Source organism: Cebidichthys violaceus, unplaced genomic scaffold (genome assembly GCF_023349555.1).
Source record: "Cebidichthys violaceus isolate CVI_PGR_0920_01 unplaced genomic scaffold, fCebVio1.0.p SCAF_12, whole genome shotgun sequence".
NCBI classification, from domain to species: domain Eukaryota; kingdom Metazoa; phylum Chordata; class Actinopteri; order Perciformes; family Stichaeidae; genus Cebidichthys; species Cebidichthys violaceus.
Window position 1 is genome coordinate 15,363,445 of NW_027176285.1, and position 67,232 is coordinate 15,430,676.

The 67,232-nt window shown below is 43.8% G+C and overlaps 3 protein-coding genes across 3 annotated transcripts in view; 1 reads left to right on the forward strand and 2 right to left on the reverse strand.

The window, feature by feature from the left end:
- Nucleotides 1–2,316, forward strand: part of dolpp1 (dolichyldiphosphatase 1) — a 3,689-nt gene extending 1,373 nt beyond the window's left edge. The window contains exons 4-8 of the mRNA XM_068705597.1: nt 283–382; nt 606–704; nt 940–1,068; nt 1,214–1,303; nt 1,799–2,316. Of these exons, the coding sequence (XP_068561698.1) occupies nt 283–382; nt 606–704; nt 940–1,068; nt 1,214–1,303; nt 1,799–1,835 (455 nt within the window). The 3' untranslated portion in view covers nt 1,836–2,316. The remainder of the gene's footprint in view (nt 1–282; nt 383–605; nt 705–939; nt 1,069–1,213; nt 1,304–1,798) is intronic.
- Nucleotides 2,317–25,906: 23,590 nt separating this feature from the next.
- On the reverse strand, nt 25,907–58,716 carry ntng2b (netrin g2b). The gene is made up of 7 exons (XM_068705654.1): nt 58,654–58,716; nt 53,731–53,819; nt 51,811–51,983; nt 49,851–49,880; nt 30,708–30,875; nt 28,569–28,703; nt 25,907–27,375 (listed from the first exon to the last, which is right to left on the reverse strand). The coding sequence occupies exons 1-7, from the start codon at nt 58,714–58,716 to the stop codon at nt 27,152–27,154; spliced, it is 882 nt and encodes a 293-aa protein (XP_068561755.1). The 3' UTR covers nt 25,907–27,151.
- On the reverse strand, nt 37,137–39,007 carry LOC137868730 (girdin-like). The gene is made up of 4 exons (XM_068705627.1): nt 38,708–39,007; nt 38,467–38,538; nt 37,615–38,162; nt 37,137–37,509 (listed from the first exon to the last, which is right to left on the reverse strand). The coding sequence occupies exons 1-4, from the start codon at nt 38,885–38,887 to the stop codon at nt 37,137–37,139; spliced, it is 1,173 nt and encodes a 390-aa protein (XP_068561728.1). The 5' UTR covers nt 38,888–39,007.
- Nucleotides 58,717–67,232: the final 8,516 nt, after the last annotated feature.

Sequence of the window (67,232 nt, forward strand, 5' to 3'; positions counted from 1 at the left end):
AATCAAGGTACTTCAGGGGGAAAAAAAACATACAGAATACAAGCATAGACAAACACACAAATTACATCCACAATAGAGACATCTGTGGTATTCAAAACAATTCAAATAGAAATAAATATGCAAATATAGTCATTTTGTTGCGCCCAACCCCAGCCAGATAATTAATGAGAGACGCTCGACTTTACTTTTCGACTTTGGTGCTTGACCTGACCAAAACAATCGTATGTGTATATGGGTGTGTACTCCGTATTGACCGTGTGTCTTTATGTTGTCTCTCTGCAGGAAGTCACACAACCCTGCACACGGAGTATGGGATGCCCTCCAGTCACTCCCAGCTCATGTGGTTCTTTGTCGTTTACTTCTTTCTTTTCCTTTATTTAAGGTGAGCTCGTTTATGGCTGGAGATGTTGGAGCTGTGTTATTTGTGAGAAGTATAGACCATAGCTGAAGTTTAACGTCCTCAAACTAATCAAATATAGTTTCTTTTGTTCATATCTGTTCTTTACTTTGTTTATTCTCATGTTCATGTTTTTGATCACCGCTCATTAGACGCTTTCCTCGAGGTAGACGTCACGATGTGAACTCACGCCGGTCTGTCTTTTCAGAATGCATCAAACGAACAATGCTCGATGCGTGGACCTGCTGTGGAGACACATACTGTCCATCATCCTGTTGGGCGTGGCCTTATCAGTGTCATACAGCAGGTACGGCTGCAACCATTACTTTCACCGTTTGGATTTCCTCGACTAAAAACCAATTGAATAATGAAGTAATTGACTTGAGTGTTTTCTTGAACATTGTTCTCTCTCTCTGTCTGTGTCTCTCTCTGTCTGTCTCTCTCTCTGTCTCTGTTTCTCTGTCTCTTTTGCTCTCTGTCTGTCTCTCTCGCTCTCTGTCTGTCTCTCTCTATCTCCCTCCCTCCCCCTCCCCCTCCCTCAGGGTCTACCTGTTGTATCACACCTGGAGCCAGGTTTTCTATGGCGGAGTGGCCGGTAGTACGATTGGCATAATCTGGTTCTTTTTCACACAAGAGATGCTGACACCATTATTCCCCAAAATAGCAGCGTGGTGAGTCTCGCTCTAATTTCTTCGCCGCCTCCTCCTCGTGTCGCAGGGGACGACTCGTCGTCCTTAGCCTGAATAAGTGGATGAAACAAGTCTTTCATGGCCGCTCTCAATAATTTGTTCTTTTTAATGTTTTCTTAATTTATAGGCCAATATCAGAGTACTTCCTGGTGCGAGACACAAGTCTGATTCCCAACATCTTGTGGTTTGAGTATACAGTGACCAGATCAGAGGCAAGGTAAGCTTCTGACACACAATTATTTGAACATAAAATCCAGATACTGAAAAAGTAAGACATGTTTTCAGAGCGATCAAGAAGCAACAGAGAAATACAGCAATAACAAAAAAGATGGAAAACAATCTAAGCTACTATAATTTAGAAAAATACAACAAAAATAATAAGAAAATGAGCAGAAAACTAAACAATCTAGTCTGCTTGCGCTCAGTTAGCAAGTTCGTTAGCTTGTTTGCTAACGAGACGCTCGCATGACTTCTGTCTACAAACCATGTCTCTGCTATAGAGCAGTTTAAATGAAAGTGAATAGTGCAACACAGTTAATAAGGTACAATAGCTTTTGTTCCATTTTGGACTCTAGCTTTGGAGATAGTTTGAGTTCATTCGAGTTGCGCTTTAGGCTGAAGAATCCGCTGAACTTGAACTGAACAGAATTTCTGTCTTTTGCATTTTGTTTTGTGATTCAATTCTTCTCTGGTTTTGTTGTTTTTCTTCTAGGAACAGACAACGAAAGCTTGGAACGAAACTTCAGTGATCGACACAGTTCTTCTGTGAAACGGAGTTTAGGACCACACACACACACACACTTACACCCACACACGTACACACAAAACAAATGCTCACTTGACAAAAACACACTGGAGAACCATCTTTTGGACTGACGTGGTTGCGGAGTAAAGGAGTAAAGGGCAGAAACCGTTTACAGGTGGTGGCGAAAGAGTGCCTGGACCCGACCCGGAGCCCACAGCCTGAGCAAGTCCGTCCACACGCCTCTCCTCCTCGTACAGCTTGCCCCCAGATGCTCTTCAACGCATGCAAGACTGTGCAAGAGGCATACTATTTAATGATAGATTAATATATATATTTTAACTATAAACGCACGCTGACGGTAACGACGTACTGTAAGAGATTCTAGGAGCCGAACGAGGAAGCTTAGGTCCAGTTTCAAGCAAATTGGCGAGCGCATTGCAGCATGTATTTAGTGATTCCTTTTTTTAAATATTCGGATGGACAGCCGGGGGGGAGGGGGGGGTTCTGGCTAGGTTGGGGGAGGGGGGGGGTAGTAGTAGTATGTGGAATTAACCATTTTTCATTGTTATATAATAGAAAATGAACAATTTCTGAAATTGGTAATGATGTAATATAAATGAAAATTTGCACTTTGTGAAATTTACAAGTAAGAAAAAAAAAAGAAAAAGACTAACACTAGGTAAATGTTAAGCCCCTCCCCCTCTTTTCCCTCATCAGTCTGTGTGTCGATGACCGTCGGTCCTCATATATAAGACTCCAAAGCTTTTCCGCAGTGTAACTCCGATCCGTGCCATCGAGCAGCCGGGTTGTGCTTTCTGTTCATATCCACGTTTTTCGGATAATAAGACTGAATCACAGCAGCAGGTTTCGGTCGTCGTCGTCGTTGAACACACTCTGGACCGAGGCGGCTGTTTTCTTAACGCCTCACACACACAGTAGCAGCTTGCGAACAGGATTCTGGGAATCGGTTTTCTTTCTTTTTTTATTATTCATTCAGTTTCTTTTCTTGTTTTCTGCCGTTGCAGAGAACCGTTTGCTTTTTTTACCTGCATTTCCAAGATGACATTCCGTATTATGTAGTGAGGAAGCGTACATAAAGACTGCTGAGGGGACATGTTTTCTTTTTGTATTCCTTTTGAAGAAAGGTTAAAAAAAAAAAGTCGTAGCATGTGATTCTGCTTAATGCCTCACATTCCACGGCAGCTAATGTTGACGGCTGTCACGTGAGGCTCTTAAGCTGATTTAAAACTGTCATATCATTAGCTCCACAAAGGGAAGTAGTTCTCTTAGAATTTTATTATTACCCCCCCCCCCATGTGTAACCTATATCAGGCTAAATAAAAATGTGTTTATGTACAGGACATGGTTCAAGTGTCGTGCTTTGAAATATGCAGCGGTGTGTTTTTGATACAAAAATGTGGTTGAATTTGTAGTTTGCTGTTTTCACTGTTCTCACATTAGTGTCAGTTTATTTGTACTGCTGCAGCACCGGCTCCAGAAGTAAGGAGATTAAATACAGTGATAGAAATATTTAGATCTGCACCTGCTTTGATAACGTAGCATGCAGGCCTTTCCTTCACCAACATCTGGCCTAGTTAAACCACCCGTTCCATTTCTTGATTCACTGTTCAGGCCTAACCTCAGGCTATCCCGAAACACACCCGTCGGGAAAAGGGCGTAGCCTAGATAAAAAAAAGAAATAAAAAAAAAAGCTGAAGACCTCAACCTATTTCTGTTAGGATGAGCAGCGAAGTGATGGTTCAGGCTTGGTGGTCAGCTCCCTCCACAGATGTTGTTTTTCCTGAGCAGATGTTTGATTCTTGTGTCTAGCTTGTGAAAGGTTGTGGCCACACAGACAGCGTACATGTATGTGTATATATATATATATATATATATATATATATATATATGTGTATGTGTGTATATATATATATATATATATATATATATATATATATATATATATATTACACATTACAGTCTTCATCCCAACAGAGGTGCCAGGCTGTCCCAGCTGGTGCACTGATGCTGACATAAACACTGGAGGACTGACATCCACTGGAGTCCGCTATTACAATGTAATGATAAAGTTGTAAGATAAGTGGAAAATATCTTTGTGAGATGCTATTTTATTATATATAGCATATTAGTCCTGAAAATGAAAATATATAACTATAACTATATATAACTAAATCTATACAGGTGTGTAGTTGACGTCAAAATGAGGGTCAAGGTTGAAGATGGGTGTGGTCCAGGTCAGGGCGCCAGACGTAGGGTGTCCCAGGCTGCTGTGATCCCGTAACAAGATGGTCTCTAGTTTTTCTTTTGTTCTCATCTCAGTTGGGAGAAGGTGAAGGTCATGTATTTCCACGCGTTTATCATTATATTTTGGGAACATTTGAATCTGGATAGGGTCGTTTGCTTCTGTTGCCTCTGTCAAGTCAAATCTGATCAACCCACACACACACACACACACACACACACACACACACACACAGTCTCCATGAAAGCTGAGTCACAGAGAAGCACCTGAGGGACTTTAAAGGCCCAGTCTGAGAAATAGCACCACCCACCAGTAAAACGGGAAAATAGGACAAGGACATCAATCCCATCAGTACGGACTAACACCAGCCCTATTCTATAAGTTCATAAGTACATTTTTCCTCTTACTGAATGATGTTCACTTTCATTTTGTTTCCCTGCGGAACAAATTAAACACACGAATCAAACATTGGCCCTCGGTTTCATTAACAAGCCGTGGACTTGTTTATTCGCATCCTGAAACATGTTCATCGCTTTATACTTTGCTAAGATATAGAAATCTTACAAAACATTTTTTTAGGTACGCTCTGCGTTTTAGCATTTTAGATTTAGCATTTGTTTTGTAATGACAGAGAAAGACAGGCGAGTGTTAACCATACAATTTAAGATGTAAATACAGGAAACAATAGCATTGTTTTCTGTTGCAGCAACAGTCTAGAAATAGTGACATGTTCTGTTGCTCCTACTATCTGAAACATGAATCAATGGATTTGAATCAAAGGGGTTTAACGAGCATTTTGGATGAAAAGTACACACATCAAGTGAAAGATCTTGAGGGGATTTATTTGAATAAGTAACACACTTGTAATTCGTGTTTGTTGAGTCCCCTGGTTTGGTTCGGCTTTGCTGTAAAGCTCTGCCAAACCACGCTTCACATCCTGGATTCCAGTCCTCAAAATCGCATTTTGAGGACATTTATTACCGCGAACACTGAAGCGGTCTGTCTGATTCAGACTGACTGGCGAAGTCACATTTCTGCCAGTAGACGTTGGCAAGAATTTCACAGTGTAATCTCACAGGAGAGATCGGCAGCAGCTCTGAGTGTGTTCACGCTTAGAAATGGAAGCTGCTCAACGTCTCTGCTCAAATTGACTGTCAGGGAATTTACCGTGTGAGGCTTGAAAAACACGGTTTTACTGTACCAACGTGTGCAGCGGCACACTGTCCATATAGCTCATACATACATGTGTTTATAAGACAAATGAGATGTTGCTGGATGCACAGGTCATTGGACTCCTCAGACTCTTCCTTATAACTGAATTAATAATACCTGTGAACCAATATAATGAAGGAATAGTTGAATCACATTGCATACGGTTACATCTTTTCTCTCTATACTGTTCAAAGTCAAGTCAAACTGACCGAGTACTTACATTTCTCAGTGTCTCTACATTTGAGCCACTAGATGGCAGCCATCGTACATCTATAGCGGGACTGTAGTGGGACCGGACTGAGGCGAGCACAGTTCCTGTCACACAAGTCATACACGGCAGGCTTACTGTAGCTGATAACACAACATGCCGTCGACAACGCTGGCTCTCTGTGAGCGTCAAGTTGATCTGAGACCCTTAAAAACTGCCCAGGGTGCATTGCGTTTCTTTAGAACCAACCCTTTAGAATACTGCTCTTAGCATGTGACGTGTTTCTGATGGGGTTTTAGGTCATCGTGGTATTTTGTGTTGTTTTTTTACTGGACAGACTGATGTTAAGTAATTACCCTCTCAGTATGATACAACTAATGTTGCTGTTGCCCATAAAAATAGAGTTTTGTATTTCACTATAATGGAAAAAAATAACGCTGATTGTTGAAAGTGCAGTTTACTGTAAATGGAAACCTGAACTGTTTGGCAGAGGGTCAGTATTTAAAAACAGTTTGGTCAGTTGTCTGCAATGGATGGATGGATGGAGGGATGGAGGGATGGAGGGAGGGAGGGAGGGATGGAGGGATGGATGGAGGGATAGATGGATGGAAGGATAGAAGGATGGAGGGATGGAGGGATAGATGGATGGAGGGATAGATGGAGGGCTGGATGGATAGAGGGATGGAGGGATGGAGGTATAGATGGATGGAGGGATGGAGGTATAGATGGAGGGATGGATGGATGGATAGAAAGTACTGTCAGGAAAGTGAACTGGCCACAAGACAGGATTTTAAGAAGCAATGTTGGTGTTGACGTTTAAGATAAATAAAATATATGTGTTGTGTGTTCTGTGTTAAAACACGCAACACAACACAAGCAAAATAAATGTATATACCTTCTCCAGTTTAACCTTATCATCATGCGGGGGAAGTCTTCAAAAATGATGTAAGTGCGTATCAGAATGTCAGCGTGAGGAGCTGCATGGACCAGATTCAGGCCATGTTTTCTTATTTGATCTTAACACGTTCTCTGATCCATAAGCAGTGTGGATTTCAAGCTCAGCTGCTCCTCCAAACTGACTTCAGAATACAACTTCAGTTTACTAAAATGTTCACAGACTAGATATATAAGTTACAGCGGACAATATGAGTATAGAAATAAACTCAAATAAACATTAAATTAATCAAATGGTAAAATAAATAGATCCACCCATTATGATACAACTAAATATCGACTCTACCAACGTGTCTTGAAGCATTGAATAGTCTGTGATCATTGGTGTCTGAAAGAGCCACAATCTCCTCTTCTGAAACATGCAAGCCACGAGTTTGTGTAGATGACTCCACTGTTTGAACAAATGTATGAGCGTTTGGCATGAGGCGCGTTCAAACTGCCACCCTCATATCTCTTTTTTTTTTCTTTCTCTTGGATAGAACATAAAACGCCACAAACAACCGGCCTGATCTTAAATTTAACTACAACAGTGTTTCAACAATGGCAGCGCATTTATTGCATTTTGGCTTCATGGACACATTTTAATCTTCTGGGAGTCAGATGAGTATTGTTCATGAGCCAAATGATTGTTTTAATCTGATCCAAAATCTTACAGCAGCCTGTTGCTTCACTGAGAATTCTAAGAAAACATTTGTCTGTTTCACTTTTCTTTATTTCAACCCAACATTGATTTAATTGGCGTATCTGTGGCGTAGAGGATAGAGACAGTTATCCTGGAGATGTCTTTGTCTGTCAGTCGGTGGACCTCCACTCAGATGTCTGTAAGTTGTACATTTTGAGGAAACGTCTTCTGCATACGATTAGATTCCTGCTGAACTCGACAGATTCGGAAGCTGCAGGCGGCAACAACACGAGCAGACTGACTGGAGCGCAGCACACAGGAAGGAACAAAATGCACAAAAAACAAAATCGTCATTTGAAGCTGAGTTTGATGGCGAAAAAGCAAATCAGAGGATATTAAAGTGTGGGTCTAAAGATGACAACGCCGGTCTGCTGTTGGTCCACCAGCTGGATGGATGCCATGGAAGTTTGAACAGATGCTCATCTCTTAACATCATCTTGGAAAAAACTTGAAACAACCTTGATTCAAACGAAAATTAATGGTGGATGCAACGTATTGAGAAAATGCAGTTTTAGGAGCATTACAGACAAAAAGGAGATTTTATTTTTTAGCATTTTTACTTTTGTTTTGTATGAAAATGATCTATAAAGAACTATTTCCTCCTCAGATGTTGTGGAATAGAGGTATAAAGTAAAATATATTTGAAATATTCAAGTAAAGTACAACCTGAAAACATACAGTAAGTACCTGAGTACATGCAGGTACTACTGAATGCACCAATGAAAGGTACCGCGTTTTTAGATCTATAGATATAAATTCTTTTCACTTTAACAAACAGTGAAAAGCCTCCTGCTGCCTTTACGTCACTGTTGCCTCTCCTTGTTTTTCCACAGTCTCTCCACTTGGGGGCAACACACACTGACCTGAAGTCAGCTTGAAGGTAAAGGTTCCTTTGTGACATGGGTTGGTTCAAGGACAAAACAGATCTTTAGAGGGCAAACACTTAAAGTCACTAAATTTACTTTTTCTTGTCCTAACAGCTGACCTGTCTAAGGGCTGGTTTGAGTTAGTCAGAACATCTTGTTACAGTCTATAAATAGTCTATATCAGGTAAATGGCTGGTAGACTTTGCCTAACATTGCAAGATGTCTTAAAAGCTTTGACTGCTGTGATTTTATTTAGTTTTGTTCTGGCGTCTCACCTCCAGTACTTTAGTCTTTATTTAGACACTGAGAGAAGCACGAGGGAAGCAGAAGACAGAGTCTCTGTTAGGTCCTGATCCTTGGCCAGCTGGAGAACACGTGCCTCTATTTTTACACAATATGGAGCTCACGTTGCACTGATTTTGATATTGCAGATGATAAAACAAACATCAACAAGAGCTCTGAAGCGGTGGCCTGGCACTATTTATATCAAATATTGGTGCGCGTGAACCGCAACATCTGCTTCGGTTCACCTGCGCTTGTGAGATCCCTCGCCGTCTGATTCGGCTTCAGAGAGACTCTAATTGCTGTAGCTGTACTCTAATTTATGAATCACTGTCACATCACAGAAAGACGTCCCGGAGAACGACCAGCCGGACTCCAGAGCTGCAGACGGGAGTGAAACCTGCACTGCAGCGTGATCGAAGCAATAGGCAACAAACGCGCAGCACAAACAGTTTACAACACGCTATCATGTAGTTATAGTTATTATTTAAGTGCTTTCTAATGCATTGGCCAACAACTATAACCTTTTGTGGACACCCTTTGTAAGCTGCAACAGATAATTAACCAAAATATAGTTAAACACATTTGTAATAATATAAAACATGTCTTCTTGTAATTGTCTACTAATACTACACATAGATATACACTTAAAGTGTCTTCATGGCTGCGTAATACTAGTGTGTTGTAAACGAGGTTCGTGAGTGTTTGTATATGACTTGTAAAAAATGCTAAATAGCTTTAAAATATTTATAACCAGGCAGTTTGAGTTGCCTTTTTTCAGATCTCAAATACAGCAGGCGATGTGTCTGAAATCCACCAACCCTACCTTGTTGTTGACTTGACCTAAATAACTAAATAGGACCAATTTGAACTAAGCTTTTTGGAATTTTTGGAACATTAAGAAGTATTGAGTGATGGCAGTAGTGACATTTCACAACTATGTGTTCAGATGCTTTTAAGATTCAAATGAATACAGCTGTTATTTACAACTTTCCATCCGCTCCCAAAGCATCAGACTAAAGTTAGAGTTATGATCTTTAGTATCTCAGTCATGGTTGGTTTGGTGACTTGTGTAAGTGTGTGTTTACAGAGCAGCCAAAATAGAAAACGTGATGTTGGTTTAATGATAATATTTGCAAACGCGATCTGACTTCATGCGGCACGCGACGCTATCGGTTCGGCTAGTGATGTTGAATTCAGTGTGGAAACGGCGGACCCCGCCACAAACAATGTCAACTACGACATTAGGAAGTAATTACAGGATTTAAATGCATGGAATGGCTATTAAAAACATCCATAAAAAACATAAATCATAAGGCGTAGATGATATCAAAAACAGGCTTTGGGTTCATGAAGATCTCCTGACATTGGTGTGAGCGAGGTTGCTTTGCTAAAATGTCACAGTGAACAGTGATTTACATTTAATCTGTGGATAATTCTCCTCTGAAATGTGAGCCTGGCGGTTATGCCGCCCTGCCAATCTTTTTATGATACTCTCTCCATCTCGTGGACTTTTTTCAGGTTGTTTTTTTTTTGCCTTCTTGTCCTCTCTCCGTCCTCTCCCCCATTTTTCAAATTCTTTTCTGCTGTTTTCTCCAACACACATTTACCTCCCAGCAGCCCCGGGCCGTCACTTTCCTTCACCACCACCTCACCATTTATTGCCTCAGTGTCTCTCAGCTTTCTCTCTCTCTCTCTCTCTCTCTCTCTCTCTCTCTCTCTCTCTCTTCTCTCCATTGATGCTTTTTTCCATATCACAAGGTCACGACCAGCTTCTAGTAAAGAAAGCCTTACTTTTGCCACAGGGCGGGAACGAGGTGTAATGATAACGAAAATGTCCGCACTGAAATGTTATATCACATCCCATAAAGAGCAGAATAGGATAGCAGAGTTTCCACCTTAAATAATACCACACAACATATCAATTATTCAATACCTGCTTGATATAAGGGGACTGAACTGAGCTGCGTTGACATTGTGAGGTGTAGCAACATGTGAACAGCACAATGAAAGAAGAAGATACAAGCACATGTTGAGAACGCTGTGACAGGAGAGAGCGCTTCTCTGTCTTTGTGTTTTCAGCTGTGCTTTTACTTCCTCTGATCATATTCATATGTGAAAAAAGATATTAACACCCACATTCTCATTTCCTGCACTTGCTATCTTTTTTTTTATCAATTTTCTATCAGGTCGAGGATCACATTTGTGGAATTATTGCATTCACGCTGCAGACTATACAGTAAATCCCTCAATAAATATAAGACTTAAGACTTTTTTTTTGATAAACAAAGCTGAATGAACACTCCCACACACAAACACATGCGCACACACGTGTGTTTGGCCAGGATAGCGTGCGGCTGAAGGGATGGAAATGTCGATCTGACATTGTCGTTGCACCACTTTGGTCCAGGCTGAAATAACTTGGCAACTGTTGTCGTTGCGGAAGATAAAGAGAGTTCATGGAAGCGGGAAGTGTTTTAATGAGCACAAGGCAACATTCAACAAAGTCCAACGTATCAGTTGTTACAGCTTACAGTTATAGTCTGATTCACCCCCCTTAAGTCACTTTCCACTAATCAGATCAGTCGGCCGAATCACATAAACAAAGCATCCCTGGTTTCTAAGACGGGGCCTTGCATAATACCTAGTTTTGTCATGTTCTCTCGAGGACATTATAACAAAAACATGTTGACAGGATGTTCGGCTCGTTTGCCGGGAAATGTTTGGGAGTTTCCAGACACCATCATCTATCTGGATTGAGATATCAGGATCAGACCATGTTTTTAGTTTAATTCTAAATTAAACTAAATTTAGAATTAAACTAAATATGATGATTTTCTTCAACACTATCAGTTGGATCGTCACAAAAGTTTGTACAGACATTCGCAGTCCCCAGAGGATCTTCCTCCAACGCCTGTAACACGTTGACGTTCTGCATTCTTAGTGAAATGTCTCAACAACTATTGGATGTATTTTGCCGATAACTTTGGTACAGAAATGGCCCCGATATGAATAAATAAAATAACCTACTCATCATACCTAACAATAGCTCGTCACCTAGCGCCATCCTCAAGTGGAATTTGTGACTAAAAACCTGAAAAACTAATGACCTTCCCATCAGCCCCGTCTTTACTTTGTCTTAAGTGCAAATAAGCACATGTTAGCATGCTAACGCGCTAACGGCGAACACGATGCCGGCTGAACATCAGCACGTTAGCATTGTGAGCGTTGGTTAGCATGCTGATGTTCAAAGCACCACTCGGGGTTGTTTTTTTCTTTTACCTTGTGTAACGTCTTCATCTCTCTTTTACTTTTCTAAACGTGTTTTTTCTTCCCGTTCATTCTTTAGCAGGTGTCTGCCTCTTTAATCTGTATTTGGCAGTCTTTGTGCCCGTTTGTTGTGTGTGTGTTCCGCTTGTGTTACTGACTAAACTCAACTCAACTCGGCTTCAGGATGACTGCCAGGAGCACCAGGTGTTATGGGACTCCCTTATCTTTATAATCCTCACCGTCTGAAGGAAAAGCTTGTGATCCTCCTTAATGTTCCTGTGTGATGTCATCTGTTTCTACTTCTGCTCTGTCTTTAATGGGGATGTTGATGCCTCCCCTCATATAGCCCCTTCTTATTGTGCTGGTTTTGTAAGGACCGATCGCTGTGATGCTTCACTTGGGGAGTGATGCCGATTCCTGTTTTACACTCAAAATATCGGTTTGCATTATGGTCGAAGTCCTCGGTGTCCATTTTAATCAGACCACAGTCTTTTGCGTCATGCTCTTAGAATCTTTCGCTGCTTTTTTTGCAAACTCCAGGCTGCTGTCTTCTGCCATCTGGCCGCTCTCCCACACAGTCCAGATTTGTGAAGTGCTGCACTGACTGTTGTCTTTCCAGAAAAATTCTCTTGTAGCAGCCAAGGAGCGCTGTAGTTTAGTTCGACAGGTCCTTGGATCTCAGTCACCTCGGCGACTGGGGTCCATTGTCGCCTGTCGCTTGATTTAAGGTCGGACGTCCAGCTCTGGGACAGCGAGCTTTACTTCGATGGTCTCTGTGTTCACGTGAAGCCCCGAGGAAATACACTTTCAATTCAAAGTAAAATAAAGAAAATGCAGGTAATGCACAGCAGACATAGTACATATTACTACAGGGAGGATTCCAGTCTCACTGTCTGCTGCACATCTGAATACTGCACCGAGTTAAACAGTTGAAGTTATTCATGTGGAGCTCCTTGTCATGCGTTTGTGTTTAACTGATGGAACGTGTCATCAAGTGTGCAGTGATGGACAGCGGGGATCTATTGCGGAGCTGCGGGGAGCTTAGTCCACATGCTTTTCTGATTTCCTGAGCATTCTGACAGCATCATGAATATTTCGACATCCTGCACTGCGTGGACATTTTTTTTCTTCTTCAGTTTTTCATATTTAGTGTTCCCTGAGTGTCATTAAATTCTGAAAGACCCACAGGGTGTGTAGCTTTTAAGCAAGATATTTGACCAACAGGAGGCCAGCAATTCATATTTTCCAATAATAATCTCAGCAACATTTCACGCCTATGGTCTCATCAAGGCTCATTTATTGAATTCCCTATGTTCGGGATAAACACAAAGCTCCATATGAGGTCGCTAGCTGGGTTAGCACCAGGAAAAAACATGAATCTGGTGGTCCGACGTTTCTATCACAGAACAGCTCAGATCAAATCGCACACAACAGCTGGAAAACACATTTGCAGTAATAACAGACCTTTTGTGCAGAAGCAGAGAAAAGCAGATGTGAAAGCAACATTAAGGACGACTCTGTTCCATTACGCAGTGAGAACTGGCGCAGCTCAATGAAATCAGCCCTTGTGATTAGTTTCACCTGTGTTTGACAAGTCAACATGTGTAAGAAAGGTTTAATCAAACAAAGCTTTATATGTTTTTTAAGGTAAGTGCCAATTTTTGTGCGTCTTCTTCTGTGTTTGTGTGCATTGATCTATTGATCTCTTTAATCTATTTATGGATAACACCACTTATTGGTGTAAAAAGTTATTTCTGTTAATACATGTCTTGCTTCTCGCACACTGCATTGCAGATCTAAAACCACTGGCAGAGCTTTAACTCTGCTGTCCTGTGGGAACCTCCTGGCACCGCCTCATCAATACCACGGCCTGGTGGAGGATTTAACAACAACAGCAACAAATGAGATATGTTCAGTAAGTGGTGCACATCATCGATCGTTGAAAATTCACTATTTTCTACCACCTTCACTCGCTCTCAAGGTGAAAGGTTCAGCCTGAGTGTCGGTGCAGCACGAGACAGGATTGCACGATGAAATGCAGCTGTAGAGCTCTTTCCCACCACACATACAGAACATGCATAGAGAGGTCAAATGTTCTTAATTAGGATAGACCGGGGCAGTAAGAAGAAGATGCAAAAACACTTTTATTTCGCCATTAATCATAAAACCATACTCTTTTTGGCTTTTCGCCAATATTACTACAAAATTGCATTACACTGGGAGAAAATACACAAATTATCTGCAGATTATCACACAACAAAATGAGGGGATGCATCACATCACAGTATATCAAAGGCATATTCTTTTTTTCCAATTTGGGAAATTCACTTGCCTGCTGTCCTGAACAGATTTACAAGAGAGGATCAATAACAATCTCATCTCCGCTCATCCAGTACGGAGATGTGTTTCGTCTGGCTCCGCTTTGTACAGAAGCTGTTAGCGGGCAGGACGACGTTAGCTTTGCTCTGTCAAAACGTGTCGTATCTGTGGTAAATAACATGTTTTTTGTTTTCTGTATAATTATGATGTCAGAACTATGTGGAGGAAAAACAAACAAGGACCCCGCTTCCTGTTGGCTCCTCTCCTCCTCCCCGGCGGTGAAGGCAGTAGACACGTGCTTCGACACGGCCTCATCGTCGGTGGCGGTGGTGCGGGGCATGGTGGCATGGCAGACCTGGTCACAGATGGTACACTTAGGCGCCCCAGAGGCTGCCTGCTGACAGGACACACACATTACACATGAAACACTGTTAGCCTCTGCTTCCGCTTCAGACGCTCTGACCGAACGCCTTCGTCAGGTTTTCCTCTGTACAAATATGACTGATACTCTCTTTAGGTACCTGGCACACTGCTCCGTATACCTGAACAAACGAAAGATTACTTGTCGATCTTTTTTTGGTTTGAGTTTATAGCAGCTATAAAGGAATTTTGACTGCATGAACATGTTTTTGACCATGCCCATTTTCTGAGGTTCTGTTAGTGTAAATATAGAAAATCTGAATTTGTGCAAAAATGCAAAGATGCCCATAACCTATTGTGCAACAGATGATTGAATTCCGCGGCGCAAGTTTCTGAGTTTCTGTTCCCGGGTCTGCAGGGAGATTCTGAACAGGCTCACTTTCTTGCTCTTTCTAAATTGACCTTATTGACTTCATCTCTGTCTCTGTCTTGTGATAGAGTGCTTTTGGCAGATCTCATTAAAGCTAGACGTTACATCTAAAAGAGGCTCATGGCGGATCTCCCCGGGGCTTCGCATCTCTTTAGCAACATCGAAAAAGTTTCTTGAATCAATCAGAAATTTGAAAGCCCCCGCTGTTCCTTGTCCTTCCAGCCTTTAGACATCTTTAGTGTTGGCGGATGGAGAGAGTAATGATCATATGACCTCCTGAAAGCCAGATATAAAACAGTAAAAATGAAACTCATAAGTAAATTGTACGAATTTAAAAAAACGACATAGCTCGTTTAGTCTTACTTACAGTAGGGGCTCGGCTATATAGATGACAATGTCAAGTCCATTTTGAAATATCTCAACAAATATTGGATGGATTGCCATGAAATTGCCATGAACATTCATGGTGCCCAGAGGATGAATCCTAATGATTTGGCGATAGTGTGTTCATCCTAGATTCCTAGTCTTGTTTCCTTATCGATCATATTTCCCTGCTCATGTCTGGAGACTCTAATGCTGCCTTTTAGAGGACCTGATGACTTCAATGTCTAATTGGAATAACTGATGGTATCACTGCACAGTCCTGAGGGTTCTGGAAACGGACAAAAAAAAAAACTTTCGGGAAGGTACTTTACTATTGTTTCCTTACTTCAGAAGATTGTTTCTTTTCCTCGTCAGTATACAGTAAATACAATAACTGAAGCCCTCACTTCAACGTTGAGACGTGTGACAGCAGCTGACACAGTAGTCTGCCATCCGTGAAGGAAAGGCAGGAATGGAGTAGCTGCGAGAGGGGTGTTTGAGAGAGAGACAGAGGCCGTAAAAGAGGTGGAAATACACTTCATGCTACATGACAGAGTGTTCAAAGAGAGAGAGCAACCCAGAGAGGCTTTTTGAAAATCCCCAGAATTTTCAAGTTCGGGCAAAAGAGGGGAAAGTTTAATCTGTTCGAGGAGAAATGGTGCAAGAGCTGCTAAATATAAAACCTCCCACGAAAAGAAAGAATTGAGTGACAGAGACCAAACCCAGAGAGCACACATCGAAGTCAATCACGGTTGCTCTACATCCTCTTACTTGCAGCAAGGTTGCCGATAAGGAATACCACAAAATGACCATATTCATATCAATTACCATGCGCTACCTTGAATTATTGTCGTACACCTATCCAGACAAATACAATTGATATGCAAATGGTCAATTTTGTGTGTGAAGTGTTCCTTTAAAATCCTAACAGCAGAACAATGTAACCACACACTGTATACTACTGTATATAATCAGCATGCAGCTTCCTTTTACTGCCTTGTTGTATCCATTCCCCAAATAGAAGACTGTTTCTCAGTTTGTGTCAGTTTCCTTTGAAAAGGATGTTGAGACTGAGCTGTGGCGGCTTTCAAGCAAAGCTCTCTGTCTTCAGGTAACTTAAACTCCAGGTATGTCACCGCTGGAGATGGTGTTTACTCTGCAGTCACACATTTCTTAAATGTCAGCGCTCCTTTGTAGATGAACCCAGCTTCCTTCCCCTTGTGTCATTTACGTTGCCAAGTGTTCTTTTGTGTCTGTTTTCTTTTTTTTTTTAAATAGACTGTTTCTCTTGCTCCAATTTCTCTTGACCTGCATATTGCTGAGTGGTGTGTTTCTCTCAGATCTCACTTTTAATCAGCTCAGTTGGACAGGCTGAAATCAGAGAAGTAGGTTTGTGAATTCCCTCCTGCTGCTTGAATTGAATAACTGTCACCGTGTTTACCCGAGTTCCTGTCATCGTGGCGCCATGTATTTGGGACAATTTCACACAAATATTCTCTACTAAGGTGGCTCTTTAAAAAAAACAAAACTTCAGTTGCTTCTCCGCCCGAAGTGTTTTCTTTCAGCCTGTCTTCGTGACAGGTACTACTTTACACCCAAATTAGGTTTCAGACCAAGCCATCTGGAGGTACGTGGACTCTGCTGCTTCCCATGACTGTGAGGGATGACGGTCAGCTCCCTGGTGTCCTTATGGCTAAAGTTTTGAATAAAAGTCTCCAACTCGCAGATGCATGCGCCGGTGTCACCTGTGGTTCTGGCATATCGTTGCCGAAAAAACACACCAGGTGTATCGTTGATGAGCATGCAAAAATATGCACCTATCTTTCCAAACAAAGACTGATATTTATACATGCAGTGTGGAGGAGTTATCTCGTCATCACACTGCAGAGTTCCAAACGACATGCTAACTTCTACCCATTATGTTTTATTTTGGTATCCATACATTTGTTGATAATAATCAAACCTTATAATAAATGCATAATACTGCAATTGCCATTGCCAATGCATTATTATTATCATAGTTTATGGTATTCTGTGTTTTAAGTTTGTTTGTTTTTTACAGCATCATTTTTGCATGCATTGTACATTCAGAATTGTTTACAAAAACCATGACAAAAAAGTCAAAAAAAAAAATATATATATATATATATATATATATTATGTTAACAGTTCATAATGCAGTCACAAAGCAATGTCTAAATAGGGTTGCATTAGAGCAGGGGTATTCAATTAACATTCCAAAAGGTCCAAATTGAGAAAATCTCCTCTGGCAAAGATCCGGAACATTTATCTAACTTGCGCTATTTAGTGCCATATATATATATATATATATATATATGTATATATATATATATATATATATATATATATATATGTAGCATTTCAAAATTAAAGCCCTTCAAAATCGCATGCATGAGCTAACTTCAAATCACATTAATGAGACAATTTGTCTAATTTCATATTAGATTTTAGAGGAGATGGTGCATAGTTACAAAATCATTTCACCTCAGGTTGATAGCAGACCACCTCAAGGTTTCTCTCAGAGAGAACCAGGACATTCTGATGTAGCATTTCAAAATGTAATAATTTTCAATTATCTATAGGTTTTAGGTCCTGGGTCCGGATATAACGGCGTCTGGGTCCGGATCCGGACCGCGGTCCGCCTATTAGTGACCCCTGCATTAGAGGCTTTTCAGCGTAAATAGCACGATAAGGTGAATGCAATATAAGGGAGAGGATCGTCAACGCTCCACTTCTTGCTGCCTCTGCGTTTGCGCCTGCGCGCTACAGAGAGGCGACCTGTTTGAAGTTTGAGTCCTCGAGGCTAATGAAGAGGAGCTTTGTCAATATCTTAACTGGGAGTCTGAGCCTCCAGTCACCGAAGCCCCTCTGGCACCGTGCAGTTGAAAGTAGTAGAACGAGGATCTGTTCACATACACACACACACACACACACACACACACACACACACACACACACACACACAGATGGTAAGCTGAATACTTCCTGGAAGTATAACTGCTAAAAAAAAACCTAAACTATAAGACAGCGAGTGAGCTAGATGTGTGAATGTCAACCTGGTTGTGCTTTGGTGGTCCTTTGGCAACAAGCCCCCTTGTGACCCCCCCAGTGTTTTCTATTAAGCCTGGACTCCCTTACTGTAAAACTGTAATAGATTCCCTTTCCTATTTATCGTCATCTGGCAAGCTGTTCAAACTCTTTGGCATCACACTGTGCAATAAACTAGACCAAAAACAGCCATATCTTTCATTCATTTAACACTGACACCTTTTATTCCCTTTGTTTCGTTGACCTTTTTGCTTTACCGGTCTTTAAAGAGTCACTTCAAATGAGTGAAACAGCGCCTCCCCGGGTTCCAGCGCTGGTCGGCGTCTCCCAGCCTGTGTGGCGAAAGGTGGTATTGCAGCCGTAACGTCGAGGCAGTGGCGTGGAGTCAGGACAGCGCGCAGGTGTCAAACGTTGATTGCAGACAGGTGAGGACGTCGTCGGGGTAACCCTGAAGTGACCGGTTAAGCGCAAAGCACTCGAGCCTCACGATAAATAATAGAAAGTTGTAATTTAAATGAAACTGAGAATGAGCTTTGTTTGCTACTGTTACTGCCGTGAGAATAGTTAAACGAGATGAGGCACTGTCACAGCGACAGGTGAAGACCACCTCCCCTCCATTGAAGAAAGGACTTCAAGTAAGGTGAGTCAGTGAACACTCTGTCTCAGTCTCGCTCTCCCGATGGTTCACGTTCCCGTCACGTCATGGCTTGTTGTGTATTTGACTGCTTGCTGTCTGGTTTGTTCTGGAGGTCAAACTGTGCCTTAATTGTTTGGACACTGAAGCCGTTGTGTTGTTGCTGCTGTCCACATGTTCGGCAGGGAGCCCGCTGAGGCTCACTGTTTAGTTTGGACATTTCCCTTTAATTTGCAGCTATTTTTTTTTTGCTTCCCTGTGATTGACCTTGATTAGGGATTGTTTGTGGCCTGTGCGGGGAGGTCTGGTTTTTGTGTTTACTCTGTGCTGCATGAGTAATTGGTCAGAATACGCTGTAGTGCTTTCAGGATGCTGAAGATGCACTGTGGATAAGAGTGTGTAAGTCATGCATTTGATTCATGCATTGATGCTTTTTAATGTGAACATGTTTGTATCCGTGCATTCTCTTCTCGTTCTTCTTACTGGTCTTTTTAATACTTTACTTTTCCACATTTTTGTATCTAAAAACAAATCTGATGGCGCTGAAGGATGGACACTAATTCAAGCACTTTCATATAACTTTAGGACATTTGAGTCTAAATCATACGATGCATGACTTGCACTCATTTTCCAACCTGGATACATATTTTTTTATGACATTTACAAATCTCAGTAAAGCTCTTTGACATCATTTTGACGTAAATACATGCGCATCGTTGTCCATCTCGTGTGAAAGTGTGGACCGACTATGTCTGAAGGCATAAAGCCTGCCGTCATCGAGAGGAATGAGATGTGATGAATCCTACGACTGGGAATAATGTCGCAGTGTCTCCACAGAGGCATTCACGTTAAAAGAACCAAGTAGTTTTGAGAGAGAGAGAGAGAGAGAGAGAGAGAGAGGAGTTTAGACCTGTCCAATCGCTGCGTGACGTTGACGTGAATGCTGGATTGTCAGATTCAAATAGTGAGACACAGGCCGACGTCAGTGAGGTGTGTGTGTGTGTGTGTGTGTGTGTGTCAGACAATTTGTCAAGCACACTGATACCTGTAGAGTGATTCTCATCCACTACTCCGTTCCGTGTGCGTCTCAAACCCATTTGATAAAAGTTTCATCAGGCCAGCAGTCCTTTTCAAATGACTGTGGAAGAAAGAGCTGCTGTGAAAAAATCATTTAAAGGTGCATATATGCTGCTGTCACACTGTATTAAAATGCAAAACTGCAATAATGTCTGATATAGGCTGGAGATGTTGCCTTCATGTCTGCTCTTCATATCTGGGAAGCTTTGTCTGCTGACATTTTCAGACTGATTAGTTGGAGAGACTCGGAAACAAAAACTAGATTTGCCACCTGAAAGCATGCCGGCGTCCTTAAAAGCACTGCAGAAATTACAAAAGCATCAAACACGACGGGGGGGGGGGGAATAAACATTGTGCTCACGGCACACAAACTCCATCTGTGACAGTAGTCTTTAAAAATGCAAAGAAATCTGACTGAGACACTATTAAAGCGTGAAGCAGAAAAACCCCAACAAATGTTTAAACGTCGTTACTCGTCGGGTTCATGAGCTCCGAGCGATAGACATCTGATCTCACATCTTCACCGCTCTGTATGTCTGCGGGAGCAGCGGAGAGGGCAGACATCCCAGCACTAAGTCGTACAACTGGCATTTTAGAGCTGTGATGTCAGCCCCGCCGGTGCACTGAGCCTGACAGCTGAGTGAACAGACAAAGATTTCAATTTCTTTGCCTGGAGCAGAGGCGTTGTGAGGGGTTACCTACTGCTCGGCGGCAGCCATCTTTGTGCCAACGCGTTTTTTCAGATGGGAGCGCACCGGTGCTTCACGTGTGTTGGTAGGAGGACAGAGTTCGAAACAAGGCAATGCGGCAGCACCATGATGATGATGAGGATGATGAGGATGTTGTCCTGAGAACAAATGTGAAGTTGTACAAACTAATTCCAAAAATAATTTAGTCATAGAAATATATTACAAAGTCAAATTTTCATCCCCTAAATCGATGATAAAACATTCTGTAGCCGACTTGGTGATAGGTAGACAGGAGTTCATGATTTTTCCGACCAAATTTGAATATTTGTGAACAAATTAATCATTCAGATTCTGGGTCAAACCCTCGTCGGGGGGGGGGGGGGGGGGCGGGGGTTAGCCATGTCCAGCTTTGGTGAACTGCCATTTCCACTACTAATGAAATGGATTAATTTAACTGATTTGCAGAGCCAGAGAAAAAGGAAAACGAGAGAGAGAGAGAGAGAGAGAGAGAGAGAGAGAGAGAGAGAGAGAGAGAGAGAGAGAGAGAGAGAGAGACTTGCTCAAATAGCTGGATCGGGTATAGGTGACAATGTATACCATCATTCTAATACATAAGGATTCAGTTCATTTATGTATTTATTTGTCTTATTTTGTTTTACATGTCAAGCCAAGCCTGATGTTTCCTTACATATAAACGAATGACCCCGGTCTCCTCCACACTGTGATGCATGCAGCTAATTGATCAAACGCTGGTATCGGATCGGTACTCGGCAAAGCCCAGGTATCGGCGTTGGGACTGAAAAAGTCGTCTCGGCGCAATCCCAGACATGCACAGAGAGAAGATGTGACTTTTCATTTGGTAATAATTTGATGTGATTCAGTCGTCTGTCAGGGAAGAGCGCTGAACTGCGCTGCAGTCTGGAGCCTGAGACGCACAATAAAACATGCAATAAAGTGAGAGCAGCAGAGCTCACATAAACAGCATATTGTGTTGTCCACATGTTCAGCAGGGACGGAGCTGCGGGACCAATGAGCTGGCAGAGGCGACATGTTGTCTTTATAAAAAGACTCTGAGTCTGTGGGTAATGTGACTTTCACTGTATTTCCGTTGGTAGATGTGCTGCGGCGATGCTCATTTTTAGCAATATTCTGTTTTTAAATCAAATATTTTCCACTGCAGAGTATATGATATTGTTAGATCAAGTTTCTTCATCTGCAGTTATTGCTATTCATGACAAAGATATGCTGCCTTACCCACACTATCCATGGATTTAAACTTGTTCTTTATGGCAGGCTGTGTCTTCTAGTTTAGCTTTAAGTGTCTGGCTACGCCTCTGGGTGTCTTTACCGATTTCCTTGGGTCAGCCTCAGGCTAGACGTCTCAGGCAGACGCCTCATCAAGATGAATGACGGGAACTTGACCGACTAACGGGGACCAGAGTGGGACGGAAAATCTGCTGACTTGAGGCAGAAAGTTGCATAATGCATATTGAATTTAATCATAATATGGGTTCAATTTCCATTTGTAAATAACAAATTTGTTATTGTAAGTCCTTGGGAGGAGCACCTCTGTGTTTGTTTGAGCGTGTGTGTGTGTGTGTGTGTGTGTGTGTGTGTGTGTGTGTGTGTGTGTGTGTGTGTTGTGTGCACGTGGGCGCGCACAAGTCGAAGTCAAACCTTTAAGGCCAACTGTTGCGTCCGCATACGAGGTGATGGCATGGTGATGCATGAATTATTCATGCTAATTAATGCAGTTTTATTCAGTGATTTTCTCGGGTACAGCGCTGCTGCTGCCGCCGCACCGCTCGGTGGTAACAGGTGGACTTTTAAAGTTTCCTATAAAAACCCAGTTCCTCCAGTTGCACTCACTTCACCTTCCGCATCGCTGCACTCTGCTCGTTTCCCTGTGATTACAGACCAACAGGTGGGACGCCGGGGGTGAATCTATTTCAGGAGTATTGTTGTCATAGTTCTTGTTGTCTCCTGTTCAGAAATGGAAAAGAGCACATGGGTAAAAGAAATGATGTTGACTGTGCTTAAAGGCTTTTCCGTCGGAGTGACAGCTGACAGTATGAGCTCATACACTATCCACATTTTTAGCACCAAGGAGGGTCTATTTTCAGGTAGATAAAAAATACAGTTCCTCCGTTTCATCGGTATTGATAAGCCCGTCTCGATTATCATGACCAGTGAGCCAGGATGCTTATTGCTAGAGGGCGAATCAGCCTGATCAGAGTTCTTGACGTGAAGTATGTGGGGACGTCTGTGGACAAACGGGGAGGGACTTCAGCTGTGAAACAAAGGTTTTTGAGACAAATCGCGTCCATGTTACCTCCTATAAAAAAATAAACCACGAGGTGCTCAGTCATGCTTCTTCCAGAGGGATCCGTCAAGCTCACTGTACCTCTAACCCTTCATCTTTCTCCAAGAGATGATGAAACATGAGCTCAGTTGAACCCCAGAGGAAGCGCATGACCCCCAGCAGAGAAACCAGGTCATGGACAAGTGAAATGGTAGGGCTGTGACAAAGTGACTGACAGAGACCCATGGGAAGGTGACTTGTTCGTGTGTATCCTCAAAAAACAAAGGGGGGATTTTTTGGGGCGGCCGCGACGCGGAAGCCTCGAGGACCCGAGTGAAATCCTGGGCCTGAGATACTGCAAACAGGAGGCAGCGGTCCAGCTGGGAAAACAGTGCAGGAGATGACGGGGACAAATAAGAGGCATTGTTCACCAAACTCTGAACCACAGACAAACGTTCTCGTCTCCTACACACACACACACACACACACACACACACACACACACACACACACACACACTGGTGCTACAGTTTCTAGATCACGTAAGTGTTGTGTTCGTGGTATGGCTGTGGCAGCATATACTTGTTTCTGTATATCTCTGTATGTTAATAAGCATAACTGTGTAACCAGACCTCATTGAATCTGATCTTTTACACTCATTATTCAGAGGTGAAATAAAAAATAAAAAGGCGCAGCTTTCTGTTGTTCAGAGTTTACTCTCATTAATTCTTTATATGTCTCCGGGTTCATCTCGAAAAGCAGCAAAGCAGAGGCGTTGCTCCATTTTAATTTAATTAGGTAGGCAGGTTCATCTGAATATTCATTTATTACCCTAATAAAACCATAATGATAAAATTATTCACAGTTTTGTCTTGAACGGAGGAGTCAGTCGGCACCTCCAGTCTCATTTGTTAAGATTTCATTCATGAAAAGAAGATAACGGCAGGTTTTATCTTGATTAAGTATAATATTCATATTTCGTTAAACACAGGGGCCGTTCGGCGTAGAAGAGTCATTTTTCATCCTCGGTCTGTCGCTGTGTGTATTCACTACATTCCTTAGGGAGGTATTGTACTCCTGCTATGTGACGGCAGATTCAGATTAGTAATACAGAATGTAAATAACAGATTATTATGTTACAGATTAAGCAAACTGGCAGTAAATTCATGTTGAACAACATCCCTACCTTTACCAGCTGCAACATTAAAGTGATGCGTATATTTATGACATTACTTATTATAATCAGTTCTTGTAATTTAATTATATTATTCTGATCCGGGCCATTCTGTACAGTGAGTACTTTTACTTTTGGTACTTTAAGTACATTTTGAATACTAATTTAAATACTTTTACACAGGTTGAAACTGTACTGCATCTACTTGAATCTACTTCTGTTGTGTCGCTACTTTTATTTCAAGTGATTTCGGTGATGAACTGTAACCCTGATACCTCGACATGACCTTCACAAGTAAACACATTAGCGAGAATATGAGCTCTTTTCTTTATGATTATTGTGAGTTAATCTCAGGTTCACCAGAAGCTCCTTCGGCTCCTTCGGCTCCACTGCAGACACGCTCTGATCCGACGCTGTGTGTACAGTATCTAAACATCACGATGCAGTCAGTCGGGCATTAATGCGTACAGTATACTGCAACACACTCATGTTCTGCCTACGAGCGCTTCCTGCTCTTTGATCCACAATGAAATGTGTTCCTTTACATCCCTGCTCAACGTTCTACATTCATAAACTCTTCCCTCCCAAGCCTCAGTTCTTGACACCATTCAGACTCAAAGGGGGGGATGAGCCCCACACACAGAATAGCTAATACAGGAACCACCAGCTCAGAAAATGGAGCAGTAATACAAGGATCCCTGTCTTGTCATTTCTCACAGGCTTATTCTTGCTTTTATCTTTGATGTTCACCGTATCCTGGTGTAATGCAGCGTTCACATCTCTTTATCCGCCGTGTACCTGGGCTGACTCGGCAATTGAACCCTTCGCAGTGAAATGTTTTTGCAGAGGAAAATAAAATGAAAAACTAAAGGACATTTTTGCCGAACGCAACCTGCCGCTGGAACAGCCTCGCAAAGGAGGGTTAAAGACGAGAACGTTCTCTCTCGGGGTCAGGCTGTTCTCTCTCGGGGTCAGGCTGTTCTCTCTCGGGGTCAGGCTGTTCTCTCTCGGGGTCAGCCGTTCTCTCTCGGGGTCAGCCGTTCTCTCTCGGGGTCAGCTCTTCTCTCTCGGGGTCAGCCGTTCTCTCTCGGGGTCAGCCGTTCTCTCTCGGGGTCAGCCGTTCTCTCTCGGGGTCAGCCGTTCTCTCTCTGGGTCAGCTCTTCTCTCTCGGGGTCAGCCCTTCTCTCTCGGGGTCAGCCGTTCTCTCTCGGGGTCAGCCCTTCTCTCTCGGGGTCAGCCCTTCTCTCTCGGGGTCAGCCCTTCTCTCTCGGGGTCAGCCCTTCTCTCTCGGGGTCAGCCGTTCTCTCTCGGGGTCAGCCCTTCTCTCTCGGGCTCAGCTGTTCTCTCTCCGGGTCAGCTGTTCTCTCTCGGGGTCAGCCCTTCTCTCTCGGGGTCAGCCCTTCTCTCTCGGGGTCAGCCGTTCTCTCTCGGGGTCAGCCCTTCTCTCTCGGGGTCAGCCCTTCTCTCTCGGGCTCAGCCGTTCTCTCTCGGGGTCAGCCGTTCTCTCTCGGGCTCAGCCGTTCTCTCTCGGGGTCAGCTGTTCTCTCTCGGGGTCAGCCGGGAATCGGTGCGTCTCTACTGTTTGCACGACGGAGAATATCTTTTAATTGGCACATCACTTGTGCTGCATCCTGCAAGTGACATTTTCAGATATAAAGAGCTCTTTGCAACTTTTATCAGAATAAAATAATTTATATTGTCTCGACATGAAGCAGTTCTTTGTGATTGTCAGACAGACTGCTGGAATAGCCTGTGATTAAGAGCGTTCAACAGCACGTCACAAGAGAAGGGAATGGCTCAAATGGATGACTTTTTCTGTTATTTTTTCACCCCCACTGTAAATATATATATAATAAAAAAAAAGATGTTAACAGCACATGTAATCACACTTGATTGAATGACAAAAGTACAAGCAAGAAGGCAAATAACAGTCATGTTTACTGCAAGGTTTACACTCAGTGTAATAAAATGCTCATTTGGAATAGTTGTAAATGTCATTTTTTATAATTTATTGTAACTCCAAACAAAAATAATTTCTACAAAAAATATTCAAATAATGTCATATAGTATTGATACGTGGTCGATATCTTTTCTCTCTCTCTTTTAGACTTCTGATGAGTTAAATTCTGCTTCCTGAATACTGTGTGAAGATTAAATCTCGCTAAGTGTGGCAACAATCACTCGTTCCTATAACAACCATAATAGTGACTAATTTTTTTTTTTAATTATTCGTAACCCCCCTGGATATTATATAATATGTATAATCTCAGCGACTGTTAGTGGGCACATTAGATACAATGACTCAAGATATAATTTTGGAACAAAAAAAAAAGAAGAAGAAGAATGCAGCAGAAATAGAATAAATGTAAACTCAAGTATCATCTTCTGAGAAGACATGAAACCTGGTTAATATACTATGTAGGCCTCAGCAGCAGGATCCAGCTCACGTCTCTCCTCCTGACTCGTCCGCCGTGTCGCGTACTCTCACCGAGTCTGACCGCACACACACACACACACACACACACACACACACACACACACACACACACACACACACACACACACACACACACACACACACACACACACGTGTGTCGGCCGTCAGTCAAACGGAGGTGAGATCCTTAACTCGACCAAGAAAAAAGGAAAACCAGAAAAGGTCCTTGTGGGTACGACAGCCATTCCCTTTGAAGTGAAACAGTGGTGATTTAAGTGTTCAGTTTATGCTTTTTGGTTTGATGCACATTGCTCCAGCTCAGGAATAAAGGGAACAGTGGTTGGTATGATTTCATCTTTTTTTTTTTTTCTTTCTTCGTCTGCATCTTTTTTTCTCTGAGGTCACTCCCCTTTCCTCTCTGTTCGTCCTTCTCACACCTGAGCACACACCCAGTATTATAACAGTCCTGTGAGGTGTGTGTGTGTGTGTGTGTGTGTGTGTGTGTGTGTGTGTGTGTGTGTGTGTGTGTGTGTGTGTGTGTGCGTGTGTACACAGTATATATGTGTGTTTGTTAGGAGACTGGGGCTAGTGTTGTGTGAGTGCCGGGGTGTGTGGGTCCACGACTGGGGGCGGCCCTAACCCATTCTAGGTCACCCTTCGTCTCACGTACACACACACACACACACACAGACACACACACACTCCTTAGTCCGAGGGGCATTTCGCGGCTCAGTGTGCAGTTAACGTGGCCAGCAGGTGGGCTAGCAGAGTGCAGAGCAGCAGGGTGGCCGTGGTAAGGTGCAGGGAAGAGGCGGCGTTGCAGTCCTTGCCGGCCTCGCAGCGGGAGTATTGGCACAGTAACCCTTTGAACTCTGGAGGACAGACGCACTTCTGGCTCTGGAAACACGTTCCTCCGTTCTGGCACAGGAGCATCTCCTCGTCGCAAACGTTAGCTGCGAGCGGAGACGAAAGGCAGACGGAGAGAGCAGCAAAGGGAGAGGTATAGGAAGAGAAAGGAGAGGGAAGGAATCGCAGAGGTAAGGAGAAGGAGAGAGAGCAGTCGGGGAATAAAGAGGGCACGGCAAAGTGACAGATTGACAGGCAGTGAAAGAATAGAGGGGGAGTAAAGAGCATGAAGAAGAAAGAAAGATGTATGGCAAAGAGAGAGACGGGTGAGGGAAGATAAGGAGGGGCAATGTTAGAAAAAGCATGATGGGAAACAGAGACGCAGGGGTAGGAGAAGAATTCAGGGCAGAAGGAACAAAGTAGAAAAGAAAGAACGAGGCAAGATAAATTCTCCAGTCTTTGCCTCAGGGACAACAACAGGTAACACCTGCCTTCCTTTCTTTTTTTTTTTTGCAATTCTTTCCTCTGTCTATTTTTCTTACGCCTGCACATTCTCAGGGTCAGGTTAAAATCATTGTCTCACACACACACACAGCAGAAAATCCACCGCATTTGTGATATTTGTTAAGTAATGATTGGAGGAACAAATGGCGTCGTTAAAACACTATAAAAGGCATTAGGAGAACCACAGAGGTAGTTGCACTGCAAAAGATACTTAGCCTAAAAACGCACTGAGAGAAAATAGAGGGGAGGATCAGGCTTCCATGACAGGAAGTAATTACATGAGCTAACGTGGTTTATTACACCAACGATAATTGGCTCCGTTGCATTGGAGTATTTGGAGCAAGACGTCAACTCTAGAGTGGAGTAATATGCCCCATATTGTAGTAAATAACCCCACAGTCAAAATGTGTGTGTGTGTGTGTGTGTGTGTGTGTGTGTGTGTGTGTGTGTGTGTGTGTGTGTGTGTGTGTGTGTGTGTGTGTGTGTGTGTGTGTGTGTGTGTGAGAGTGAGTGTGAGAGACTGAGGTCCCTCACTATGGTAGATGATAGAGGAAGGCGATTCCCTGTAATGGGGTTAAGGAGTGATAGGGTCATCAATTAAAGGAGCAGCTGATGCTGCTAATGAGCTACATGATCTATTCCCCCCTGAGTAAAGATCACATCGGGAGATGCACAGGCTACACAGTAAGTGGCACAGTGGACCCGTGAAGGTCCTGGAAACCTCCAGCATTTGTTCACGGCTGGATTTATCGGACATGAACCCACAGAAGAAGTCACCGGCCTCCTTTATACTCACAGTAACAGCCTTGTTTCCAGTAGTATCCTGGCAGACAGTCGTCACACTTGGCCCCCGTGGCGCCGTCTTTACACTGGCAGAAGCCTGTGCCGTTACATCGGTCGTGAACCGAACCCATCTGGTTGCAGTTACACACTGAGGGGCAAAAAAAGAGATGGAGGCATTTAGAATCGGGATTTGACCAAGAGTTGAAAGGAGTTCAGCCAAATATGCGCGCATTTGTATTCAGACCACAGGTTTGTTTTTGGTGGTGTTGATGCTTTTCAGAGCCGCGGCTCTGTGTAAGGTGGAGTTTGTCCAGAAGTACAGAGAAATCCCAAGATGCTGCAGAGATTCAGACCTGAAATTTCGTCCCTTTTCAGCCATAATCACCACACCCTTATATGCACCTCACGGTGAACAGCATGCAAAGTGTTTTTTGGTGTCTTGACTACCGTGACGTAATAAAACATGTTACATTTTGGATGTTAAAACTGCGATTTGATCCCGCAGACTGTAAACAAACGGTCCCAAGGATTCTAAGAGGCTGATGTTTGCCGTTGGCTTCCTAATAACAGCACAAAGCCTGCCACTGGGAAGACAGACGTCCGATGTCAGAAAGCACCGTATCAGATGTTGTTTGGGGAAACTAATACTATCTAAATATAACTGCAAGTTCTTTTTATCGCAGAATATCTCCTTTCAAAGGCATACATACGACTCAAATGGCCTATAAATCACCACAAACTAATATTTACTTTCAGAAACGCCATGACCTCTGCTTCTTCCCCCAAAATGATCATTTTGAAAGTAAACATTTCCTGATGAAACAAAGACATTCATTTCTTGAGATGGAATTAAATGATACGAAGGTCTTATTATACAATCCTGTGACAGCCACCCATGCAGGATATTTATTTTTTTATTTGATTCATTGATTGTTGATGCTCAGAGAATTTCAGCAAATGTAACAAAAAAAACATTTTTTTGAAGAAGAAGATTACCATCACAAGATGACATTGGATTTGTCCCTTTTTCATATAAATTACTCTTATTTCTGCAAGTGGTTATCATTACTAATGCATATATTTATAGAAGCTGACTGATATCCAGATCAGAGACGGTAGCAGAACTGCACAGCTGCGTATTTGCTTTGCATCTGTCAGTCGTTGACCAGAGTTTCTCTTACGATCTGATGTAAGCCAGTAGCTTAAGCTAAACCCACGATCAAATTAACTCATTTATAATAAAATTATAAAATATTCATAGAAATGAAACGCATTACGCAACCGATGCGGTTGGCATCCGTGTGTTTGTGGGTCACGTGCATTAATATTGGGATTGTATGTGAGCCACTGAGGGAATGCGTCGCCGTGTAACACGTCTGTGCAAATGCATCAACGCTCGAGAGGACGCGGCTTCCCGCTCTGGAGACGTCTGGTGTGAACTCATTCCTGTTCCGGTGTGCTGACCGGAGGAGCTGAGAGGGTTCTTCTTTGTGCCGACTCCGAGGCCTGTTTACCCTCCAACCCCCTGCTGTCCACCTGCAGATGGATTGCACCTTCACCAGGTTGTTTCTCCAACAGCGATGCGAACGAACTGACCATCTATTCTGTCCGCAAAGATGTAAGAGACGTATTTGTCTGCAGTACAGTGGGGGAGACGTGTCTTCTTTTTCTGTTGGGCTCTGCTCCCGATGCTCATTGGATTGGAAATGAGGTTGAACTGCTGCCTTTCCGCTTTAAGGGTGCTCCAGGGTGTTTGCGTCGGTATTAGTGGAACAATGTTGAACAACCATTTCTACACAGATGAAGGACAGCGCTGCAGCAACGTGAGCATAAACACTGAATGCTGATCTCTACGGGTCAGTGCAATAAACTGGAGACACTCCGCTTTATAAAGTTGATATTGTGAATATTTTAGCAAACCGGTGCCTTTTTTTTTTTTTTTTTTTTTACAAATCCAGCAGAAATGGAGCAACATTAGCGAATCATGTTTCTTTCACTGCTAGACTACCTTGTTGTGGTAATCTTCACGTTTAAAAAAACAACAACTTGTAGTTGCTTTGTATTTTAAAGCAACAACGCCTTCTGTCAATCACACACACACACACACACACACACACACACACACACACACTCCCCCCCCCCGCACACTGACCGATGCAGACGCTCTCATCATCCAGTTCGGCAGAGGCGTTGCGGAAGTATCCCAGTCTGCAGTGTTGGCAGTTCTGGCCCCTGGTGTTGTGCTTGCAGCTGACGCACGTGACGATGTTCAGGTAGTCGATGTAGCTGCAGCGGCTGGAGTGGCCGTTGCACTCACAGTCTGAAAGGAGGAGACATGTTTGAGTTCCTTTTTTTTTTTTTACTGGAGGAAGACAATTATACATGTTCATGATGTCAAAGTCGATACTCGGGATGGGGGGGGGGGGGGGGTATCTCTGTAAGCGTGCTCAGGGGATCCTTCAGTGACCGCTGGACGTGATAAATGACTTGCATTAACGGATGTGTCTGATGGCTTTAGTTTTAGACGTCAGTGAACAAATGAATGACTCTGAGTGTGTTTTATGACTTTCCTTTCTGACTCTATATTGGTTCAATAAAGACAGACCACTCCCTCTCCATTACTACTCGCAGGTTTGCTGAGTCTGCTTCGCTGGGCTGCACTGATTACTGATGGGAATTCCACTATCCTGTGTGTGTGTGTGTGTGTGTGTGTGTGTGCCTGTGTTCATGCTTGTTTGTGTTTGTGTGTGCAGGCGTCTTGAGTACAGGTGTGTTAACTGTGTCTGGGAGTTTAATCGCATTACCAGATGAGTGGATTATATGCTACAGAATCATAACCGAGGGAGTTTGAGGTGAGTGATGCGGTGCAGTAGGTGTTCTCAGACTGCATCTGATACCATGAAATCGGTCTGACACCACTTAACCCGATGGACGACCTCCACTGCCTCTCCTCTCTCTCACTGTTTGTTCTTCATTTCCACAGTCTTAAACTCTCTTCCATAAGGCGCTGCACAATCGGAGCTCTTTATTAAATTTTCCCTTTGTAATTCAGGAATTATCTGAGAGGATTTGATTGCAGGTTTTACTCTTCATGCTCAGACGCTTGATAAATTAAGACTTTATCCATATTTCACACCCTAAAACCAAAGCTAAAAAAAAAAAAAAAAAAAGGATGCTGCAGAGAATGGTGTAAGACCTTTTTTGTATAATTTTTCCACAGAGGGAGAAATGAAAGCCTGATATAATTCACTGTAGGATCTGCATTGTGCAGAGCGGTGCAGCAAGTGTTGCTCTACATTCTCCCTACGATTATCTTGGCTGAGGCTGGTAGCTAATTAAGGTTTTATTAAGCTTCAGAAGTTGCCTGCAATAGTGTGCTGCAAGGCATCACTGTCCTCTAAAGAGGCGTTTACCAGGCATGTTTATGCAAATACACATTTAAATGCACATTAAAAAGTCTGAGTTTAGCTGTTTAATCAGCCGTCACATTATTATTTTATTATTGTTTGGTTGATGATGCCAGCTGAAATATTAATGAGCTGGTTTAAAAGGAAACCAGCGAGTGCAGCGCCATAAAGTGCCTCTCTCAGCACTGAGGAAACCATGCTAGCGGTGGGGGAAGAACTGCCTGATTAAATATAAATGGCCAATTACTCCACAGACTAGCGATGCAATGGGACATTGTTCCACAAATTACCGTTGGGGAGTCAAGATGCTGCTTTTATTTCTGTTTATCAATTGTGAAATTGTTCAACGGTGAGAGATTACATTGAACAGAGCGCAAGAGAGCTGCCCGCATCAAAGAGTCTTTAAGGGTGAAGGAATAACGGCACGTTTTGCTAACGAGCGTACTCTCTAAAAATCAATAAACAGGAATGTCGATGTCTGCGTTTGTTTCCGTGGTTTGAATATGAATTTGAAGTCTAAATACTTACCTTGATCATGCACATAAAGCAAAAACACGACCAAGAGGGAGTTGCATGGGGAAGAGAGTGAGCAAAATGAAAAACACAAGACATGCAATGAAAGGAATTTTTCCACAGGTTGCCGCTTGAACAACAGCGTCCACACGTAAGTGAAATGAGAGGGTTTACAGCCGCTGATCTGAACCAGAGGATTCAAGCGAGCTCGAGTCTCCCGTCTGTATTTTCAGACCAGGTCTCTTACCTCTGAAATCATCGTATATGATCCCATACAACTGTCTGGCCTGGGGCTCTCCTGAGATCAAGAGTTTCAGGAGCCCTTGAGGGATGAAGGAGTCTTTGTTTAAGATTTATCTCCACGTCATGTACGGTGCTAGAGTCATCTACAGCTCTATAGCTTCACACGGCTGGGGCAGGTATAGGTGGGCGGCGGTGCTTCAGAGAGGTGCTATGGATTAGGTGGATGGGATTCCCACTAGACTCTTCCTTAAAGAAAGGGGGGTTGCTTTGTTCTATAAAGCTGACATAATCTTCACCTAGTGCAGTGTTTCTTAACTGGAGGCACAGAACCCAAAAGTCATCCTCAAGATTGTATTAGTTTGTCTTCACATGATCCAGAGCTTTCACGTCAAGTCCTCTTTGTCGGCTCTATATTTGACTGTTAATGTCTGGGGTGGACTGGACGCTGATGTGGCCTGTTTTTAAAGGGAGTCATCTTTAAAATGCTCCAAAAAGAAGAAGTTGTAAGTTCTGTCCTGACCGTGGAAACTCCCCAGCACAAACTTTTGTGGTGAGATAAGTGGCTGTTCTGGGGCTTTTCATCGAATCACACGATCTTCCAAGAAGATCCAAGAAGAGAACCTCAACTTCCAAGAAGAGAACCTCAACTTTTACCACGATATGGACTACAAGTCCTTAAAGTGCTCTAAAAACAGTTTGAACTTCTACACTTCCGTGACACACGGGCAAACTTCTAACTCTTCAAACTGAAATCAAAAACTCTTATCGGAAACGTTTGGACGGTTTGTCTTAAAGATATTCCGAGTGAGTTTTCTTCATCATTTTTTGGGGGAAAATCATATAAAACTTTACAGCCTAAAAGTGAATAAGATTGATGAAAATGTCAGTTTTGTAGACTAAACCAAGAACATGATGATTAACTCTGGGCTCAAATGATTCAAATCACCACATTTAATGGAGCTATAAATGCAATACTGTGTCACCTATTAATCTCATCGGGATACATTTTGGGTCCCAATTAGCAAACAGTTATGAATCACTGTGCTATCTCAACACATGTTCACATTCTACCTTTCCTTTTCTCTCGTTCTCTCTCGTCTCTGTCTTCATCGTCTCTGCCAGGAGTGTGTTTGTGGGCCTCATGACTCCCTCTTTCCCACTCAGGTTTGTGGTGCACTACAAAGCAGCAACAACTTGCAAATCAATCTGTATTGACGCAGCGCAGATCATCGCTGGCTGTTTTACCAAACTAGAAAGGAGGACTACTGACGAGACAACAACATCCAATGATTCGCGAGAAACGGTTGATAATATAGATCCTATTCACATATAATGTAATTGACTAAAGGACTAAGGATTCTTCTGGGAATTTAGCACAATAACAAAGTTCTCTTTTCTTTTAAAAGTATCACTCACTTGCTCTTCCTATCTATAATCAGTTTAACAGACGAGACTGAAGGGGATTTTAAACTTAAAAAAAAGAATTATTTTGTATGCAAAAACAACATTGTGTCTTTCAAGAGCATTCTCAATGTAAAGTTCATTCCCTTCCTGCTACAGTTGGAACCAAATTAAGATGTTGCCTTATAGCGTATGTTGACTGACAGGGTATCACGTAGTTAGAGATAAATTTAGATGCATTTGTTGTTCCCAGTTTCTGTTTTCACTGTGAGCTACCAAGTTTAATCTACAGGAGCATTGCCACCACTACATATAAAAGAGATGCCACTCTTTTCACCTTTTTCTTTCTTTATGCTCGTGCTGATATTGTGGGGAATGTTTGTCTACTGCATACTCCCTTCACTACAGATGCACTGCAGTGTATATACAACCACAAGACCATTGCTACCGCTACGTATAAACGATACCTTGCCCGTGCCGAGATGAGGTTGTTGATTTGTGGCCATGAATCTCATGTCCGTGTCCCTCAGACATGTGGGAAACTGTCAAACCACAATTATCATAAACATAACAAGCAAAAGGACCATATGAAGAAGATTGTATATGTTCTTTTTCTCAGCAACCTAAATAAGCAATGTGTATATATATTTTTTTTTAACTTGGTTCTATTGTCTTTTTCTATTCTTGCTCTGATCTTGAGTCTCGGATAAAATTATTTTGCCAATGTTGGTGCCAAATTACGCTTTAATATGTACCTACAGTTGTGGTCAGAAGTTTACATACACTTGTAAAGAACATAATGTCATGGCTCTCTTGAGTTTCCAGTTATTTCTACAACTCTGATTTTTTTCTGATAGAGTGATTGGAACAGATACTTCTTTGTCACAAAAAACATTCATGAAGTTTGGTTCTTTCATGACTTTATTATGGGTTAACAGAAAAAGTGATCAAATCTGCTGGGTCAAAGATATACATACAGCAGTCCTAATATTTGGTTACATGTCCCTTGGCCATTTTCACTTCAATTAGGTGCTTTTGGTAGCCATCCACAAGCTTCTGGCAAGCTTCTCGTTGAATCTTTGACCACTCCTCTTGACAGAATTGGTGCAGTTCAGTTAAATTTGATGGCTCTCTGACATGGACTTGTTTCTTCAGCATTGTCCACATGTTCTCAATGGGATTTAAGTCAGGACTTTGGGAAGGCCATTCTAAAACCCTAATTCTAGCCTGATTTAGCCATTCCATTACCACTTTTGATGTGTGTTTGGGGTCATTGTCCTGTCGGAACACCCAACTGCGTCCAAGACCCAACCTTCGGGCTGATGATTTTAGGTTATCTTGAAGAATTTGAAGGTAATCCTCCTTCTTCATTATCCCATTTACTCTCTGTAAAGCACCAGTTCCATTGGCAGCAAAACAGCCCCACAGCATAATACTACCACCACCATGCTTGACGGTAGGCATGGTGTTCTTGGGGTTAAAGGCCTCACCTTTTCTCCTCCAAACATATTGCTGGGCATTGTGGCCAAACAGCTCGATTTTTGTTTCGTCTGACCACAGAACTTTCCTCCAGAAGGTCTTATCTTTGTCCATGTGATCAGCAGCAAACTTCAGTTGAGCCTTAAGGTGCCGCTTTTGGAGCAAGGGCTTCCTTCTTGCACGGCAGCCTGTCAGTCCATGGAGATGCAAAACACGCTTGACTGTGGACACTGACACCTGTGTTCCAGCAGCTTCTAATTCTTGGCAGATCTGCTTTTTGGTGGTTCTCGGTTGACTCTTCACCCTCCTGACCAATTTTCTCTCAGCAGCAGGTGATAGCTTGCGTTTTCTTCCTGATCGTGGCAGTGACAAAACAGTGCCATGCACTTTATACTTACAAACAATTGTTTGCACTGTTGCTCTTGGGACCTGCAGCTGCTTTGAAATGGCTGCAAGTGACTTTCCTGACTTGTTCAAGTCAATGATTCGCTTTTTCAGATCCATGCTGAGCTCCTTTGACTTTCCCATTGTAGCGTTTGTGGGCGTTTGTATCCAATGAGCCCTATTTAAATGGCCTCAGAGAAGTCACCAGCTGTAGTCACTCATAATCACTCACAAGAAGTTAAGAGGCCATGCTATGAAGCTCATTTCATTGACAGAACTTTCTAAGTCACCAAAATTGCTAATTCATGTTGCTGTATGTATATTTTTGACCCAGCAGATTTTGTCACTTTTTCTGTTAACCCATAATAAAGTCATGAAAGAACCAAACTTCATGAATGTTTTTTGTGACAAAGAAGTATCTGTTCCAATCACTCTATCAGAGAAAAATCAGAGTTGTAGAAATAACTGGAAACTCAAGAGAGCCATGACATTATGTTCTTTACAAGTGTATGTAAACTTTTGACCACAACTGTATGTTGACCAACATGCTATATAATATTCTATTGTTCAGTGGCCCATTTCATTACTTGGAGTTGCCAAGTTTAGCTTGTGAGGAAAGTGTATCTACTACTGCACAAACTAAAGCATGTAAATATCCACATACAATTCTACCACTACATACAAAACAGAAACCTTTTCTACCTTTGCCATGCTCCTCTCCTCCATGCACAGATGAGGTTGTGGTTTTGTCTCCATCAGTCTCATGTGCACGTCCATGAGACTCATGCTCATGTTCCTCAGGCTTGTGGGAGACTGCCCGAGATCATTGTCAACAAAAGAAACAAAAATACATTTCTGCTTTTTTTCAGGGGCTCATTTTAGTTTAGACAGCTGAAAGTTGATCTTCTATTTACTGCACTAAAGGTCAACTATAGTATATACAACTACCAGATCATTGCCACCACTACATGTAAAAGATATCCTCTCAGCTATTCTTTCCTTCGCCTCCCTTTCCTCCCACTGCCTAAATGAGGTTGTTGTTTTGTGGTCATTAGTCTCACGTATGTGGCCATGAGCCTCCTGTACGTTTCCCTCAGGCTTGTGGGAGACTGACAAACACGCTTCACAAGATATTTATAGTATACCACTACAGGTCAACAACAGTACATATAAGGATATACCTTTATGCTCGTCCTTCCTTTTGATCCCGTGCCCAGATGAAGTGGTTGTTTTGTGGCCATGAGTCTCTTGTAGGTGGCCATGAGTCTCTTGTTTGTGGCCATGAGTCTCATGAACGTGGCCATGAGTCTCTTGTTTGTGGCCATGAGTCTCTTGTACCTGGCCATGAGTCTCTTGTTTGTGGCCATGAGTCTCTTGTACCTGGCCATGAGTCTCTTGTTTGTGGCCATGAGTCTCATGAACGAGGCCACGAGTCTCTTGTACCTGGCCATGAGTCTCTTGAACGTGGCCATGAGTCTCATGAACGTGGCCATGAGTCTCTTGTTTGTGGCCATGAGTCTCTTGTACCTGGCCATGAGTCTCTTGTTTGTGGCCATGAGTCTCTTGTACCTGGCCATGAGTCTCTTGTTTGTGGCCATGAGTCTCTTGTTTGTGGCCATGAGTCTCTTGTACCTGGCCATGAGTCTCTTGTTTGTGGCCATGAGTCTCATGAACGAGGCCACGAGTCTCTTGAACGTGGCCACGAGTCTCTTGAACGTGGCCATGAGTCTCTTGAACGTGGCCATGAGTCTCTTGTTTGTGGCCATGAGTCTCTTGTTTGTGGCCATGAGTCTCTTGTTTGTGGCCATGAGTCTCATGAACGAGGCCATGAGTCTCTTGAACGTGGCCATGAGTCTCTTGTTTGTGGCCATGAGTGTCATGAACGAGGCCATGAGTCTCTTGAACGTGGCCATGAGCCTCTTGTTTATGGCCGTGAGATTCTTGTACGTGGTCATGAGTCTCTTGTACGTGTCCGCGAGTCTCTTGTTTGTGGCTGTGAGTCTCTTGTTTGTGGCTGTGAGTCTCTTGTTTGTGGCCATGAGTCTCTTGTTTGTGGCCGTGAGTCTCTTGTTTGTGGCTATGAGTCTCTTGTTTGTGGCCATGAGTCTCTTGTTTGTGGCCGTGACTCTCTTGTACGTGGCCATGAGTCTCATGTCTGTGTCCCTCAGATGTGTGGGAAACTAAAACACCACAATTGTGATTGAAATAACAAGCAAAAACACATCATAGGGTACATTTTAAATGCTGACTTCTTTGCATCCTAAACAACCAATAAACCACATCTATCTTTAAACATATTTCTCTCAATACCAAATTTAGATTTAGCAGTATAACTATACTGTCACTGAAGAGACACATTTAGGTTCTTGTTTTTGCGTTGTTGTTCCAGTGACAAGAATTTGTGAAAGTTTATCTACTGTAAATTTTCACTTCTACACTTTTCTACAGTTAGTTACAACCACTACAGTACATGCAAAAACATACCTTCTCCGTGTCCAGATGAGGTTGTTTTGCGACCATGAGTCTCATATAAGTGTCCCTCTGAATTGTGGGAGACTGAAACACGACAATTGTCATTGAAATAATGAGCAGAAATCTAGATCCATTATTTGCTGTTTCTAGTTTTGCTGCAAGTAGCCAAGTCTCAATTGTGGTGAAAGTTTGTCTATTGCATATTTCCATCACTACAAGCCAGCTACACTTGCTATCACTACATAGAAAATACCTGTTGTTTCAGCTTTTCTTGCCTTATGCTCCTCCCTTTCCTCCCCGTGTCCAGATGAGGTGGTTGTTTTGTGGCCATGAGCATCATGTGCGTGTCCCTCAGACATGTGGGGGACTGACACACCGCAATCATCATTGGCATGAAGCAAATACCAGCATGCAAGCAAAAATGTAGATGCATTTCTGCTGTTTCTAATTTTCATTATTTGCTGTCAGTTGCCAACATGGTGAAAGATTATCTACTGCATATTTACTCCACTACAGGTTGAGTCCAGTTGGCTACAGCTGACTTTACAGTACATAAAAGGATATACCTTTATGCTCTTACTCACTTTTATCCTCGTGCCCAAACAAGGTTGTTATTTTATGGCCATGAGTCTCTTGAACGTGGCCATGAGTCTCTTGTAGGTGGTCATGAGTCTCTTGTACGTGACCATGAGTCTCTTGTACGTGACCATGGGTCTCTTGTTTGTGGCCATGAGTCTCTTGTAGGTGGCCATGAGTCTCTTGTAGGTGGCCATGAGTCTCTTGTATGTGACCATGGGTCTCTTGTATGTGACCATGGGTCTCTTGTAGGTGGCCATGAGTCTCTTGTAGGTGGCCATGAGTCTCTTGTAGGTGGCCATGAGTCTCTTGTAGGTGGCCATGAGTCTCTTGTATGTGACCATGGGTCTCTTGTATGTGACCATGGGTCTCTTGTAGGTGGCCATGAGTCTCTTGTAGGTGGCCATGAGTCTCTTGTAGGTGGCCATGAGTCTCTTGTATGTGACCATGGGTCTCTTGTATGTGACCATGGGTCTCTTGTAGGTGGCCATGAGTCTCTTGTAGGTGGCCATGAGTCTCTTGTACGTGGCCACGAGTCTCTTGTACGTGGCCACGAGTCTCTTGTACATTGCCATGAGTCTCTTGTATGTGACCATGGGTCTCTTGTAGGTGGCCATGAGTCTCTTGTAGGTGGCCATGAGTCTCTTGTACGTGGCCATGAGTCTCTTGTACGTGGCCACGAGTCTCTTGTACATTGCCATGAGTCTCTTGTAGGTGGCCATGGGTCTCTTGTAGGTGGCCATGAGTCTCTTGTAGGTGGCCATGAGTCTCTTGTACGTGACCATGAGTCTCTTGTACGTGGCCATGAGTCTCTTGTACGTGGCCACGAGTCTCTTGTACATTGCCATGAGTCTCTTGTAGGTGGCCATGAGTCTCTTGTACGTGACCATGGGTCTCTTGTAGGTGGCCATGAGTCTCTTGTAGGTGGCCATGAGTCTCTTGTACGTGGCCATGAGTCTCTTGTATGTGACCATGAGTCTCTTGTAGGTGGCCATGAGTCTCTTGTACGTGACCATGGGTCTCTTGTAGGTGGCCATGAGTCTCTTGTAGGTGGCCATGAGTCTCTTGTAGGTGGCCATGAGTCTCTTGTATGTGGCCACGAGTCTCTTGTACATTGCCATGAGTCTCTTGTAGGTGGCCATGAGTCTCTTGTACATTGCTATGAGTCTCTTGTAGGTGGCCGTGGGTCTCTTGTAGGTGGCCGTGGGTCTCTTGTAGGTGGCCAGGAGTCTCTTGTAGGTGGCCGTGAGTCTCTTGTAGGTGGCCGTGAGTCTCTTGTAGGTGGCCGTGGGTCTCTTGTAGGTGGCCGTGGGTCTCTTGTACGTGGCCACGAGGGATACCTTTCTTTTCCTCATGTATTTCGTTATGCTCCTCATGATTCCTTCCCTCCCCGTGCCCTGATGAAGTCATTGTTTTGTGGCCATAAGTCTCATGTCCTTCAGAATTGTGGGAGACTGAAAAACCACAATTGTCATTAAAATTACAACCAGAAATCTATATTTCTACTGCTCCTAACTTTTGTTAATTTTGCTTAATTTAACTCATGTTTTATGTTCATCTACTGCACATTTCCATCACTACAGTTAGACTGCAAATGTATATAACTATAATAACATTGCTACGACTACACCAGAGATACTTTTCCTTTCACCTTTTCTTTTTTGCCCATGCTCAGATGAGGTGGTTGTTTCGTGGACATGGGTCTTATGTACATGGTCCTCAGACTTGAGGGGGACTGACACACAACAATCGTCAGTGACATAACGAGCAAAAACATCCGGTGTTATACATTTGATCTGCTCTTTTCTCAGCAACACACCTTGAACAAGAAATACATTCTGTATCTACTTCATCCTGTCAGCCAGATAAATAATATGACACCACTATTGGTGCCAAAATTATGATTCAGCTCTATCGCTGATGTTGAGTGACAGACTATCATGTCAGTGAAGAGATGAATTTGCTGTTTTCATTTTTTAGTGCCCCAGTTGTTGTTCACTGTGAGCTGTCAAGTTTAACTCATGATAAAAGTGTATTTACTGCGCCAAAAGTAAACTACGGTATATAAATCTACAGGAACACCGCTACTACTACGTATAAAAGAGTAATACCTGTCATCTCAGTTATGCTTTCTGTCTCCTCCTTCCCTTCCTCCCTGTGCTCGGATGAGGATGTTTTGTGGCCGTGACTGTCATGTACGTGTCCCTCAGACTGGTGGGAGACTGACGCACCGCAATCATTATTAAGTCAACAAGAGCAGACGTCGTATGAGGTATTTTACATGCTCTTTCCTGAGCAACCCGAACAATAAGAACCGTATAATTAGGCTGATACTGCAGTGGGTAAAGATTACTGATATCGTCTGCCTTTCTCTCCCTTCTCGTCTTCCTTTGAGACCTCGTTTTCCCCTTTCTCTTTCTTTCTTTCTATCTCTTTCTCTCTCTCTCTGTCAGATAGTGGATTGCCCCATCAGGGGCCTCAGCCCTGGGCTTGGGGAAAAAAAAGCTTTTGAGAGTCAGAGAGGCTTGAGAAACTCCTTCATCACTACACTCTCACTCTGGTTTTGAAAGATATGACATGCTCTTCCTTTTATCCGAACGTCATGAAGTTCTCTGACTAGTGCTTCTTACTCTCCATATGTGCTTGTTTCTTCGCTCCCTTCCATAATAGAAAAAAAAGAAGATATGTTCTTATTTCTGCTCCTTTATTTGACATGAATATTTGTAGGACGCTATATACAGTAACATCTTCTCATGGGTGCACCTCCTTATGTTGAGATTTAATGTTCTCTGTGGTGCACTCACACATTATCTCAAATCAATACGAGAGACAACCTAGAACACGCGTCCGTTTTTTTTACTGCATTTTTAATTGTCTCTCGCTCAAGTTTTTCCTCTTTTTCTCTGTTTCACTTTCCCAGAGGGCTTTATGCTATTCCCAAGATCCTTTGCTTCAAGATTTTAGGGCTACAAATGAAGTTTAGTTTACGGTTCCGGCCATCTCTTCCTTTTACCTTTCCATTTACTGCAACACAGGCACAATTCAGTAAATCACTGATGTCCTCCTCACATGAGTGATTAAGACTAAAAATATAGAATTACCGATCACATGAAGCAACCGCACCATGCACGTCATTTAGGGACTAACGATCTCCAGACCACCAGAGAATACAATGCTTCATGCATCCATCTGTCTTTCCCCTTGAGGGTTTTTTGTACAGGCGATGTACTTCTCCAGTTGTTCTTCTTCTTCAGAGGGGGGGGGCATCCTGCAAGCATCCTGCTCCCCTGCGGAGCGTCCCCCTTCAGGCTATCTCCCGCCCACTCTCTCCCCTTCATCCCTCCCCGTCCCCGGGGCTCCGGTGAGACGGGACGCCAGCAGCTGTTCTCACAGCACCCTGGACCATATCACACAACTGGCATCGTGCCATCACCGCCTCTCATCAAAGTAACCCTTTGCCTTCCTCCGCTCATGTCCGACTCTGGCCCCCACTGGACCTACTCTCTCGCACATCTGTCACAGCTGCACACGCACTCAGAATCCTGCTCTCTTGTATTCTGAGTCCCGGTTGTTTCAAAAAGGCAGACGTAGCACAGCAGTGAGCATAAAATGCATTTACTCTCAGTAACCTGCGCTGCCTTGGGGGGGTAGGAGTGATTTGAACTGTTGTTGGCATTCATCTCAATCAGCTCAGCCCGAACCGCCTGACTGGCAGACGGAGCATTCAGGGTTCCCTGCTTGCTCTACACTGACTGACAGAAGGGACCTCAAAGACCATGTGATTGTTATATTTATACCGTGACACTCTATAGATTAATGCCCCTTCATGTCATAGTGTTTTGCCATCTACTGCAGTAAATTGAGGTTAATGTCAAGGGGGGGGGGGGGGATGTTTTTGGGCTTAGTCCTGATTCTGTCTCTCCTGCTACCTCTTCATATCTATCTGTCACTCTGATCCTGCGGCTGCTGCTCCGCAATCCTCCCAATGCCTCGGAGTGAGGCGCAGACAATGTCAACTGAACTCAGACGTTTCGTAAACCTTCCACCCGCCAGTGCTCGTGCGGCCTCTCACTCGCTCATTCACTCATCCATGTTAACAAGATTCCACTGCCACTACCTAAATTGAATAAGCGTTTTCTGACATGCGATATGATGCCGAACATAAGATTATGGAAGCTTGTGTATACGAGCATGTTAGAGACTTTCACCTCGTGAAAATTGCCAATTTCAGAAAGGTTCCACACCGAAAGAAAAACATCACGTTGGCTGGAAATGAAAATGATCTCCTGATTCTAAATGAGATTATTCTATTTTCTGGCAGCCTGTACTCTACTCTATATCTACTGTCAACTAGAGCTATGGGTGTGCCTTACCTCCTCTCTCACTATGCCTCGAGTGTTTTTCCTCAGTGTCATGCAGGCTTGTATGAGGGTGAAGATGAGACAGGACGGACCCTATTGTTAATGGATGGTGGTGTAGACGATGATTAACAACCGAATGATGCGCGGACTCCTTTGGGACCGGGCGAGACGGATGTGAGTGTTCGGGGATCGTCTCCGAAGGTGTGAACCGCTCTGGTGTCGAGGAAACCCGGTGCTCCTCGGGAGGAAGGCTAACCCCTCCCGTAACGGGAAGTGCGTCAGATTCTCCGATGGGCACCGGTGGAGGCTCAGACAAGTGCCTGGTGTGCATCACACTGTGTGTTAGTGGGGCGGAGCTGCCTGAGACTCTGGTTTCTGCTGGTGGAGCTCTGGTGTCTGTTGCATCAGTTGCATGAGGACAGAGAATGGAAATGCAGTGAGGAATGAGCGGGCTAAGGCATTAGCATAAGAGATGCAGCATCAGATTGTTTACCCAAAGAAAGCCTAGCTTTCCCTTTTTTCCTCCTCAAACGTGCACACACACACACACACACACACACACACACACACACACACACACACACACACACACACACACACACACACACACGAGCATGCACGTTCAAATGCACAGAAGTGAGAACACACAATGATAGTGTGATTTCACACTGCTGAGATAGGCTAAACTCAAAGCTGTTCCACAACCCTTTCAGTGCTGGAAATTGTGCTGTTTTTTTTTTTTTTTTTTTTTTTTTTTATAGCAGAACACAGTGACTGTTAAAGGTGTGACTATTGTTAATATGGCTGTAAAATGAAAACACACACTGTTTGTCAAAGTGCATTGCTCTGTTTTACACTTGCAGTGTTGTGCGCATATGTTCTGTCATCTCTAAATCTGAGAGATGTTAATCTCTCACCTTCACAGTAATTCATTAATTGCTGATCTGTAAACGCAGTGCTGTAGTGCTGCAATACATTAGCTATGACATAATATGAATGCATAAAACTACTGGTACAAGTTGCCATGTTTGAACTTGTTCTGGTGTCCCGACTGATGGTCATGCTATTTCCCACTCATGTGAATCTGAAATGATTTAGTGGCCATAAGTTTATTCTATTCGACTGTTACTTAGTGAGACAGAGAGCATAATTGTGATGCTAAATGTTCTGAATTTTGGGCTGCACACAACACTGTGTTGCACTATTAATACATGGCATGTTGTTGACATTTTAACTCAAGACATTTACTAGGATTACTCCATTTATCGGTACGATAGTAATCGATAGTAAAGACTTTGGATCTGATCTCTAATTTGATTTCTTTTGGTCACTGATCCCCAATTGTCGTCTCCAAAAACTATGACGCGAACAAGACCAAGTACATCAATGTACACTCTTCATCATCAATGAAAGCAGGAGTTGACGTCACACTTCTACACTTCTCTATTCTAGTATAATCACACTACAATCAGGACTAGTCTCTAGTGCCTACCTCCACCTGGATCAGAACGATGAGGGTTTAGAGAGCTGAAATGTGGGTTTCCAACCCCAGAAACAGAGCCGCTGGAGGCAATGGACTCTGCATGTGAAAGTACAAGGTAAAAAAAAAAAGAAGCAGGGCCAAGGTCTTAGTGTCATTTTCAGCCATGCAACAGCGCCATCACTCTCTCACGCAATGCATCAATAATCTAAGCTGATTCATTACATCATCCTGTAACATGTGCCTGTCTGTCTGTACAGATGGACTCACTAACGGTCCTACGACACACACACACACACACACACACACACACACACACACTTCAGCGAGCGGTGTCCAGTCCCTGCTCGTCTGCTCCGACACATTTTTAGCTCGTCTTCCACACAAATGCATTTGCATATAATGAGATCATTTGTCACTTGTATTAATGTAGCCAGAGAAATGATAACAATAATGTTTAATGCCACTTGCCAGCCTCAGCATTCTCATCATTTATTACCGGAGTGCTGGACATTGATTTAGCTCCGCACTAATGAAGCCGTTGTTATTCAGGACCAGTTAACGCTTTTTTTTTTTTTCTCCCCCCCAGAACACCTAATGGTGGCAGGAGGAGCGAGAGCATGGATCTTATTAATATGTCACATGATCTTCCAGGCATGATCCAATCGCTCTCAGTCGAAGGGCAAGTTCAACCTTTATAAAAAAAAATGAAGGGATTTCAACGGACGGTTCGTGAGACGAGGATGGTGGACAGATAGGACTGCGGTTGATGGAGTGCAGTACATCCCCAGAGCCTGTGAGTTTGCATACACTTGTCTGTCTGCGAGTCCTTCTATTCAGGCCATTCTGCAGCTCTGGGAAGATGAAGTCATGCGGGGTCATGGTGGCTGGATAGGTGGCTGTACGACCGGGTTTTAGGATTTGGTTTGCGTTGACCTCCCCTCCCCCTTTCGCCAAACGCCCATCTGTCAGCCGACCAATGGGCTGCGAGCTCTGTGGATCAGACTCTCTTGCCAATAGATTGCTAATCCTCATCTGAGCATGCTCAGTGATTTTAAACTGGGACAGGGACATGACAAAGGGTGCAACTACTATGACACGCTTGTCCAACCCGTAAGTCCCGCTGTAACGTGGACAAAAACGCATTTGATCCGGCAGCACAGACTTCAGTCAAGATCTTATTATTGACCTTACTGTAAAATCCACAATACATACCTGAGCCGGGATTTGCATTTTTAACTTCCTGGGAAAAGTAATAATACTGAAAATATGATTCATATAACTCAACTTTTATGTGGAGGAAAATTTAGAAAATATACTCCCAGGCTGCTTAAAAACTTTTCTACTAAGTTCACATAAAGTCTAAAGTTTTCTCTACACGTATTGCTGTTATTAATATTTTAAAATAATATACACGCTTTGAATGCATATGTAAATGAAGTTGAGAGCCAGAGAAGATAGCTGAGATTACAGATGATTATTATTCAAGATAATTTATGTCGTTATGTGATCTAGTTTTTAACGTCGCAGGACCTTCAGCCAATACGTGTGTGTGTGTGTGTGTGTGTGTGTGTGTGTGTGTGTGTGTGTGTGTGTGTGTGTGTGTGTGTGTGTGTGTCAGTGTGTGTGTGTGTGTGTGTGTGTGTGTGTGTGTGTGTGTGTGTGTCAGTGTCAGTGTGTGTGTGTGTGTGTGTGTCAGTGTGTGTGCATGAACAAACAGTAATGGCGGCCGCTCTGTGAGAATAGAACCTAAGACCTCAGATCCCCGGGAGGAGAAGGAGGGGATGAAGATGATTTATGGGTTTCACTGAACTGCACCATACGGCCGCCAGAACTCCACACACACACACACACACACACACACACACACACACTGACACACACACACACACACACACACACACACACACACACACACACACACACACACACACACACACACACACACACACACAGGCTTTGCTCACATCAGGGTCAGGTTCAAGCCAAATACACTTCTCTAAACCTGGGATAAAAAAAGAAGACAGGAATAGTCTACAATGGTGAGAGCTTCCTTTCTGCTGTCCCAGAAGTGCAAATGAGTATTTTAGTTTAAAATTGTATATATTGGAAATTATGTGAATTCATTATATATATTTAGTGCATTCATAATTTAGAAGAAGTGATAATTATGTAGACGGATTAAAGCTGCAGTGATCATTTGATTAATAATCAATCAATACATGTTATTCACTGGTCTCAGCTCCTCAAGTGTCGTTTTTCTTCTGGTTTTCTATGATAGTTAATTGAATAGCTTTTAGATTTTTGATCAAACAATACAAAATAATCTGTAGATTGTTTGACAGTGAAAATAATTGTTAGCTGAAGCCCTGTTATGGAAGTAAAATATAGTTCAAAAGAATCACATTATGACTGTGAATGTATGTGATGCGTGTCCTTCATAGCGGGCTTCAATAAGCGTACAAAGGACCGTCACTGTTTGTACAACCTCAAAGCTTCTTCAGCCCCGTTTTTGAATCGCAGCTAATCACAGAATTCTTTGACTTCCCCACCGATGTCGAGCCAAGCAACAAAAATGCTGCGCTGTTCAACAAACGCTCCTAATGGATTTCCTTCAGACAAAAAAAAGAAAAGAAGAAAGTCTGACGACATCACAGCGGTGCCCGAAAATCCCGGCTCCTCCCACATCCTAAGTGCTTCTCTGGTGGAACATGAGCGGTCCGCTGCCGACCAAGATGGCAGGTTTAAATTTAGCATGACGAGGGCGAGCCGGGCTTTGAGGTCCACTTTACTGTACATTCAAGCGGCTGACAGATTCTGTTGGCGTCCGTCCTGGGCTGCTTGAAATCAGTCAGTCAGAACAAATAAAGTCTAAATGTCCATACAGTTTGACGCCCACGCTCTCAAGACGGGGGACAAGTCTGGCATCAACGTCAGAGATATAGACGACCGGGGAAATGCACAGCTTTAGACCTTCAGTAGGTTGCCGGGTGAATTATGTATGATGTACACACACACACACACACACTGCTCGTCGGCATCTATGAGCACAACCACAGACGCACACGTTTGCTTTTTCACAAGTGAACAGTAAGCGTCCGATTCACAGCTGCTGTATCATCGGACCAGCTGTGGAAGAAGTATCCAGATCCTTTACTCAAGCTCAAGTAACAATACTGCTCTTTACAAATACACAAGTAAAGGTTTCGTCACCAGGATGGTCACTTTCATGATGTTTTATAATGACATATAATCGGATCATAAATGTTCTGTATTCACCTGTAAGCAGCATATTAATGTTAGGTCGTCAAGGTGGAGCTAATTCACCACTTCAGGATCATGTTATCACAAAACAATAGTTATTGAGTCTTATTTATTCTCAAGATAACAAGATGAAAATAGTTTATTTCAACCTGTTTACTATTCAGAAAAAACAACTTGTTTGAATTCATAGTTTTTGTACATTTTAGGAAATAAGCTTAGAGGTTAATGTAGCTGTGAGGATTGGTGCTACTTTCACATCTGTCCGTCAAATAAGAAGTTTCCAGTTTTCGTGCTAAGCTAAGCTAAACTAGCTTCATATTTGACCCACAGACAGGAGGAGTGGCATCCATCTTCTTATCGCACTCTCAGCAGCAAAGCGAACAAAGGCATTCCCTGCATTGTCAAACTATTTATTATTGAAGAAGTGTGAGAATCTTGAAGGAAGACAGAATAAGGGGAATATGACGCCTTATTCTCGAAATTTCATGAAACAAATTGACTTGATGTCTCTGCAATGGCAGATGTCTTCCCTTGTTTTAATAAAATAAGTCTCCGCAACTAACAAAGATGGAGATTTCTGCAGTGTGTGTGCGGTCTGGCGTGTGTTTTATCTACAAAGCGACTAGTAGCTACTAACTATAAAGTACCACTAGCTATGGCTAATGTACTTTCCCGCACCTTTCCGAGGGGCTCCAAAGGGCTCATGGGTAATAGCCGGGGACCATTCATCCTCTGAGATGGTTGTGGCGCTCTTTGATTCACCTTCAGGTTCAGCTTCACCCTCTGACTCGTCTTCACCTTCATTGGCAGTGAAGGTTCAGCAACACAGGTACAAAAAAAAACAAACCCCGTGGATTGACGAACAGAAAGTGAATCTGTGGGAACCTGAAACTGAACCACTAAACTCATTATCAGCCCATTAGCAGGCATCACTTGTCTCTTTGATAAATCAAACCCATTATTTTGTCTCTAATTGTGAGAGGAGACCTTTTAAAAGCAGACTTCTGCACTGCAGTTCAATTGCTCAGTCTATCCATGCATCAGCCTTTTACTGTCCGGCCATGTGGAGAACAGCCCAGTGCTGTCAGGGTTGATGTTGCCACTTTGCCGATCGTTTCTGTCTAACAGCTCGGAGGCTGAGAGCCTCTCCAAAGAGAGAATCCCTAATCAAATTCCCTTTTATTCCTGCCTCCCGGAGCTCCTCACCCGGAATCACACTGCATTACAACACTATATGCCCACATCCTTCTCTAGCATTTCTCTGTCTGTCTTTTCTCTCTCAGCTCCCTTTGCTGCTCCATCCCCCCCTCCCCCCTTCTTCAATCCATCCGCAGCAGTGTCTTTAGTCTAAATAAGAAAAGCAGAGCTGTGGAAGAATTCCTCCTGTGCAGGTTAGTGTGATGCGCTGTGATGAAAGGACATGGCGACAGAGAGGCCTATTAATAATAAAGCACACGGGGCCCAAAGCTGCAGCACTGCGAGAGGACAGGCAGGGAGAAGAGAAGTGACTGAGTGGAGAGCCAGCTGAACATCACGGGAGAGAGGGAGAGTTTAGGAGACGAGCGGAAAGCGAGGTACGGGGTTAAAGCGTACGTTTCAAAAACAATGCAACGAAAAGGGGGAAGAGACGATGCAGGGAGAGAGAGAGGGAGAGAGAGGGAGAGGGAGAGGGAGAGAGGGGAATTCCACCTCCTCTGCGTTGCATTATTACTTACTAGAACCGGAGGGAGAACCAGCAATTGTACCTGAAAGAGAATAAGAAGAGGGAGAGGAGATGAGAGCTTGTTTATTTATGCATTCAATTTGCCTAAAGACTTGACTGTGCCTCATTCATCAGACTCAGGTGGCAGAGAGAGCTTAAGAGCTGTTCTGCAAAATAACGGTTTGTTGTAGACCACCTCTCAATGTCCTGGAGTAATCACTGGGCTCGCACCGCCTCCCCCATTCCTCCCTAATTTGCCCCGTTACTCTTTCCCAAAAATCCTCACATTCAGAGGTCCTCATCACATATGTATGTTTTAAGAGAGCGCTGCCACTTTGCAACGCTTGAATCAAAAAAACGTTATGCCTCTCCTGCATGTTTACCGAGATTGTATTTATAGTTAGGTTAGCTTGGCATGCATAATGCAGTCCGTGGAGACCAAACTGTTTCGTGAGCCATGGCCATTTTGTGTACGACTTCAACCGAGCAAGTTTTTAATTTTTAAATTCCACTAATGGGATTTAGGAGTTTAAAAGGGGGGTGGTGATGTGCTCTGAAGTTGTGTGTCAGCATTAGAACTGGGTTGGAAAGCAACAGCATGATTTACACAAAAAAAAAGGGCTGACAATAGAGCCATTCTTTGCAGTGTGTGTGTGTGTGTGTGTGTGTGTGTGTGTGTGTGTGTGTGCGCGCAGGTACAGGTGTATGTGAGTGTGTATCTGCCTGCGTTTCTCTCTGTGTACATGCGAGTGTGTCAGTGTTTGTTTGAAAGGAGAAAACTAGGGAGGGGCTGCCCTAGATTATTATTTTATCATAGCTAGCTACTGTAGCTGGCTACAGTCTCCGAGAGGATTCCGCCCCCCCCCCCCCCCCCCCCCCACACACACACACACACACACACACACACACACTCTCCCACGTTGGTGCACAGCTCTGATCTGCTCTCTGCGTTGAGGAGACAAGAACTCGGTCTCTCCATCGACTTCTCTCAACTTGTACCCTCGATCCTGCCTTTCATTCAGGACCTCAGTGATGACAAAACCCATACGTCATCAATCAAGTGTAGACTGGAAATCACTGCATGTATATTTGTTTTAGTCAATCAGTCAACTGTTCCCATTCTTTGCTCTCTAAAAGGCACTGGACACCGTTTCAAATATTTTCTGACCGGGAAGCTATCTGTGACCCACTATCAGCTAATGGGACACAAAGCTAGCATTAGCATAAGCATCAGCGGGGCTAAACTACCAGCAATGACCGCTAACGGAGCGCTAAGGTAGCATAAAAATAAAAGCTGGGTTTAAGACTGCAACATCAGCTCTGCAACCCGCGAAAGAAGCAGCAGCTAGCAAGCGCGGCGTCTCTCTTCAGTGAAAAAAGATTACTCGCTTTCATTGTACGGTGAATAAGAAGCTACAGTGAGCAGCCGGTTAGCTTAGCTTAGCATAAAGACGGGCTCTTTTCCAATACAACAAAAGCTCATGAATTAATACGTTTTGTCTCATTTATATAATCTGTACAAAAACCAAAGTGTAAAGACGACGGTTCCCGTTTTACCCGCGGTCATTTGTTTGACTATTTCCAGCTGACACTTCAGGGATAATGAGATAAAATGATGAAATGTTCCCTGGTGACCTTTAGAGGTGCTGGTCAGAGGCTTTTGTTACCTCCTGAAAGGAGCGGGCTCAGTGTTTACCAGTCTTTAACTAAGTTTATCGGCTGTAGCTTCTTCTTTACAGAACTAACCTGAGAGTAACATCAATCTTCTCATCATACTTTTCTTTTAAATGCAGAATAAATCACCCTAAATCTGAAGCAGAGTCTAGGCTCCTCGCGGGAAACGTGTTTAAGCATTGCGACTTCGATCAATTAATAGTCACATCTATTCATAATACAGCAAAGCAAGTATTTGTATCTCACTGTGTGTCGGATTGATGAGTTGATCAACAGAATGGCGTGTTTTAGGTACGTACAGGTGTTGGGGGTTCCATTGGGTGCTGGCAGGTAGGAACCAGCCTTCCAGGACTTGGCTTTGAAGCCCTTCTTGCAGCGCTGGCAGTCCTGGCCCGTGGTGTTGTGTTCACACTGGCACTGGAGGTTCCCATCCTGCAGCAGGCACTGGGAGGCATGGAGGTTACACTTACACCTTTAAAAAAAGAAAGAAGGAGAGCACGCAGATTAGATGAGAGAGGCAGAAAGCGAAAGTTGTAATCACACGCTGGGTGTACGTGTTAATGATGATAGAAATTGTAGTATTTTTACACCGAGGAGACAAAAAAAAAAAGACAAGTGCAAATAGTGAGTGTTAAAGGTCTGATGCAGAGATGGAACACAAATCTATTGTGGGTGAATTGCATTATAGTAGTAAAACAAGATTAAACTAGATTAAGATCATAGGATTAAGGTACGTAAGGTTCTAAGTAGTTTGTTGTTTACTGAGCAGCGAGGGAAGTTACACTGCACACCTGACGAAGGGTTAAAAGTAAGACGTGTGTGTGTGTGTGTGTGTGTGTGTGTGTGTGTGTGTGTGTGTGTGTGTGTGTGTGTGTGTGTGTGTGTGTGTGTGTGTGTGTGTGTGTGTGTGTGTGTGTGAGTGAGAGTACCGTATGGGTGTATTGTACACCTATAAATGCTCCGGTAAAATGTTGCCGAAATGAGGATTGGAACACACTAAGAAATATGAATATTCAATGCCATCAAGATGAATTGTTGTGAATACATTTATATAAAGAAAACAATGATTTAAAAAAAAAAAAAAAAATGTTGGTGTGAAATTTAGAAGTGTCATCAAAGCTACAGCACCCGTTTCTATTTAGATGTTTGCTCGAGTAGTTTGTACGATTTCCGTGTCGTTTGATTTCACCTGCAGCTTCTCTGTATCGACACCCAAACCGAGCGAAGCATCAAAAAGGAACCAAAGGTTCTTCTGAAAGTCAAAACTCCTGATTGCCCGAACGTAGACCTGCAACTTTTAATTGACTCATCAAGTAGCATCAGCGCACCCTCGGCTGGTTCCTGTGTGTTTTGTGTCTGTTGTTGCTTTTTTATTGTGATGTTATCCGTCCCCATTTCTACTCGTATATGAAACTTTTTTTACTTGCTACCCTAACTGAATGTTATCACGTTGTTATGCAAGTATTTCGTATGACCTTTACAACCCAATATATAAGTAGTTTTTATTTTATATTCCTTGAAGATAAATTTCCTTTTTTCTAAAGGTATCTGGAGCACAAGGAAACAAAGCAGGATGTGAAGTGAAAAAAGAAAACACTTTCCAAAAGTTGAATGCAAAACATTGTTGTGAAATTCAAGTATCTGAGTGAGTGTGTGCACGAGTGAGTGTGTGCACGAGTGAGTGTGTGCACGAGTGAGTGTGTGTGCACGAGTGTGCGTGCACGCATGAACATGATGTGTGCACAGTGCGACCGCGGCAGAGGGCAGGGCCCAGGTGGGCTGATCCAGAGGTTGTAGCTCAGCTGGGAAGGAAATGAGGATCTTAAGGACATTCGGCAGCTACGACTTTAAATTACAGCCTTTTCCAGATGAGCGACTGGACTCCAATCCAGTTTGTTCCACAGGAGTGAACAGCTATCCGTCTGCATCAAATATTCAAAGAATGGCCCCTGTATTCTGGCAGGATGACTGCTTCAATCTTCCTTCCTCACACTAATCTGCGCTTTCTCATCAATTTTTCTTTTTTGTGGTTTATCCTGTCGGGCCTACCAACCTCAATCCTAGCTCCGCGACATTACTTTACATACGGAATAACGATGACTGAAATGACTTAGAAACTTAGAAAAACGCGCAGTAAACTTCACAGGAAACGGAATGGAGGCAGTCGATCACGGCGCGTTGTCTCGCATCACATTGTTGCTTGCTGTCCTATAAATTACCCATGGTTCTCTCTGATCACCTGGACGAGCTGACAGGACGTGCCAGGGAAAATCCATCCGTCGACGAGGCCTCCTTTCCTGCATGCCTTCTGAAGGACACGAGCTGTCCACTTAGCGGAGAGGGAAATTGAACATCTCTTTTTCATGGAGGAAATAAGAGAGCGAGCGTGTGTGAAATGGGACAGGTGTGTGCGCCCGAGTGTTCCTGGCTCCAGTGATTGTGATGCATTTAACCGAGAGCGGCGATGACAGCCAACAGATCTGAGAAGCGGAGGCACGACGACTAACGTCTGGATTGAGTGACTGACAGCGGCGAACATATCACCGCTTCTCATCTCCCGCATCTTCGGTGATAAATCTCATCTGTCCCATCTTAAAAGAGGAAGCGCCGCTGAGTGCAGGATCTAGAAGTTGTAGTTTTTAAAATCAATACTAAAGAACAAAGTGATTTTCTACGTACGCGTGCTGCTGGGCGCTTTGTGTCTCGCAGGCCTAAGGGCGGAAATGTCCTCCCTCCTGTCAGCTATCTGGACAGTCGACATATAGAGGCTAAAGCTTGCGCCACTGGAGTCCTAATATTAACTAAATCCTATTTTAACTAACTATTTTATGATATAATTAAAGCGACATAGTCAGTCTTGCAGGTTGAGGCTTTGTGGACACTGCATCCCCTTGACCTGCTTTTGTGACTCCTGCCACATAGGAAGACCAGGAGTGCTTCTAGCCTTGCACTCCTTCCGCATGAATGATGCGACACTCCAACTTTTCAAGTGCAGCGTCTCTTTAGCTTTCTCTCTTTCGCTTGACAGCTTGCACTGGGATTTCTCCCGATTGCCCCCCCCCCCCCATCCCCCCTTCGGTCCCTCCACATACAAATAATACATGGGCACAATCATATGTTAATGCGCAAGATGTCTGCCTTCACTGCAAAGTCATCAAAGTGGGAGTAGAGCAGCTCTGAGCTGGAGGAAGTTAAGACAGGACAGCTGGATCCATCACAAACCTGTCTATTTAGAGAGAGAGAGAGAGAGAGAGAGAGAGAGAGAGAGAGAGAGAGAGAGAGAGAGAGAGAGAGAGAGAGAGAGAGAGAGAGAGAGAGAGAGAGAGAGAGAGAGAGAGAGAGTCTAGGAGCAGAAGGAAGTAAGTGATTCAAATGTATTCCAGTCTGCATTAGAAACCACACGCACAAGGTGGTGGTTTAATTAGCTGGTGTAATTATGGGTCAATACTTCTGTTTATCAGTCTGTTGGAGACTGTCCTCCCGAGGAAAAATGAGCGTATCATTGGTTTCAGCAAATGGTTGAAAACAACTCATATTTACGTTTGAAGGGACAAAGCCTCCAGCAGCGCTTGGAATTATGAGAGGTGTCCGTTGGGAGCAGAGGAGGAAGTCGGCTGATGTTACCGTCGAGCCACAAAGTCTGCGGAGGAAGGAGGTCGTGGTGGATGGATGGCTCGACAAAACATCACACTTAAACACTGCAGACTGCAGTTTGTTCCCCGTTTCCTACAGACGCCGTTCCCTGGCGTTAACCAACACGACACATGATCGTTCCCCAACCCTGGCCCAGTTGTTTTTGTGCTTAAACCTGATCAAACCTTAAACCACAGCGGCGTAAGATCAAAACATGGTTTTACTTTAGAAACGGCATCCTGTCATAAAATGCTCAGTATTTGTTATCCTGGGGTGGACCAGAAAAATGTTAATACTGAAAGAACTATACAGTAAATAAGTTAATTGACTTGAATTCTCTGTAAAGTTCGATAGTTAGTTCACTGACCAATTTCTTGACGAGTCATTCCTTATCAACTCTCACTTGGAACCCCAAAAAGGAATCAATATTTACATTTTTATGCACATTTTAGTTACGGTTTTGGTGTCCCCTCAACTAAACTGGTCCAACATAAAGAAGATATTATTACTCCATGAATGCTCTAGCTTAGCATCCAAACAATACAACGCTGTATTACTAGTTTGCAAAAGCATATGTTTAAAAGAAATGTAATGCTGGATTATGGTGTTTTTTTTTATCTCCAGAATGACCAACCTCCATAAATATCTACAAATCTCAATATCTCTTGCATCACATTATTCACTCGTAGCTACATAATAAGCATTTATATGGTTGTGGTTTAGTTTAGAAAGAGTGTGCTCTCGGTTAAGTTTTTCAAACATCGTGACCCAAACCATTATCTTCCCCTATCAATACGGGTTTTTGAAACACAAAAGTTCTGGTCTACGTACCCCAGAGCACTTCACTGCGGCGTCTGTGTGGTACAAACATCAAAAACGTTGCCAGCAATTAAGTTTCCTCCGAAACATACGAGTTGAAACACATTTCGTGGGCCGTAGCAGGAGACAGAATTGGTGCATGTGTGTCGTATGATCTGCGTCTACATGCCCACACTGTGTTTTGCATTAATCAATGATCTGATTTATCTAATGGACGGATTAGCTGTCGGCTCCTCCGCGTGTTCCTCTGTCCGTCCTCCTCGGCGGTCTGTCTCTGTGAAGTCACGTCGGCGCCGTGCGTTTAATGACGTGAGGGCTGCCGGTTTTAGACGGCAGAGACGCAGCAATTAGGAGAATAAATAATAAGAAAGATAAACAAACATCAAGGGGGAGTCATGTGGCGGCAGAGCCTGAGAAAGCAGCTGGAAGCAGCAGTTAATGGGGCTTTATCTGTCTCTTTACTGTAGTCGATGCCTATTCCTCTATTTCTCTCCGGGGACGTTGGCTATCGCTCCCGCTTTCTTATTTTTGGTTTTGCACTCTCCTCCCACTTTTTTTTTTTTGTTTGCTCCCAAATTCCATCTACTGTAAGCGTTCCAGTCCTCCGGTCTTCGCTCACGCTCTTCCTCTTCGTTCATCCATTTTATCCCCCATCTCTTTCTTTCTCTTCCCCGTCTGTCCGTCTCTGCAGCCCTGACTCCTTTTAGATTTCTTTTTTTTTTCTTTTACTACTGGAGCGCATTGAGTAAATTGGGTTGTGGACTTGTGTCTGAGCGGAGTAGGTGGAGGAGAAAATAGGCGGGTATAGATGATGTGTGTGTGTGTGTGTGTGTGTGTGTGGGGGGGGGGGGGGGGAGTAGGGCAGCTGTGTCAGAGCGCTGACAGTCCACAGCGGTGAGACCCGGAGGAGGAGCAGGGGGAGGGTCCGCATCGACGTGCTCTAACCTGGGATGACAGACCGCATCGATGCGGCTCCGACCCAGCAGGAGACCTCCCTCCTCTTCTGCTCCGCGTTCGATCAGCCGTCACTGAGAAGGCCCACTCGCTGTTTGAAACAACTCCCTCCCCTGATACCGCAACCGGCTGCACTACCTGCTGGAGTCACAGTACAGTGAGAGCCTAATGGGCAATGAGTGTCAGGGCTTCTGTTGGAGACTTAGCATCCAAACCACTCATGACATGGAGGTCCCATGTGCAAATGCATGAAATAGCAGGAACATGGAGAACATGTAAGAAGTAATACATTGGATTTTGTTGAATGGTGCCTTGTGCTCTTTAATACACTTCCAATCATGGTCCTGTATGCAACTTACACAAGTGTGATGTGGACATTTACAATACTGAACACTGAGAACATCGCAGTGAAGTAGGAACAGGCGGCAACATCTGGTTCTGAAAAGTCAAGGATGTGTCTTAAACTTCTCTCCTCTGGTTGCAAAAAGAAGTCTGACTGTGTTGAAATCTATGAGAAAATGACTCTACTTCTCTCTTGATTTTATTCCCTCAGTAAACATTGTAAACATGAGTTTATGGCCTCAATCTCTAGTTTCAAGTCTTTTTCAATACAGCATGATGTTCATTTTGTAAATAATGGCTTTAGGGCGTGGCTACCTTGTGATTGACAGGCGACTACCACGGCGTTGTCCGGTCTGGGAGTCCTCCACGTTTTTCGTCTTACACCTTTAACCCCTTCATAGTGTGTTTTCACTTTGTGACAGTTAATCGTAGCCATTTTGGTCAACTAAAAATGTCTTATTCAGCGTTGGGCGGTACTCGGCTCTCCCCTCTCGGCCAAAAACCAAAGATAGCAGTGGCCGATTATGCCCAACTTGAGGCACCAAAACCGTAGTCCACCAACCAATGGGTGACGTCACGGTGACCACCTCCACTTCTTACATACAGCCGATGAGGAGGAGACATTGAAAAGAAAAGAACAATATTTCCATATTCATAGATTCTGTATTGTTCATTGAGGGAGAAGGATTGGTCTTATTCGTTGATAGATCGTGATCATGGACTTTTCTTGTTGTCTTTGTTGTTGTTTTAATTGTGTCTATATTATCTTTATGGTTCACTGTGCTGTGCCACAAATTGCCCCTTTGGGGACATTCAAATGTTTTAGGTCTAAGATGTCACTTTAATTAGGCAATTGAACTTTTTCAGAGAAGAAACATATCAGACATAAATCATGCCTGGAGGTGATATTTAAGTATGTCCATAAATTCAAATCCGATTGGTAGAAGGCGGCCTGCAGGAGAGCCGATCCCTCCGACGCGGTCGTATCCCGAGCTCAACGGCGAGCGACGGAGCGAGGAGTGGGTGCCGCGTGAAGCTCGGATCATTGATCAGCAAGCACGCCTTATTGGCTTCTGCCGAGGTCTTTATCACCGCGTCCCCTCCCACTTCCTCCCTCGCCTTGCCTCGTAAATTCAGAGCGGCTAATTGGACATGACTGCGTTTATGTTCCAGCTTCATAAATTTCTTTCTCTGAAGGGAGAGGATCGATTTTCCTCGAGTGCAACCTCCCGTAGCAGGAGAGCAGCATGAGTCTCTTCAAACGTTCCCCTCCTCACCTCACCCCCCTCCCCCCTCTCTCTCTCTCTCCACAATCCATCCTTTCTCTCACATGCTCTCTCTCTCTCTCTCTCTCTCTCCCTCCCTCTAGACTAAACAGGTAATCTATAACTGACCTCCCCTGCAATCATGTGGTGAGCAGGGATGTACACCGTGCCTCTGTTCATGACCACAATCATTCTTTCACACGCGTCTATCAACCCGTCACCGTCGCCCATTAAAAGCCGAACTCAAGCTCGTTATCCGTCATTATCTAATGAAGGTTGTCGACCGCAGAAGACCATGAATGTCTCGGATACATTTCCTCCCCTTTTTGTCTCGGGGTTTAAAAATAATACATATTTGTGTGTGGGGCGTCTCACGAAAGCCATCTGAGGGAGAAAACGCGTCCTACTGAAGCATCTTAGGCTGTGTGTGGTGTCTCCTCATCACTCACGAGGACATGGATACACTCACTCACTGTACATGTCCAATGTGGAAAGGTCACTGGACGGGTTTTTTTTTTTGGGGCCTCTGAAGGAAGAAGCTGAGTGAAATTGTCCAGCAAAAAGACTTCTTAAATTATTCAAAAATGCAGGAATAACCTTGATTGTCTTTGCAATCCACACCGTGTGTGTGTGTGTGTGTGTGTGTGTGTGTGTGTGTGTGTGTGTGTGTGTGTGTGTGTGTGTGTGTGTGTGTGTGTGTGTGTGTGTGTGTGTGTACGATGCAGTGTACGGGATGTGTGACCTCCCTGGTGTGTACGTGGGATGATTCATTATATTAGCACAGTTTGCTCTGAGTTAAGTCTTTCAGTTTGTGATGCACTAGATAGAGGGATGGATGGATGGAGAGAGAGAGAGAGAGAGAGATTGTGTGTGACTAAGCGTGCGAGTAAATTATTTACACAGGATACAGTAACTGACTATCGCGTGCGCGCACGGTCCTGAGAGCAGCGCTCTGATTGGTCGGTTCGAGTCGCGTAAAGAGCAGCAGGCAGAGTTGGGCTCCACTTTGAGCTACCTGCTCTCTGAAGTACGGACTGTATGCACAGCACCAAATAACTAAATAATGGAGCCTGGGCACATCCTGTTCTCCCCGTCCAGACCTCAGAGGACCGTTCTCATGAGCACAGCAGAGAGAGGGAGAGAGGGGGAGAGAGGGGGAGAGAGAGGGAGAGAGAGGGAGAGACTGGAACAGCTCAGGTGTGGGTTACATGCCAGCTGTTTTAAAATGTACTGTTTCTGCTGGCCTTTCAAACTGCAGGGGTAATTAATATGTAGCCATCAAAGGATTTTGTCACCCTGGCTGTTTCCAGCAAGGCTTTGTGCAAAAGCATGAGACACAATTTGTAAATAACTTTCTTGGTCACTTAAACTGTGAGTAAACCATTGTTTTAAGAAGTGGCTCGGTGATATGATATTTATTCAGATTCGGGGTCCCTGTATTGATGGCAGTATGCACATTGACTCTGTAGTGTGTGTGTGTGTGTTGATTTATGCGCCTTATCTTTTTAAATCATTGCACATCCCTCTTAACAATGTGCAGTACGAGGAGTAATTCCAGCTAATGGACACCGGAGCATATCGTGGATTCATTTTTCATAAATTAAAATTAGAAAACAGACAGACAGTGGTAGTCAGAAGCGACGTACAGCAGAGCGAGGGTTGTATAAGACGACCACGTTCAGACCAAATTTAGCAGCGGATGAGAAACGCTCATTCACTGCGAAAAGAAAACAACCCGCAAGGTCGTCCAGCAACAAAAAGTCGAACCCGTTCAACTTGCCGCAAAGCACAGTTACATCATCCAGAGAGACGCTGGCCGATGAAGTACTGCAAGCTCACACACGAGGCAGGTATGTCCACCGTCTGCTTTTTGACTGTCACAAAAGTTAAAAGGATTGCCGTGACGACGATGATGATGACTCTCTAGACTTGTACGATTCTGTCACAGAGTGGTCTAAGTGGGCAATGCTTTGGTGTCTGAAGAGCTTCAAATCTCCCGGATCGTGTTTCTTCTTCTCGTCTTTACCGAGTAAACAAGCCCCCACCATCTTGACCCGCATGTTCTTTTAGCAGGACTTCTTCTGATCTGATCGCCCCCTAAATCATTCAAACGTTTCAACTAACTGAGAACTAAAAGAAAAATTATCAAGTGCCCATATCTACTGATCATCACGCAAAATATTAATTAATTGAAACAGCTTTTTATTGGTCAAAAACAATGTTTCTACTGAATAAAATCCACTGTTTAAACTTCATTTCCTGTTTGATTATGTGTCCAAAAAAAAACAGACTGCCATTCTTTCTTCCGCCAAATAAAAAAATTCCAGTAATGAAGTATATGTCTGTGCTTAGTGTGCACACATAAATGAAATGCTGTGTAAAAAGCCCCACGCCAGCGATTTCACCTATAGTTTTCTCTGCTTGTCTCTGCGTGACACTAATAAAAAGTTATTGTCCTATAAATAACAAATACTGAACACTATCACCGATGAATACATGCACCCTCACTGACCACTGTGGTGGGCGACCCTTATTAATTCATCCACAGAAGACGTATTTTACTGGCATTTGGCACCTGGCGGGTGGTAATTTAAGACTCTGCGCGCCGGCATTGTAATATTCATGCAGCATGATGCAGCATGAGTGATGCAGGAATGAGCTGACGCCAGCTCTTCCTGAAGCAGCCATGTCACCGCATCTTAAGGTGTCTCCCGCTAAAGAGAGAGAGGGAGAGAGATCGCTCTCACCCCGTCCGGCACCGGGTCGTCCTGAGATCACGGGTGTTAGCGGCGCTGCATATTAGCACGTAACCCCCCCCCCCCCCACCGCAGAGGCCTCACTGCTGCTGAATGCGTTTTAATGAACACTACAGCGATGAGCAACGCCTGGGGAGAGAGGAAATTGGGCGCGAGTTGGAAGGGGGGGAGGGTGGGGGTGGGGGTGGGGGGTGGGGGGGGGGGTGTTATTATACATGCTCATTTTATTTAAGATGTGAATGAAGTAAAGGGAGTTGGGAGGCAATGGGAGGGGGGGATGAAAATGTGATGATGAGACAGAAACTCTGGGACGACATGGGGGTTTGGTGGGAGGTTCTTCCTGTTGTGCAGCCCCCCCACAGAGTCTTCGGACCCCCAGGGGCGATGAGGATCTTTGTAGGATCTTTGTGTCTGTTGTGTGTGTGCGTGTGTGTGTGTGTGTGTGTGTGTGTGTGTGTGTGTGTGTGTGTGTGTGTGTGTGTGTGTGTGTGTGTGTGTGTGTGTATCAGAAAGAAAAACTTTGGAAGTGGAGAACAGAATAGCAGAATACTCTCAGGGCCTTCTCTCCGAGACAGAACGCCCGCCACACGAACTTTAGAGACGCACTGTTGAACCTCCGATGTGTAATGTTGGCATGTTGTTGTAAATAAGCCCACCAACCCGTAATCCCCAGTCCTTCACCCAATTATTTTCCCACACAAACACACACTTTCGCTCTTTTTTCTTAGCCGCACGTCCTCTCATTTAATTTATCCTAAAAGTCCCCAAAACACACACACACACACACACACACACACACACACACACACACACACACACGACACACACACGACACACCCGTGATGTACGCTCCGGTACAGCCGTGTGTATATTACTGTCTAATTCCGGTGGGACGGTGGAGGGGGAGGATGCCTGGGGAAGACGAGCTGTGCCGGGATCAGCCAGAGGACAGGGGTTAATATAATTATCCTGCTAAAACCTTGAGACCGAGAGAACATCATTAGTCATCGAGAGGAGAGAGTTGGCCGAGCCGTGGGGCAGAGGAGGAGGAGGAGGAGGAGGAGGAGGAGAAGAGTGAGAGGAAGGAGAGTTTCAAAACACACCAGTGCAGTTAGCAAGACAATTAGTGCTGAAACTTGAGGGTCTCTGTGCGTGAAACCCAGAGAGGACAGTGTTTACTCGTGCTCCGAGCTGTAGCAGAGAAAAAAAAGAAAAAAACTGCTTAGCTTATTCAGCAATTATGATATTTTGCTTAATAATCTCTATATAAATGAATTAGTTGTGGTGGTTTTGAATTAGATCTGAATTGAAACACATAATGATCCAGCATTATCTGGTAATTGACCTCTGCTTTGCAGTCGTTGGAAGGACTCGCTACTTTTTTGTGAATGTGCTCAGGGCCCAGAGCAGAGCTTATCCAAAGAGGACAGAAATGAAACACCACATGCAGCCATCTTTGTCTCTTCACTCCGCACCACATGTCAAGTTTGGGGGAACTTTGGTTACTTTGTACGACGTGGAACGCGAGTGACGACGGAGACGCAGCGTCACGTTGACCCCGTGCTTGAAAATCAAACGGTCTAGCAGCTGATTAAGAGTAAAAGTAGATTCACAGAAACTGGTATGATTTCATTCTTGACCTGGAGAACAGTAGCTAACGAAGCGGTCTCACCCCGAGCTCCACTTGCTCGCTTATTGCAGAGCTTTTGACCATACCGCATGGTCTTCTTCAGCTAAGCTCAACTTCTTTACGACGGCGTTCGCGAGAAGTTCGAGGAGCAAACCCGTCCTACCGATGAAGACTTTGTGACGCCATCGAATACGACGTTCCTCGAGTCACTCGTAATACATACCTACATGGTTTTCTCTCTACTTCTTTTAAGTTATTCATGAACTCTTTTATTCCTAGCTCAGCGTGTCGTGACAACGACTTCTTGTTTGCAACGTGTTCCAAACTGAACCAACGTTCACCGTCACCCGCTGTCTCGTTCAGCTGGACCGACTAACTTTGCAGACTCTCGTCCCTCCAAAGCTCAGGGTGGGACATCGCCGTGGCGAGAGTCTCTGACATCAAAACACTGACTGATCACGGCGTGAGCCGCTGCGTCTGTCATGGACAAACACACGGGCTTGTTTTCCGCCTCTCGCCTTGATGAGCTCTTTATCCGTTCCCATCGACATGCTTGCGGTGACGGTTTAGACACCCTGAGTAGTGTGTTTTTGAACTCGCCATGCCTGTAATAATGCTATGCTAATTAATGTGGCTGACTGAGAACAAACCATCTTTCCAAGGACACCCTCCCTCTACCTCATGTTCTCCCACTTACATTTCCCAGCATGCCTTTCAGCTTTAAAGCACCACTCGCGGTATCAAGAGATTCCCCTTTCACCAGATGCTGGGTAAGGCACAGTGCGGGCGCTAGTGGCGAGAATTCTTTATTGTATTTGTGTATTTAAAAGGATATTTATGGGCAGACTAAGACGAGGGGCGGGAAGGTGGAGGAAGCAAATCTATTGAAGAGGGAGGGATGAAAAAAAGAGACATTCATCTGTGAAACAAAAGAAGGGGAATGAAAGGAAAACAGGCAAAATTGCTGACTTTAACTTTCCTCCCCTTCTGAAGGGAAAATAAACTGTGATTATGAATCAGTTACAACCATTGTGTCATAAATCAGGCATATGAGAGGAACAATGACACATTCCTCATTGCGGTCCCTCAGCTTTCTGCATGCCTTTCTTTTCTGGGGAGTGCTCATGAATGATTTAAAAAGTGATCTGTTTCCGAGCCTCGGCTGCCTCCGAGGAAGAGGAGCTCAGAGGGGAGGAGCCTGGACGGGGTGGGAGGGACCACGCGTGAAGGTTCCACTGTCTTCGGCGAGAACACACACACACACAAACAGACACACACACACACACATCATCACACACACACACACACACACACACACACACACATCATCACACATCAAGCATGCAGCGTATATATTCATTCATGAGGGAGAAGCTGGCAGCGTTGAAGTGCAAAGCGTTTTTTCTCATGAAACGGAATAGACGGGGGAAAGTTTTCACCGATGGTGAAAAAATCGGAGAACATGTGGGGGGGGGGGGGGGGGGACTGTTACTCTGCTCTGTGGTGGGGTGTGAACTGGAGAATAATATTTACAGAGCATCACACCTCACATCCATTCATCACAAAATCACACACCCAGCTAGTCCCATGAAACTAGGAGTTAATCCATCATCTGCCTCCCTCTTTTCTTCCTCTCCCTCTCTCCCCCCCCGATCCAGGCTTATACCTTCCATCCTCTCACCTTCACTCTGTAAAGGACGCGAAAGAAAACTTTTGGTCTAATTCAAAAATAGTGGTGACAGTCTCCAAAGTCAAAGTCACCCTACATGGATAACCAAGCACACAAAGAGACTGGAGGCTCCATAAAGGGAGCAGAGGAGAGGAGGCATCTGTTCTTCCTTGTTCTCCGGTGGAGATGATGGACAAGCCTCGAGGCCACGGAGAGAGTAATGCTTCCAGAACCACAATAAACCTTTGGAACCGGCCACAATTCAGTCCTAATTAGTCCGTCCTTCAGGAGTGCCGATCAGGGTTACTGAAGGTTTCTCTGTTTCAAACTTTAAATGAGTACGTTGTGCTTTGACAATTTGAATTATGTGCTGAATTTTAGCATATGATCATATGTCGAGTGTTTGGTTTTCTATATCAACTGGTCTGATTTTGTTTTTTCTTCTTCCCTGTGTTGTCACAAGAGTACTCGTTGCAGCAGCGCCAGATATATCGTCTTCCTCCTCGTCATAACCCGGCGTCTACATTACCCACAGTGCAACTCGAAGTGGGGATTCAAACCGAGTTGAAAACAGAGCCAGGGGGGGGGGGGGGGGGGGGGGGGCCTGCGGTGGTGGGGAGAGCGTTTAAGATCCTTGAAGTCCAGCTGGAGCAACTGATTAATGCGTTAAAGCTTAACGGCGGAAAACACAAACAAACGGTTTGTAAAGCTCAGCGACAGGATTTTAGGGCGATGTGTAAAATCAATGGATCGTCTTCTAAGTATCTTGTAGCCCTCAGATTTCTTTAACGACCCGTTGAGGTCCTGACCAGCACGTTGGGATCCACTGTTTTTGGTTCAGGATCATAGTCATGACTGCTATCGGATTGGCCAGACCACATCAGACCACTTCTACATTTTCATAATCGTATTCGATCACAATACGTTGCAGAATCGAGATGATGATAACTTTTATTAATTTCAGGTCTAAATGCCTGTGGATCATCATCCTCATAATGTATCCATCAAAGCTAACGTGCTAACATCAGGCGTACATGTGGCGCTGATCTTGTCGTCTTCTGGCCACTTCCAAATGATATTCTCAAAATCAAAAATCTGAGTTTTCAAGCTTCTATTACAATCGGATTTCTAGATATTCTGCACACATGCAAGCGACACAACACACAAGCGGAGGAATGAAAAATAGCCTGATCTCATGATAGATGTGTCGGAGTGTTTGTGGCCCAGACGCACGGTGATGTATTCACTTAAAACCAAATTCTCTCGTGACACATCCCCAAGATAAACAACTCTTCCTCAAGCCCAGTAAAAGCAGCAGCAGCAGCAGCAGCAGCAGCAGTGATTTCAAATGAACGGCCATTGCTTGACTTGACCAGAGACATATTTGTCCGCCAGCTGAGCCTTAATAATTTACATAATATTTCGATGTGATCACAATACAGGCAGATAAAGAGAACACTTATTTTTCCCAGGTGTGCAAAAGCCCTTCAGAGGTCGTTATCCAGATGAAATAACCAGGTGTGATCACATGTGAATACCAGGTGTCAATGGGACCGAAACATGTTTTATACATATGATATCCACGACTATACGGTTTGCTAATTTTGTGTTTTTTTTTTCTCTGTATTTTACAAAGGACTTCTGCTGCTCTGGCTGTCATGACATAAACAGACAAAGACAGGAACACCTAGAAAGTCTTAAGAGCGGCTTTGACTGTCTTTTCTCTGCTCTCTGCTTATGAGCAGCAGTAAAGTTTCCTGTGCCAGTCTGATGGAGAGCTTAAACCTCTCAGCACATTAGCTCTGTCAGCGGGGGGGGGGGGGGGCAGGATGACACGGAGAAAAACAGACACGCGGCGGATAAATGAGTCAAGCAGGCATGAAACAACACGACCGTGTAAAAACACCTTGAATATCATTAGCGGTTCTACGGCTCGCTTTCTGGCAGGTCTGCTCTGGAGCTAATTTTCACTACTGGAAAATAATTAGTTGTTGAATAAAGGTAAGGCCTTTAGACGAGACGGGGCCGATCAAATGTAATTAGGTGTGAAAACCCACAAAACTAAATCACTGTTTCTTTGTACTGCTATGGCAGTATTAGTAGTGGTGGTATTCATATGTTTAGCCAGGCTAACGGCTTTATGGGTGTCTGTTGGTCCATCACTTTAAATAATGTTGGATTGTTGCTACGCCGATACACCTTTAATCCAAATGTGACTCGGCTGGAAAACGGATTTTCTTTCCTCCTCCACAGTTTGTTCAGTAGTTTAAGCCAATTAGGAAAAGCCAATTTTCTAAAAAAAAATCAATACTTGCATTGATATTTGAAACATATTGATTGCCTCAATTGCTAATTGTGGGTTTTCTAATAAAATGTGACAAGATCTAATACTTGGCTTCTCTCAAATGTCATTCCTACTCCGTCAGCCAATCAAATCACACCGAGAAGTCGGGGAGGAAGAGGGCCTGATGCTGCAGCGATTACCAGCCGGGAGAGAAAAAACGATGCCGACTTTGTCTTCCGCCTCACTCTGCTCCATCTCCGTCTCCCTGTCTTGGCCCTAATCCACTTAGTTGGCTCTTCCTGAGCTTACAGCCTTTCCTTTATTCCATTATAAAGACCCACCGTACGACCTGCTGCTTATTTCATTAAA

Coding starts and splice junctions, on each gene's coding strand:
- LOC137868730 (XM_068705627.1), bottom strand. CDS start 38,887: ATGCATCTACATTTTTGCTTGCATGCTGGTATTTGCTTCATGCCAATG. Junction 38,163..38,466: donor CTCATCTGGACACGGAGAAG/GTATGTTTTTGC, acceptor GTGGTGTTTTAG/TTTCCCACACATCTGAGGGA. Junction 37,510..37,614: donor AACAAGAGACTCATGGCCAG/GTACAAGAGACT, acceptor ACTCATGGCCAG/GTACAAGAGACTCATGGCCA.
- ntng2b (XM_068705654.1), bottom strand. CDS start 58,716: ATGATTGTGGTCATGAACAGAGGCACGGTGTACATCCCTGCTCACCAC. Junction 28,704..30,707: donor TGATGAGAGCGTCTGCATCG/GTCAGTGTGCGG, acceptor TTTGCCCCTCAG/TGTGTAACTGCAACCAGATG. Junction 27,376..28,568: donor CTGGAAACAAGGCTGTTACT/GTGAGTATAAAG, acceptor CTCCGCTCGCAG/CTAACGTTTGCGACGAGGAG.